Genomic DNA, 70806 nt, shown 5'->3' with positions numbered 1-70806 from the left:
GTGCCTTCTCCTCACTTCGGCTGGACTTCTGGTCAGATACCCTGTTCCCACCCCCTGCACCTTTTTTCGGGCTGTTCCCTCACCCTGGAACATCATTCCTGCTCCTTTCCCTTTCTTTGTAACCCAAGGTGGCCCATCCCTCAAGGCCCAAAGGCAGGCCCAGGACATCTGCAGGGCTTACCTTACCACTCTAACTCCCCTTCCCTGCCCAGCCAGCCCTGTGCCGTCTGCGCCGGCAGGGGAGGGGAGAAGGGTGTTGCGCAGCATGTGCTGTGGTACTGCACAGATGGGCTCCTCTTCAGCCCAGCTTGGAGCAGGACAAGTCTTCCCCACCGAGTGACCGCACAGTCGCCTCCCTCTCTCCTGGCATGCACGGCCCGGGCCCCAGTCAGTGGTTCCAGTCAGCATGAGACCAGCAGTGAGGCCCCCAGAAGGGAGTTCTGATGTCCTCATGTGTGGTCTAATGCTCCCCAGGCCCAGAGTGAGGGCGGCTGGAGACTGATATCAGAACCTCTGGACCTCCTGTGGTCGCTGCATGGATGCGGTCTGGGAAGCTGTCATTCACTTTTAAGTATGGCTCTTCCCTCAACACAGCTGGGCTGGGGACACATGGGTCTGAGTTAAAGAACCTTTTTGGTGTCCCCATAAGGACTAGCTGATTTGAGAGGCCTTCACCCACCCCAGGGGACAGCCTCTAGTGAGCAGATTCTGTCCTAGGGTGGGGGGTGGGTGCCCACTGCTACCTTTTCACCTTCTGGGCAGCTGGGCTACTCAGGAGGATGTCACCACTGATGGCTAAACTGCCCCCACTTCCATTTATCCCAGCCACATGTAGTTACCCATGTGGGAAGCAGCCCAGCTAGGACTACCGCCTGCAGGTCAGAGACTTCTGCACTGAATCTTTTGTTTGGGATTCATATTAGACACTGTATTCCCCAGTGAAGGTAAATGCATATGGGACATCTGTGTCCCATTTGATAGACAGGCCTACAGTCAGACCTCCCCTGGCCCCAGTCTCCACAGGTCTAGTCTAATATGACTGCTTCCTTCTCTGCCGTGTGCCCCTGGGCTTCTCACATTTAATAATTACACGCCATAAAGTTTGCATTTTAAGTTTAGCTATCCTACCCTTCCCTTCCAAATCTGATGAAAATCCCACCCATCATTGTTGTACGATGGTGAGGCATATGAGCAGAAACAATTGTACTTACAGATTTTATTTACTCTTGACTCCTGGATTAATGTTACTATCTGAGCCATGCCCAGGCCTGGGTTCCTGACTTTCCTGCACCTCCCTACCACAGCCTTGTGACACAGGTCTAATTGCTTAATTGTCTTCTCCCCAATGAGGCTTTAGCTCTCAGAGGACACCAACTGTTGCATTCATCTTTTCATCTCTACACCAGGCACATGAAGTCAGTGCGCCAAAAATGTTGAGTGGACACATAAATGAATTTTAAACTTCCTAAGGGTGAAGACTGGGTCTTTCTCTTTCTTACCGATTCCACATTTCAGCCCAGAGCCGAGCCCACAGCAGGGAGGACAGGTTGACCAATGGATGGGAGTCCTGGAGAGTCACCTGGAAAAGTTTACCAGGTCAAACTGGATTTTGATTCTCAAGGAAATAAAGAAACCCAAGGTTTGACTCTCCCAAATATCTAGAGTGCCTGTCAGTGAGGTCAGACCTTACCACATATGGCCACAATCCTGAGCGTTGGGAAGGTGCTGCAGAGAGGCGGGAAGAAGAATACAATAACAACTTGGTAAATAAGCAAGAGAGGGGCTTTGCATGAACCAACAGTGATTAAGTGCCGTGAACTAAAATATATGGATAGTCAGTTCTCTGCCCCAATGTTCAAATCCAAAAGGAAGAGAGGGAAGGAAGGAAGAAGAGAAAGAGCCTAGACTTGGAAGCTAGATCAAACTGGACTTGAATCCCCTTTCTGTCTTGTTTAAGTATAGAACTATAGACATGGCATTAATCTCTCTGAGCAGTCCTACTTTCTGCATCTTGGAATGAGAATTAAATTAATGTATGTGATGGGCCCTACACTGTTCTTGGCACATGGTAGACAGTAAGGAATGGGAATTATTAGTACCATGGCATCATGTTTTGCATACTTATCAGTTAGGCTGTAGCTAACATAAGCCAAAAAAAAAAAAAAAAAAAAAAAGTTATTTGTTAGAAGAGTTCTTGCTCACAGACTTAAAGAAAAGGTAGATTCTGAGATCTTAGGAAGGCTGGGAAAGTTGGGCCTGGGGTTTCAGAAACAGGAAGGCTGCTTTTGGGTAAAAGTAGTACCAGCCTCCTTGTGTGATCTCCAGATGGAGTTTCATTGGCTGGTTTGGATTCTGTGCTGACAGTCCCACTGGGAATTTAGGGAGCCAGAGTTCTTCCTCAGATGGTGTCCCAAGAGACCTATTTTTTTTTTTTTTTTGGTACATGCCCCTAGCGGGAACCAAACCCAGGACTCTGGTCCACTGGCCGACACTTCAACCACCGAGCCAAACCAGCCAGGGCCCAAGCGACCTTTTGATGAACTTGCATTCATTAACATTCTAACAGTCATGCCCAGAGGTGGAGATTTAACATTAAAATGAGACATGCCATGCTCAGCTAGGCATATTCCAAGCATTTCTGAGAACTGCACATGCTTCCTTGGGAGTACGAGAACTCTCCACCCTTTTCTCAAAAATCTCTGCCCCTGAACCCACCAACTCACCCTAAACCCAGACTTTCCTAACTCTCCAGAATTGGGCAGAAGGGATCTTTAGAGTACAAGCTTATCCTTCTTCATTCCTTGGCCAAAGAATAAAGTTTCTGATCTGCTTTACCAAACATAGTTTCATTCTATTGGTGTGAGCAATCCTGAGCAGAATGACCACGATTTCAGGTTCCTGACTCTCGGGGACATTCCCAGTGCCAGTGTCCATTCTGAGAGGGGCCTTTCCTTTCCCTTTGCTCTTATTAAAGCTGATCGCATGTGTCTGGCCTTCCCTTTCAGCCAGCTGTATGGTAGAAGGCTCAATCAATCAATTCCCACACAGGCGGTAAATTTAAATTCCAGGAAACTTGTTTATGATTTAATGGCATGGTGTCTGTTTCAAAGGGTAACTCTAAAGGTTAGCTCTTTTAAAGAAAAATGTTTTTAGTGATTTTTAGAGAGAGAGGAAGGGAGAGAGAGAAAGAAACATTGATGTGAGAAAGAAATATTGATTGGCTGCCTCCTGCACGCCCCCACTGGGGACTGAGCCACAACCCAGGCATGTGCCCTGACCAGGAATCAAACTGGGACCTCTCAGTCCATGGACAATAGACAGTTCACAGTTCACTGAGCCACACTGGCCGGGCTAAAGATTAGCTCTTCATTGTGCGCGCACACACACACACACACACACACACACACACACACCTGCAAGCAGTGTAGCTCTACTATAGGAGGGAGAAAGGAAAGAAGGAATAAATGAACAAATGAACAAACTGGTAAGGAGGAAGGAACTGACTTGGGAGAGAGATCCAGTTACAATCACCTTCTCAGGATTCCATCCACCACGTGAACAGATAGCTAGCTGCCTGCTCTGCCTACAAGGGCCTGGCTTGGGAGCAGCGGGGTTCTACTAGCCTGAGCATCTTTTACAAGTAAGAAAAACAATTTAAAAAAAAATTTTTTTAATTGATTTGAGAGAGAGAGGAAGGGAGAGAGAGATAGAAACATCAATGAGAGAGCATTGATTGGCAACCTCCTGCATGCTCACCACTGGGGATCGGGCCCACAACCTGGGCATGTGTGACTTCTTAGTGCATGGGCGCTCAACCATTGAGCCACACTGGCCAGGCAAAAACATTAAAAAATAAAATAAAATTATGAGTAGCAATGACATGTGGCATTTGGATAGGGGAATGTTTTTCTTTTTCTTTCTTTTGTGTGTGTGTGTGTGTGTGTTTTGAGATGATAATCCACAAACCACAAAATTCACCCTTTAAAGTGTACAAATCTGTGATTTTTTTTTTTAGTACAATCACAAGGTTGTGCAACCATCATCACTATCTAATTCCAGAACATTTTCATCACCCCAAAAAGAAATTCTGGACCCATTTGCAGTTACTCCCTACCCGCCCCCCCCCCCAGAAGCTGGCAACCACTAATCTACTTCCTATTTCTATATATTTGCTTATTCCGAACATTTCATATGACTAGAATCATATAATAAGTGGCCTTTTGTGTCTGGCATCTTTCACTAACAATGTTTTCAGGGTTCAACCATGTTGAAGCATGTATTAGTACTTCATTTCTGTTTATTGATGTATAATATTTCATTGCATGGGTAGACCACATTTTGTGTGTCCTGATGGACATGCGGGTTATTTTCACTTTTTGGCTATTATTGCTATGAACGTTCATGTACAAGGTTTTTTTTGTTTGTTTTGTGTGTTTTTTGTGGACCTATATTTTCGGTTCTCTCGAGTATATACCTAGTAGTGAAATTGCCAGGTCATATGGTAATTCTGTGATTAAAATTTTGAGGAACTGCCATGGATTGGGGATTTTTGATACCATTTTCCCCCCTGATTTTATATAACATGTTTATTGTAGAAAATGTATTATATATCTATAAAGGTATTCCGAAGAAAATAAAATTCACTCTATCTGACCCATTAATAAGTACCTTTAATATATTGGTATATTTCCTTCTTGCTTATGTACATCATTTAAAAATTGTATTGAGCTTAAAATATACATAGTTTTGTATCCTAATTCTTTCCTTTACCATCTATTTTAGGCGTTTTCCATGTTAATAAATATTATTATAATGTAATTCTTTGTGACCACATTCTATCATTACTGGATACATTGTAACTTATTTAGCCAACCTGGTATTCTTAGACATTAGATAATTTGCAGTTTTGTGCTTATCATAAGTGATGTAATATCCTTGTACGTAAATGTCCATCTACATCTCTGATAAGTTTTGAGATAAGTTCTTAGAAGTAAAATTCTGGGTAAAGGAATGTATTTAAAAAATTAAACCTTTTGTTTTGAAATAATTTTAGATTTACAGAGATAGCACATAGACTTCTTATATACCCCTTGCCCAGCTAGTATCTTACCTAACCAGAATATAGTTGTAAAAACTAATTAACATTGATATGCTACTATTAACAAAATCCTAGGCTTTGTTTTACTTTCTTTTTCTTTCTTTCTTTATTGATTTTAGAGAGAGAGGAAGGGAGAGGGAGAGAGAGAGATAGAAACATCGATGAGAGAGAGAGAAACATCAGTGAGAGAGAACATTGATTGGCTGCCTCCTGAATGCCCCTCACTGGGGATTTGGCCCACAACCTGGACATGTGCCCTGACTGGGAATTGAACTGGTGACCTCTTGGTGCATGTGTCGATGCCCAACCACTCAGTCACACCGGCCGGACTTTGTTTGACTTTCAATAGTTTTCTTATTAATGTCCCTTTTCCACTCCAGGATCCACCATGTTGTATTTAGGATGTGAATACTTTTAAGGTTTTTTGATGTATGCATATAAAAGTTGTATTAATTTGTATTTTCACCAATACTATAGAGGAAAAAAGACTTTTCCAGTATACTAGGCATAACAGCAACAACAATAACAAATTTAGTGGGCATTTTTTTTTTTTTATCCTCACCCGAGGATATTTTTCCATTTTTTTTGTACAGATAGAGTGGGAGGGAGAGAGAGGAAGGGAGAGAGAGAGAGAAACATCGACGTGAAGGGACACATCGAGTGGCTGCCACCCGCACAACCAACCAGGGTCGGGGACAAACTACAACCGAGGTATGTGCCCTTAGTGGGAACCGAACCTGGGTCTCTCTGAACCGCAGGCCTACGCTCTAACCGCTGAGCCAACCCAGCCAGGGCCATTTCTTTTTTTTTCATGTTTTTTCTTTATTGATTTTAAGAATTTTTTTTTTTTATCCTCACCCGAGGACATTTTTTGATATTTTGTTCAGATAGAGTGGGAGGGGGAGAGAGAGAGAGAGAGAGAGAAACATTGACGTGAAAGGGACACATCGAGTGGCTGCCACCCACACAACCCAACCAGGGCCGGGGACAAACTGCAACCGAGGTACGTGCCCTTAGCGGGAACTGAACCCGGGTCTCTCCAGACCGCAGGCCAATGCTCTAACCGCTGAGCCAAACCGGCCAGGGCTCTTTATTGATTTTAGAGAGAGGAAAGGAGAGAGAGAGAGATAGAAACATTGATGAGAGAGAACATCAACTGGCTGCCTCCTGCGTGCCCCGCTGGGGATTGGGCCCACTACATGGGCAGGTGTCCTGACCGTGAATTGAACTGGTGACCTCTTGGTGCATGGGTCAGCGCTCAACCACTGAGCCACACTGGCCGGGCTACTAGTGGCCATTTCTTTTTTTTTTTTTTTCATTTATCTTCAGATATAGCAGGACGAGAGAGGGAGGAAGAAAGAGAGAGAAACATCGATGTGAAAGAGACACATTGAGTGGTCGCCACCCACACGACCCCAACCGGGGCTGAGGACAAACTGCAACCGAGGTATGTGCCCTTAGCGGGAACCTCTGGTCCGCGGGCTGATGCTCTAACTGCTGAGCTAAACCGGCCAGGGCAGCATTTCTTAATTCCTATTGGGTTTTTCAATTTTTCCATCTGTTTGTTGACCAGTTGGACTTTTTGTTTTGATTTCCCAATCAGCTATAGGGGTTTTGTCAATATCTAGGTCTTTACTTCCATTCAAGCTGATATACAGTCAGTGTCAGGCAAGCACCTAGAAAGCTGTTACTCTACCAAGGCAGAGTCGCCCAGGGAGGGCAGGCTGCCCAGATGTGCTCTTGGGCCTTGTTACTCCCACGGAGGACTTCAGGCTGTGGAACCTGGATGACAGCGAGGGATGCTCTCCACTGGCACCGTCCACAGCGGGCAGTGATGTGCCGTAAAGAGCACTGTCTAGGAGTCAGGAGACTTGGGGTTTCATCCTAGCTCTTACACCTATGTGAACTTAAGCAAATCGGTCCATTTTCTGAGTTCTAGTTTTTTTCATCTGGTGAACAGCAGAATCTCAGGGACCGAATGGACGATTGTGAAGGCACTTTGTAAAGTACTATACATCACAGGGAATGGTGTCACAAAGGGGACTGAGCAGTGCCTTATATGGACAGTATGAATATCAGTCTCCCATCTCAAGAGGGCAAGAAATGTTCCTAAGATCAACTCAGTTCCAGCCCTGAGCGCCCATCTTGCCTGATGGGGAGGAAATTCCATGGTGGTGATTATAGGCTCCCCCTTGGTCAGGGTCACCCAGAATCCAGGAGGCTTATTGGGCTGCTCAGGAAAGGGGCACTTCTGTGGGCTGTCCACTCTCATGAGCCCGGGTGCCCTGCAAGGCTCAGACTCTGCCCCCAGGCTATGCTTGAGGCCTTCATGCCCAGGATCCTGTCCCCACCTCTGAGGCCTGCCCCTTCCTGGAGGCGCAGAACTTGGGTCTTCATCCTTTTTCTGCCTCCTACCCCCGTTTCCTTGGTCCCTCTCCCTAAAATTTTTTCCTTCCTAAGGCATCTTCAAGACGCTCCCCTCAGAGTCTGCTAGGAGCCCAGGCTCAGGAAAACAGACTAAAGAGAGAAGGGCTTCTGTCTGGTCCTGATCCTCAAACAGGACCAATCCAAGACCTTTTTGGAATGGGAAGGGAAGGAGAAAAACTCAACCTGCCCTGGCCAGTTTAGCTCAGTGGTTAGAGCATCAGCCTTTGGACCGGAGAGTCCGGGTTTGATTCCCGCTAATGACATGTACCTCGGTTGCAGTTTGTCCCCGACCCTGGTTGGGGTCGTGTGGTTGGCAATCACTCGATGTGTCTCTCTCACGTCAATGTTTCTCTCTCTTCCTCCCTATCTCCCTTCCACTCTATCTGAAGATGAATACAAAAATGTCCTCTGGTGAGGATAAAAAACAAAACAAACAAAAAACGCAACCTTCTAAACACAAATAATATCAGAGAAAATAATCTGGTCACACCAAGAAGAAATTGGAAGATATGTCCTTTTGTCCTAGCACTGTCACTAACCTGCAGTGTGGCCTCAGGCATGTCACGCGCTGTCTCTCAGCCTGTTTCCTCAGCTGTGCATTGAGGGGATGGGTGCCATAACCTCTAAAGCAGCTGTGGGGCACTCACAGTCCTGGAATCGGCCACTTCCTGGGAGGACCAAGGCTTTCTTTTATTTTGGAGTTCCTGGCCTCTTCCAGTCATGTGACCTGAGCAGGAAGATAGATTTTACTGAGGCTATTGTTGGTCTAATCTGTGAGAGGTTTTGTAGCTCTGTGGGACATCATGGTAAAGATGAGCTACCTCTGGGCTTGGCTGGACTGCTCTCCATGCATTATCTCATTTAATCCACATAACTGCTTGTTGTGTTGGCCTTATCGTTTTCATTTTATGAAAGAAGAAACAGAAGTCAGTTAGCATTCCCACAGCCACAAGGTAGGAGAGGGGCAGAGCTGGCCTGACTCTAAAGCTGAGCAGCTCAGCCCTTAAGGTTGTGTCCCCTCAAGGGGTCAGAGGGACTCAGAAGGCAAATACCCTAGGACAAGTATGTAAGCATCCTCAGAACCAGTCTGGGAAAACCCTCCCTGAAGAGACTCCCAGGTTCTCATGTCCCCTGAGTCCTGAAGACTGTTGGGAGGAACATGAGAACACCATGGGGACAAGGTTCTCTGGGGGTGAGAGCAGCATCTCTCAGAGTTCTGAGGCCCGGGGCGCTGCCTGCGTGCCTGCCCCGCGAGGCCTGGCCTCTCTCCAAAGGTGGGACGGGCACACCGCCAGCTGTGCTCATGCAGAGGTGGTCCAAGGGGCCTCAGCCTGCGGCTTGTTGGGAAGCGATGTCTGGGTTTGCATCCCGTCTCTGGGCAGACACAGGCGACTGTCATCAGGCACTACCCAAGGGCAGGGACCCATGTCTAGGGCTCACCATCTAGAGACAGATCCGAGACAGCTGGGATGGTTCAGCTCAGAGTGACACCAACAAGCCTCCCCCTCAGTGATTCTGTCACATCAATCCCTCTGCTGCCCCCATAGTTACTCCTGCTTCTAATTTCCACCTTTCTCCCCTTCACCTCAGGAACTAAAAATTGGCTTGGAGAAAGAGAAAATTCAGAGACTTGTGACCTCACAAAGATGCATTTTATCCAACTCTCCTGATGAACTTGTTGGGAAGTGGTAGCTTATCTTAAGCCAGGTTTGGGGTTATACTGACAAAAATCATGTTAGGCCATTTCTTTCCACTTGTACTCATTAAGCCCTTCCCAGGCCGTGCTGGCCAGGCCCTGTGCGTACAGTGGGAATCTCAGAAGTTCTAAAGGCCACCCTTCACTTACAGGTGGAGACAGGACGGCCCAACAGGCTGTTCCAAGGTCACACGGCTACTGGGGCCATTGTGGGTTTGGAACTTGAGGTTCCTGCCTTTCAACCCTGTGCTCTTTCAACAGCATCTTGCACAACCTGTGGTGCGGTCGGAGGAGCAGGAATGACTGAAACAGCTACAGAACTCACGGAGGGAGCCGAGTTCCCCTTGCTGGTGATTCCCCACCCACAGCGGGCTTGCTGCCAGAGTCTTTATGTTATTTACTTATATTTGCTTGTCTGGGTTGTAATTTTATTTTGAGACACTAGAAAATCCCATAATTAAAAATAAATGATTAGGTGACATTGAATTCTGACATTTCTGCCCAGTTTGTACTACTTGAGTGTATGTGTGTGACATTCTGGACCTGGAGGGAGAAGGGGGTCTGCCATGGCTGTCCACAGGTGGGGTGAGATGGGGTCTCTGGGTGAAATGAAAGGCCGTAAAGGGCTTTCTTAACCCCGAAGTGTACAGGGTTTGAAAGCTTCTGACCCAGTGTCAGTGTCATTCATTCATTTGCTCACATAATTCTGGAATGCATTCAACGATAATGATCTAAAATCACCTCTGGGCAAGGGCCGGGGTCAGGTTCCAGGAAGGATGTTTTATGTCCAGAAACATGTCCTGGTTCTATTCTCTCCTGAATAGGAGAGGGTCTCCGGGGGTCCCATGGCCTGCCTGAGAGCTTCCACTCGACCTCGGGGCTCTGGGGTTAACTCCTGGCTGGCTCCAGGCCCCCCGGGGTTGGGTGGGGGTGAAGGCTGCCCTTCCACATTGCTGCCTCACCAAGATCAGATTGGAGTGAGTGAGGTTCTGTGGGGCTGGGCCTGGCCTCCAAGGAAAACCGCCACCCCAGTTCCTTTGTGAAGCCAGCGGCTGAGAGCAGGGGCTGGAGGGCCATGGGTTTCCACCTCTCCCTGACTTATACCGACTTCTTGTCAGAGAAGATGAAAACAACTGGACCCACCAGCCAGAAAAAAAACCCAGATTTGGATCTCATGGGAGATCAGAATACAGTCTCAAAATGGAAGCCTAGAGACCTTGGCCAAGCAGGGCACAAGCCTCCGAGGTTGCCCATCCGGGGTCGGGCCTCCCCAGGCCAACAGTGGGAGAGGGCGCTGGACGGCAGAGCTGCCGTGGGTCACGTTCCTAACTCCTGTTTCTTTGAGCTATGAGTCAGACGGATTTTATCTGCCTGTTTTGACCCTTCATGAAGCAATAGCCAGAGTGTGGGGGGAGAGCAGAGGAGCAGGCATGCTGGTTCTTCTTTTGGCCCATTTAGCAACTTCCCGTAGCTTTTGAGTAAGGACAGGTATTTCCCTTTGTGCTGAGGTATGCAGTCTCCAACATGTGCCTGCGGCCCAAGGCCATCTAGAAGTGGACCTTGGCTCAGCCCAAAGCGAATTCATTGACCACGGGAAAACGATAGGGGACATCAAATAGGCAGTCTCAGCCATTCCTTTACATTCATCTGACCCATCATTCAGTAAATAATCTTTGGGTATTTACGCTGTGCCTGGCACAATGAGGGGCACTCTGGCTGGCTCACGTCTCCGTCACTCTCTACTCCTCTCCCCTTTATCACTCAGCAAGGCCCACGTGTTACAAAGGAAAATGTGAAGTCACAGGGAGAAAGCCATGCACTTGGCCTCTGTCTCTAATCTGGTAGCAGTCCCTCAGCAAACTCAAATGTACCTGCCACAAACAGCCTTTTCCGCAAGTAAGTGTGGGTGCTTTCCACATTTACCAATTTGCTAAAGGGTGGGGAGCTGCCAGGCATGTGACCAGTGCCTTCTCTGTGTCCGAGGACCAGCCCTGTCCCCAGGAGCTCTGGGGGCTCAGACATGGGGGTTGTGACAGGAGTGTGAACATGCCATCAGCCCACGATCCCTTATCCTGGGAACAGCCGGCCTCGCGGCTATGTGCCCTCAGTCGCCTAACGTCGTCATTCCCCAGTACTGTTCTGCCCTGGCTCTAAATCAGTTCCAGAATCCTCACTTTCTGATCCCATCACCCCTGCCCTCGACCTGGAGGTTCCCCGGCATGCTCCCCTCCAGCCTGTCCTCACCTCCCTCTCCTGAAGGCCCAGACCCTTTCTCTCACCTCGGACACTTCTTCCCCAAACCTGCCAACCCTTTCTCCCTTGTCCTGCCACTGCCCCTGACCAGGCTAGGACATCCCGGCTCTGGGTCCGATCAACCTCCTGCCACCCTAATCTCCCTGATGGGGATGATTGGAGCTGATACCAACTCCAGGCCTCCAATCACAGCCAAGCCTCAACCAGCCAGCATCTTCCAAGCTTCCTCTGCTGTCACCTGCCCCGTAGCATCTCCACCACACTTCGGGCAATCAGAGGTCACCAGATGGAGAGCACCCTGCGGTGGCAGCCATGACAGGTGCTGCTCAGTCCTCCCTGCCAGAGGGAACTGGAGAGGTTAGGGGGAAGCACGGTCAGCTGTCAGCCCCAGGCTCTGCCTGCCCGTCCTCCTGCCTGCTCTCTGCCTCCTCCTGCTCCCCAGCCCTTCTGTCACAGGTCCCACCACCCCACTAAATGTTTGGACTTTGAACTTCATTTGGTATCTGTTTCCCAGAGAATCTGAATGGACACCCACCTTCCTGGCTTGTCAGTCTGAATATTTACCTGCCTGGGTTCCACCCTTGCATCCTGACTTATCTCCATAAAGGCACTTTTTCCACCGCCCAGAGGCTAATATTTCAGGGGGCTGTGGGTTGACTCCCTTGCTCGTCTCCCTCGGGACCCCACACCCTGGTAGCCATCATCCCAGTTTCCCAACCGTCTCCTCCCTTTCGCTGCCTTGCACTTTTCCTTGCCAGCCGCTCTTCCTTCGCCTGTCACCAGGGCCACCAGTGAACCCCAAGTTCAAAACCCCCAGGTACTTCTTGACCTTTGCCACACTGATCTGTGCTAAGCACCCTCTCCTCCCTGAACCCTCCCCTCTCTTCTCTTCTGGGACCCCATTCTGCCCTCTGCTTCTTCCCCTCTCACCACTCTGTCTCCTCCTCCATTGCTGCCAGCTCCCTAGACGCCAAGGGCTTGTGTGGGACCCCCAGCTCCTCTCAGTCAACTCCCTCCCTCCATGAGGGAGATGATTCCCAAGTGCTGACTCGCTGACAACTTCCAGATTCCATCTTTCAATCAGGAATTTTTCCTGAAGTCCAGATTCCAGTAGCCAATTGGTGAGGGGACCTGGTCATTGGCTGTACCATGGGTACCTTAAAACCAGCATGTCCCGGGATCAACACATGGCCACTCACAAAGTCACACCTGGGGTTTCCACTCAGAGAGTGCCTCCATCCTTCTCCAAGTCACCCAGGTCAGAAACTGGGGCAGCCTCCTCGGGGCTCCCTTCCAGGTGGCCCCCAGGTACTACTGATCTTACACCTACCCTCCCTCCCGAACGATGTGCTCCTCACTGAAGGCGGCCTTTAGCACTTAACGGCACTGCCCCATTCCACGTCTCTGCCCAGCGATTTGATTCCCATCCTGTGTCTCTCCATTGTATTTCTCAAATTGAGCTTTCTGAAGGGACTGTGACTCTGGAGCAGGAAGACTTCTGTTGCTCCCATTGCCTTTACCACTGCCATTTCACCTTTCCCCCAAGTGCCACTCAAAACCCTGTGGATCTGGTCTTCCTTCCTCTTGACCCTCGAGGGCTAGCCAAACTGAATCACCTGTAGCTCCCAGCATGTCAGGCACTGTCATGCCTCAGAGCCTTTGCATCTGCTTCTCTCTGCCTGGAGCACTCTCCCTCATCCCGCCCCTGGCTAACTCCTACCCATCCTTGAAAGACCAGCTCAAGGGCTATAAGCCCCAGGAGCCTGAGTAAGGGAGGCCCCTTCTGCTCTTCTCCAGCACCTTCCACAGAGCTCTGTCTGCCAGGGGGCAGATTGCCCTATTAGACTGAGGGCTTTCTGAGAGCCAGACTCATTTTGACATCCCCAATGTCTAGCACAGGCCCTGGAACGTAGTTGGCACTAAACAAATATTAATAATGAAGTAATGCATGAATGATCAACTGAATGAATTCTGCTTGGGATTGGGGTACCACTAGGGTGCTGGTATTTGAGGTGAGTCCAAAAGAGGGACTAAGAATTGTGGAGCAGGAATCTGAGTGGAGTAGGGAATTCCACAGACAGGGCCTGGCATGAAGCAGGGGCAGAGGTTGGGAGAGTGGGATGTGCTAAGGAAACTGAAGCTAGTTCTGCAGCTGAAGCAGAGATCGAGTATGCAGGATGTGCCTCAGATGACTGGAGAAATGGGACAAGGGACAATGACTGTTGGGCTCTGGGAAGCCTGACTTTGCCAAGTATACAACAGGGTAGGACGTGATGAGTTGCTTTCGGGAAGGCAAGCACTGCAGGCTTTGGGGGCCCAGAGAGGAGGTGGAGGGGTGTGGTCCTGAGCAGGCCCGGGGTCAGAGAGCAGGCGCAGAGTCCAGAGGGGTTTAGATGGAAGTGACCTGGCGCCAGAGGAGGGGTGAAGGTGGCAGGATGGTGACCCACGTGGTCTGGCTTGGGTTGCTGAGTGGATGGTAAGGTCCTTTATTCACCGAGATGATAGCCTTGGAGAGGAGCAGGTCTGAGAGCAGGAAAATGAGTTCACTTTTGCTTATAAGATAAGACCTGAGAAAGTACATTGGAAGGGGCCATCGGGTTTGGAGAGCTTTTCAAAGCTCCATTCAAAGCAGAGCTGGGGGTAGGGGGTCAGATCCAGGTGTGCTCAGATCATACCTGAGAGATGATTGTTAAATTTGTAGGAATTTTATGAGGCAGTAGTTAAACCTAGCTATTATTAAAAAATTAAAAGGTATAAAATTATAATTAGATAAATTATATTAAAAACAAAGATAAATACTCAAAACTCATCACTTCCTAAGCATTTTACATTTTATTATTTTTGCTTTTAAGGTCATTTGCATCTATTATGTCTGAGGAAATACTATATAATGTGTGGCTGTGCTTTTCTTCCCAACTTTGCATTTGGTGACATCATATTAATAGCTTGGAATTGGTCAAGGTGAAAATATTTACACCATGGAAGTTGGCAAACCCCACAAATCAGGGCTTGATTTATTGTTTGCTGACTGTCTACACTTAAGAAAGTTATAGAGAAAATGTTAATAGTGCACATTAGACCTAAATGTATGTTGTGCTTCAAGCCATTACATGGTGAATGGCACAGAAAAATTTAGCAAAATTCTTCCAGTGTTCAAACACTCGGATCTCATTCAGTGAAGAAGTTACTCACATCATTGACAAATGAGTGAAGTTCCAGCATGTATCTTCACTGTGTCACTTTTTTTCTTACTAGTTGCCACAAACAACCAGCATTTACATAAGAACTACACTCATTTGTCAATTATAGTTATAGATTAACTATGGATTCAGCAGGTCGCTAAAAATCAATGAAAGCATTCATAAGACTCAATCTGTTCTATGCAATTTATAATAGAGAGTACTGTATAGTTCGTTATTATTTGTAAATTGCTAAACATTCTTTATGTCAATAAAATGTATAACACTCATATATGAACTATTTTCTCTGCCACACAGGATGCCACAGTGAGAGGCAGAGGAGACGCAAGGAGCTGAGGTGGGTGAGAGGCAGAGACAGACCTTTGAGGACAAGGCTGACTCAGAAAGACAGGAAGCCAACAACAGCATCATAACCATGAGAGCTAGCAGGTGGGGTGTCAACCTGGTCCTGGCCTGGGCCGAGCTCAAGGTAGAGATTTGCTTTGTTACTCTGCTGGGACGATCCTAGGAGGAAGCCAAGGCTTGGAGAGGTTAAGGCTTTTATCCTCGGCTCACAGCCAGTTAGTGGCTGAGTCAGGATGCGAACCGAGGCTGCCCAGCTCTGTTGACGAGGCAGAGCCTGCACCGTGGCCCCTTTCTTCTTAGCAAAGCCCCTCAGACTGTGGACCCTGGGATTGCTCCAGGACAGAGACCGGAAGGGCAGGTGTGGCCACGTGTCCAGGACTTGAGGGCCTCAAAAGGTCTGGCAAAGCCCCGCGCACATCTGGCCCTACCTGGTGCCCACCGCCCAGCGCCTTCCTGCCCCTACTCCACTGTGTCTACTGAAGCTTGTAACATGAATCAGGGCTTGCATTTAAAACATACCTTTGTTATTTTATTTTCTAATAATTCTTTTTATTGTGTTTTTAAAATACATGACAGATTGGAAATTTATAAAATTGGTGCTTCCTGCCCTGGCCGGTTTGGCTCAGCGGTTAGAGCGTCGGCCTATGGACCAGAGAGTCCTAGGTTCGGTTCCCGCTAAGGGCATGTACCTTGGTTGCAGTTTGTCCCCGGCCCCGGTTGGGGCTGTGTGGGTGGCAACCAGTCGATGTGTCTCTCTCACATCCATGTTTCTCTCTCTCTATTTCCCCCCTCTCCCTTCCTCTCTATCTGAAGATAAATGCCAAAAATGTCCTCAGGTGAGGATAAAAAAAATGATAAAATAAAATAAAATTGGTGCTCCCCCCTAGAACATGTGAGAGATGCCTTGCTAACCCACCACCATCCACTGCCCTCCGCTGGAAGCCCCTAGTGAGCCCCGCAGGCCACAACAGAGGCTTCACATGGTGGGTGGGGACTGGGAGCTTAATTTTTATGTCACTACTAGCATTAAATAAAGAAAAAGAAGTGGAGTGAAATAGAAGATATCAGAATACATTGCATATAGTAAATACATTTTGTTTCAGCTATATATAAATATTTACTTACATATTAGATACATAATATATAATGTATTAATATTAAATATATGACGTATACTCTGGCAGGTTTGGCTCAGCAGTTAGAGCGTCAGCCCGCGGACCAGAGAGTCCTGGGTTCGGTTCCAGCTAAGGGCACGCACCTCGGTTGCAGTCTATCCCCAGCCCGGGTTGGGGTTGTGTGGGTGGCAGCCAGTCGATGTGTCTCTCTCACATCGATGTTTCTCTCTCTCTCTTCCTCCCTCTCTCCTTCCCGCTCTATCTGAAGATAAATGCAAAAATGTCCTCGGGTAAGGATAAAAATAGATAGATAGATAGATAGATAGATAGATATAGATATGATGTCAAATTATTATATAATATACTAATATTAAATATATAATACATAAATATACCATAGATTAAATATACACTTTTATATATTTATAGATAGGTATATATATCTCATATATTATAATGCATATGTATACTGGAATATAATGAGAAATGACTTTCTTATTATGATCACAGTAAAAACAAAATGTAGTTGCCGCGATTCTACCAGACAGCACCGCCGAGCCCGACGGCAAAGCCGCGCTGGACAGCTGTCACTGAGGAGACGGTGCTTCCGGGGAGGGGAGGCGAGCGGGGCTTGGAGGACGTCCAGGTGATGGACGAGCAGAGGGAACAAGAAAGACCACAACTTTCTCGCCTAGATGGTGCTCCAGCTCAGAATGGGTTGGACCTGGCATCTGGGACCTTGCAGGTGTCATGAGGACGGCAGTCCCTGCGATGGCAGCTTAGAGGAGAGAGCCCCTTCGTCTGCTGGAGAAATCAAGGGAGACTTCCCAGAGGTGGCAACGCCTTAGCTTACTTCTGAGGGAAGAGTTGGGGTTCACCATGAGAATAGGGGTGTAGGGAAGGCTTGTTTGACCAAGTGAGTGTTGTGAAAAGGCAAAAGAAAGCCTGTCACGCTTGGGGAGATAGGAGCCATTTGGTGTAGGTGGAGCATGAACTGAGGAGGAGGCCTCAAGTGCCATCTTGAGAGTCAGGATTTTATTTGGGGATGAGGAGCCACGGAAGAATGTCGAGCAGAAGAATGACACGGTAGACTTACATCTCAGGACTCTGGCCGCCCTGCGGAGAGGGGATTAATGGGGAGCAGACAGGAGGCAGGGAGACCTGCAGGACGACTGTTGCAACAGTTGGGCCTGAACTAGGGCAGAGGGGCCAGAAGGAGGGCAGGGGGACACTCAGGAGGAGCCGGCAGAACATGGCACCCACCCATCACTGGACGGGCAGCGAGGGGAGGTCAGGGTAGACGGTGGTGCCTTCGGCCCAGATGAAGAGCACGGGAGGCAGAGTGCGTCTGGGGAGAAGGTAGCGCCTTGGGCGTTGGAAGTGGCACTGGCAGGTGGCCGTGGCAGACAGCTGGGGCAGAGGAGCGAGGGGAGGCCCGGGAGCCAGGCTGGGGAGGGTGCAGAATGAGGAAGGAGCCGTTGAGGAGAGCCCCTGAAAGGCTGGGGGGAGCGGCCTTTCGGTTTTTGTTTTTTGTGTGTGTGTGTTTTTCAGTTACAATGTGCACTCAGTATTATTTTGTGTTAGTCTCAGGTGTACAGCAAAGTGGTCAGTCACATACTTTACAGAGTAATCCTCCCGATATTTCCAGGACCCACCTGACGCCACACATAGTCATTACGATGTTATTGACTATATCCCCTGTGCTGTACTTGACATCCCCGTGACTGCTTTGTAACTATCAATTTATACTTCTTCTTTTTTTTCTTTTTATCCTCACTTGAGGACATTTTTCCATTTTTGTTTAGATAGAGTGGGAGGGAGGGAGGGAGAGAGAGAGAGAAACATCGACATGAAAGGGACACACTGAGTGGCTGCCTCCCGCACGACCCAACTGGGGCCGGGGACAAACTGCAACCGAGGTACATGCCCTTAGCGGGAACCAAACCCGGGTCTCTCTGGACCGCAGGCTGATGCTCTAACCACCGAGCAAAACTGGCCAGGGCAATTTATACTTCTCAATCCTTCACAAGATCCTTGGGTCACAGGAGCCAAGGGGCCAGAAAAGACCCAGGAGGAAAACCAGCGATGCAAATGCTTCTAAAAATCAAATTCCGGAGGGGCCATGGGATGTGGCCTTGGGAGGCCGCCGCAGGTGCCTTTGGCAAGGGTGCCGTGGAGCACATGTGGCAGGAGCCAGGGGCTTCGGGAATAAGTGGAGACGACACACCGAGGCGGAGAGGAGCAGGTGCATCTAGACCACATGGCCTTTGTGCAAGTTAGAAAGGAACGCCCCTTCTTCCAGGCCGATCAGACCCTCTTGCCAGCATGTGGGCTTGACGAGAGGGGTGCGGGCTGGGCCTCAGCCCCCACATGCCCGCAGTGGGGCACCTGTGTGCTGTGGCCCTGTCTGTGTACACCAGCCCTTCGCGAGAACTGCCTGGGAAGAAGGAGAGAAGTAGTCTAATGACTAAGAGGGATGCTGGGCCATGCGAGGGGGTTAGTTTTAAGCTATGAGAGATTGGGGCCTGCTGACTCGGATGAGAGAGGGGAAGAGTACAGGACAGGGAGACCTGCAATGAGAAGCTGGGTCGGAGCCCAGACAGGAGGGCACGTCTCGGGTGCACTGTGAGCAGGGGCAGGGCTGGTGCTGCTGCATGGTTGTTGGGGGTGCTGAGGGGCAGCAGGGTTGTGTGCTGACCTGGAGCCTGGGGCCAGGTGTGCAGGCCGGTGCTGCAGGTGAGTTGGCTGAGAATCTCTGTGATGGGGCACAGGAGAGGATGCCGAGCAGCGACACTGGGACAGGCAGAGACAGCCTATTCCCGTGACCCTCAGTTCTGTGCCCCAGGAGGTGACATGCAGACTGCCGGGCGGCTGGCCTAGAACTGGGCAGGCCAGGCCAGGGGGTCTTGGCACGGAGCTTTGTTTACTTATTATTTTACTTGTTACTGTGGAAAATTTTCAAACACACCCAAAAGTTATGGGAAATGCAAATGAACATTCCCCTACACCTATCATTTAGCTTCAACAATTATTACTCTTGTCAATGTTATTTAATGACACCCCCAAGTGCCTTTTAATTAATTAGTTATTTTTAAGTACCTTTTAAAAAACTTAAAACAATTTTTTTTTAACAGACTTCATTTTTGTAGATCAGTTTTAGGTTCAGAACAAAACTGAGGGGGAAGATACAGAGATTAACCATTTTATCTCCGGTTAAAAACATTTTTATTTGGAAATAATTTTAAGCCTAACAGAAATTTGCAAGAACGAGTTTCTTTATTTTTAAATCCTGTTTTTCTTATTAAAGAATATATTCTCGGAATGTATATAGAAGAAAATTGAGATCATTCATGATTCTACCATCCAAAAATCAGCACTGTCATTGTTTTGGTGTTTCCTTCCAGGTTTCTCCCTGTACTTATACACAGTTTTGTTTTTGTTTTTATTTCTCACCTGAGGATATTTTTCTATTTATTATCAGATAGAGTGGGACGGAGGGAGAGAGAGAAACATCGGTATGATAGAGCCGCATCAACCAGTTGCCTCCTGCATGACCTGACCAGGGCCGGAGACGAACTGCAGCCAAGGTACATGCCCTTGACCAGAACTGAACCCAAGACTCATTGGTCCATGGGCTAACATTCTAAGCACTGAGCCAAGCCCGCCAGGGCTATACACAGATTTTTAATTGGACTATTTTATCCAGAGACTAACCCACCCCCCAGAACCCTCCTGACTGTGTGTCCATTAGTGGCTCATTCCCACGGCCATCACCCCCAAATCCCTCCACAGTCTGCTCTGTGAGCAACAACTGAGCCAAGTGTGGTTTGTGGTGCCCTCTTCCCCGGATTCAGGGCTAATGCAGGTTTCCGCGTTAACATGTGTTTCATTTTGTTTTCCTTGGGTAATATCGGCTGACTTCTGGTGGGACAAGTTGCCCACTGCTCCTTGGGACACTGCTTGCCCACGTCCCACGCTCACCTCTGTGTTGCGTCTGTCTCCCCGCTCACCTGCTCTCTGTGAGGGTGGAGCTTGGGCTGACTCACTCTCAATGTGAGGCAGAGCTGGCCTTAGAAAATACGCGTGGAATTGAACCGACCCACTTGTCTGGCATGGCCCATCCCCGCCTATGCTGCAGACTCACGCAGTGCCGTAGACTGCCTCACAGCCACCAGCATGCTGTCGATAAGTGTTCAGCACTGCTGCTACCGATAACCTGGAGATTTCCATGCATGGTGGCCGTTCTCTCCTTCTGCCCTTTCCTGCCTCCCCAACCGCTCCTGGGTGGCAAAGAAGAGGGAGGGGGAGCACTGTGACATGCCAGAGGGATGTGCCCTGCTTTGTCTTCCATCTTCTGTAAGTTAGGAGCAAAGCTAACTTGGCAGTGGATTCAAAAGAAGCAGTTCTCTGTGCTGAGGCTATTTTATATGTTTGCATTGCTCACAATACCACTTATCATTAGCAGCAATTAAAACTATTTCAGGATCAGTTCAAAGCTGCCTTTGAGGTATTTTAAGTTGGACAAAAGTCCTCCATGTGTCTAGCTCAGAGCCAAGTTTCCTGGTGTCATTAGAAGCCCACTTGTATTTGAAGAATACCCAGTCTGTGTGAGTGTGTGTGTGTAAATTTTTTTAAATCCTCACCAGAGGATCTTTTTTTCCATTGATTTTCAGAGAGTGGAAGGGAGGGAGAGATGGGTGGGGGAAACACATCAATTGGTTTCCTCACCAATCGATTGGATGCAGGGCCGGTGATTGAACCCAGGTGTGTGTCCTTGACTGGAATCCAACCTGAGACCCTTCAGTGTTCGGGCCGCTGAGCCACACCGGCCAGGGCCCCTATCAGTGTATTTCATAAATGCCTGTACAGTGTTTCATAAATGGCAGGAGTGTTTGTCACTGCTGTTTGGACTGTCTTACAGTCCCTCTTCCAACCTTAACGAAGTGGAGGGGCCGGGAGATGGGAGAGGAGGAGGGGCTCTGCGCAGGGTCTTCCCTTAGAACCGGCCCTCCGGCCAGGCAGAACCCCAGCCTCCGTGGCCGGAGGGCGGGTGGCGGAAACCGGAGCAGAAAGGGATGAGGGCTTGGGCTAGGGTGGGGGCATCAGGAATTGGGAAGAAGGCGGGAACCCAACTTGCAGGGCCGGGCTGTGAGGAGGGGACTGGGGAGGCCTTCAGAGCACCTTAAGTAATCTTCAGATTTGATCGGAAGATAAAGACAGGGAAAGAACCGGTTTTGGCGTGTTGGACTGCTAGGGACTTTGTCAGCAGCTTTCTGACCACCTCTCGGCTGGGCCTGGCCCTGACCCTGGGGCCTGGGGTCACTGTTTCCTCCACACCTCCAGGACCCTCCAGGGCCACGACTGACACCCAGCATCCGGCTCCTGCGGACAGAGGGGCTCCGCTGATGGGCGGGGCGGGGCTGCTCCGGGTGGGAGATCTGAACTGGGTGGTACAGGGAGTAGAGGGCAACTCGAACGGGAGGAAGAGCTGCCGGACCCGTGGCCTGTGTCAGTGAGGGCTGTGGCGGGGACCAAGAAAGGAGACCAGTTAAGACAAAGCTGTCTTGCCCAAGTGCCTTTGGCCGTGACTGTGGGTCACTTCTGCTCAGGAATGGCAGCTTGGTTGTCCGTGGGTTTGCGGTTGGGAATAAGGAAGCTGCAGCTGCTTTGGGTTTCCCCACACGCCTTGCTTGGGTCAGAGCCCACCAGACTCCACTGGGCTCTGACCTGCATCCCTGTGAACCGTGTACAGAATCCACCTCTTTGCTCCTCTGGAGGACCTGAGGCCGTAACCCGCTGCCGCAGAATGCTGGGAGCAGCTGTGGCCCTGCTCCTAGGAGAGGTGCCGCCAACCCTAGACACCCACACACTCACACCAACCCTGCACTGGGGCCTCGCGATGGGCTGGGGCAGGAGTTGTGCATGCAAGTGGGGCCTCGCTCATGGTGGCAGGTTCCCAGAGGGGCAGCAATGGAGGGCATCGTGTCCTTGGCCCCACAACGTGGGAGGGCAGAAAGCAGGATGACCCACTCTCAAAGCAGCATGTCTGTGACTGGGGCTGCTTCAAGTGGTCGGCCTGCGCCTCCACGCTGGTCTTGAACTCTTCAAATCTGGGCAGTTAAACATCTGTATTCTGTTTTCATTGGCTTGTAAGCCATGGTGAAGGGGACCTGCCTGGTTTTCTGAGCCAGCAAGTGTGCCCAGAGGCTAATAAACAGCAGGTGACTCCAATAAATGATTTTAACGCTCAATGTAAATGTGTGTGCAAATAAATATGTAACATGAAATGTGGGAGCTGTATTCTGTATGCAAGTCGAATCACTTCTTAGCTGTTTTGAACTGCGAACTGTAGTGACTGTGTGTTTTATAAGTGCACAGTGTGTGTACAGTGGAGGGAGTATGTTTTTGTAGACAGTGTAGATGTGTGTGGTGTGTGGTAATGAGTGTGTGTATGTGTATATATTTGTGTTGTGTGTGTATGTACATTCAAATTGTGTGTGTGTGTTTGTGAAGGGAAGTCCCCATCGAGTTGGTTGGAGACAGAACCAGCTACTTCATTTACAGGGCCTGGTGCAAAATGAAAGTGTAGGGCCCCGTATTCAAAATCATTGGGAATTTCAAGACAGTGACAGCAGAGCATCAGACAAGACGGGGCCTTTCTGAGAGAGAGCCCCGTGCGACTTCACAGGTCAGATGCCCAGGAAGCTGACCCTGGTGGAGAGAGTGCACCTCCTGCGTCCTATCGGCCTTTCTTTCTTTTTTAAAAATATTTTTAATGATTTTTAGAGAGAGAGGAAGGGCGAGGGAGAGAGATAGAAACATCGATGAGAGAGACACATCAGTTGTCTGCCTCTTGCAGGCCCCCGATAGTGATCGAGCCCGCAACCTAGGCATGTGCCCTGACCGGGAATCGAACCAGCGACCTCTCGGTGCCTGGGTCAACACTCAACCACTGACCCACACCAGCTGGACATCCGTTTGGACTTTCTTTGCTGTCGTAAAAGTCCTTGAACCTGCTTTGCTCTCTCCCCATCCAGCACAGGGTGACCTTGACCCTGGAGTGTGTGGAGCTGACCCCGGAGAGGAACTGCCGCAGCTGACCTGTGAATTGTGGGGCTTGTCTGCACCTTTCCCGACCCTCCCTCTGCTTCACCGGGGCCTCACGAGGGCACCCGAATCCATAAGGTCTCTCAGGTTTTGCTCAAAATTATCTCCTGAGAAGGCCCAGCTCCCTCCCCAGCCTACCCTGCATCATTGGGCCCTGCCCTCCTCCCTCAAGACTTCAGGCTCCTCCCCGGTACCCAGTGCCCAGTGCCCTCTGTGCCCCCAGAAATCATCAGGCAGCAGAAACCGTGCAGAGAAGGAGGCCCGTGGTTTCCCATTGTGTCCTCATTGCCCACCAAGTGCTTCAATTCTCAGGGGCCCTGATGGGCCCTGTCCGGGGGGGGGGGGGGAGTAGGAAAGGGGAGCTTGGCAGCTGGGGCCACATTGAGCCAGCAGAGTTCACAGCCTTGAAATCTCAGTGAGGGGGTGTAGAGGGTGGGGACTCCCTCAGTTCTTCCTGTTTACTGTCCTGATTTGTTTGCTGTCGGGCTGAGTGCTTGTGCCTACTTCAGAACGTGCTCAGGAGATGCTAATGGTAGTAATGAGGGTGTTCCCGCCCCAATACCTATGCTTGTCAATAATTAGCCACGATTTCTGAGGTTCTGGGAGGAGACGCCTGGTCTTCCCCAGCTGGTTTAGCTCACAAGTGTACCAATAGCATAACAGTTTAAAGGTCCCTGAGTGGTTTTGGGGTGTTCCATGTGTGGGCATCTCCCAAGGGTTAAGGGAACTTGAGAACTTACTTCACCATGTTCCTGATCCCAGCCTGAGACTAGTCCCTAAACTCAACTCTTTCCAGCTCTCCTAGTAACCACCAGCCCCTGTACTTCTGCCTTAGGGATCCCAGGTGGGACTGTGAACAGGCAGCCTGGGGGCCCTTGCTGAGGAAGGCCACCTGCCTCAAGCCAAGGGACCCCGACGTATAACATTTGCGAGCAGCGTGAGGCAAGCTAGGCTAGACGAGATGTGGACAGGTAGGCAGGAGTGGAAATTGCTGTAAACTTGTTAACCACTGGCCATGGGGCTTGAGAGAGAACAAGTTCCCCATGCAGGGATGTGATGATAAATTGGATTTCCAGAGAGAGGGGGAAAAGTCCAGATTTAGAATTTGCCAGTTTCTATGGTGTTCACACCTCCCACAAGGCCATCAGTTGGCTTAACAATGGCTCACACAATTCTTGACTGTGTGACTCAGCTCTTGCTCCTGCTCCTGAGATCACTGTCCCCACCAGAGGCCATCAACAGCACAAGCCCCCAGGCTCTAGCCGCTCTCCCTGAGCCCAGCATGCGCACATCCGGGTTTTATTTACGAAGTGCCCTTCTCCGTGCATTGGGCAGCTCGGGGCCTGAAGCAAGCTCCCTGTGCGTCAGACCCTGGGGGAGGGTGGCTGGTTTGCCTCAAGGTTGTTACGACACTCACTGAGGTGACAGATATGAGTGGACTTTGCCAAAGCGAACATCAAACCCAATCAAGTGAAGTGCCACGACCCGAATTCCAGTGACTGCCTCTTTCTAGTGGAGCAACGGGGAGATGGGACTTCAGCGTCGCCAAAGTGGTTTGAAGAACCACAGTGTGGGGCATCGAGAAGTCCTCATCCTCCGCCAGCGGACAAGCCACCCTGCCGCTCACCTCCTTTGGTCACATGTCAGCCTCCTCATTCTCACCTCCAGGGGACCAGGTGTGTGGGGGTGACAAATACCAGGAGCCAGGAAATCACTAGGTCAGATCCCTGAGCCACGAAACATGCTCATCGCAGAGGCTGGGCGTCTGGCCACAGAAATACACCTGCAGAAGGGGCTTCCTGGGCCTGCATGTGGCTGGGACATTTCTCTGGGTGCAGGACTTTTCATTATGCAATCTTCCCAGAGACCCACCTGCCTTTGACAATTCCCGAGTGACTTCATTTGCCCCTCATCTTCATTCCTGGAATGGCACGAGGGCCCCACCTTAGCCAGGCAGCTGTGAGCAGAGGTGTTGACCAGCTGCCTTTCTGCTGGCTCACGGTGTCAGGTGGAGGGGGTTGGGACAGTGGCAGGAACTGAGGGTCTTTTGGCATAGTTAGGAACCTTGGAACTGTCCAGAGGCAGGACTGGGGTCAGGGTCCCCTGGGATTCAGCCAGGTACTAGGTGATGAATGGTGCAGGGAGCCAGTGAGGAACAGGCTATGGGCCAGGAAAAACATCCCTGAGCCACAGGTTTGCCACTTATTCTTGCTCTTCTCCTGTCTTAACCTCTCCTGCTTGGTGAGCGTGCTCAGCCAGGCCTGGAGCCAGCATCAAGCACCTGCTGACCCCAGAATGTTTCTGTGGGGGCTGGAGACAGTCACACCTGCCTGATACGTGTGAGCCTCATCACAGGAGACAGGCTGGTGAACAAACCAGCACAGCATCGTGCAAACACACTCAGCTGGGAGCGAGCACTCGTGCGAGGGACAGGGCGGAAGGCTCCATGGAGGCGGTGTTATTTGAATGGGATCTTAAGATTGGGTCCCCACAACAGTGCCAATCTCCCTGCACAGATTCAAGGCAGGCTCCAGCCCTGGGACTCACAGGTCCACCGTTTGGGTATCCATGGGTGGCCCGGGGCAGCCCTGCATCCCCCAGCAGGAGGTCACACAGCCAACCTCCTCCAGCCAGAGCCTTCCAGAATCTCACCTCTGGCTTCATCAACGTGCCAGACTTTCCCTCAAATGGGAGTAGAATTCCCTGGCTGCTCTTTTTACAAATGATCAGGTGTGCCATCCTAGGGAAGGGGATCTTGGGAGGTTCCTGGAAGGTGAGAGGGGCCTCTGGGCGGAGACACCCCATGCGGCACGCCCGGAGCTGGAGCTGGACGGGGCTTCTGGTGTCCACTCCCAGAGTTCAGGTTCCACACCAGCCTACGCCAGAGACCGAATGAGGGCACACGGGCTGAGGCCCAGCCTGGAATAGTGCTGACTCTGAATTAGGTGTGATCAATGAGGGAAAATTACTGTAGCAGTCAGTTCATGAAAAATGGTGTGTGTGTGTGTGTGTGTGTGTGTGTCCCATTATTTAAAACTATTTCTGGACAGCCTCCGTGCCTCCCTTCTCTCCAACATGGCAAAAATGTCCAGCCCTACAGCGTGCAGTGCCCCAGTCCGAGGGCTGTTTCCAGGAGTGTGCTGGACAGGACATAGCAGCTACGCACTTTCCAAGACTCAGTTCCTGGCCTTCAGGAAGACAGGACTGGCTGCCTGTATGAAGAACCAGAAGGATCGCAGTGTCCTTGACCTCACGATGAAGGTACTGGACGGTCACTGTGATGGGCAGCTTGATTTCCTGGAATTTCTTAATCTTATTGGCAGCTTAGTGTTAACTTGCCGAGTCCTTTAGCTGTTCCCAGAAGCATGCCTGAGGAGCCCTTGGAGCTGGCCTCCAGACTCAGCTTCCCCATCACCACCATCTTCTCGCAGACCACCCCACCCCCTAGCCCAGCACACCGACCACCCCACGCAGGCCTCTCCTGCGGGTAGTAATAAAACATATTTTTAAAAACAAAACTCTTTCTGTGCATCTTGATTCTGGGACCCTTCTCCACCTCCCTCTCTGGGGAGTCTTATGGGATGCCACACTTGGTCCAGAGGTATGAGAAACACCTAGCCCATGCCTCACACACGGTAGGAGTGCAGTTAATGTCAGCTCCCTTCCTTTAACCACTCAAAGTGGTCACTGTGGGGAGGCCCTTTGCCCTCAGCCCCGTCTAGAGGTTGATGGGCCTCTGATCCCTGCCTCCCCTCCCTTCTCCAGCTTATCACAAACACCTGGATGTCATAACGTCTTCTGTGTCCTCGTGTGTTATTCTGAGACACAGTCTGGGGAGGGTACTTGAGTAGGGCCCCTCTGACTGAGGCTGGTCTTTCTTGCAACATGGGCTGGCCTGTGCCAGTCTCATGGAGGGATGGAGAAGGGTGAGGCACTGACCCTGCTCGTTGGGCAGGATGCTGGCAGGAGGGCAGGAGGAGCAGGGGCGGAGCTTCCAGAACAAAGGAGAATGGGGAGCCCTGGGGGCCCAGGCTAGCCATCAAAAAGGCTCTGCAGAGCGAGCAAGCCACAGCTGCCGCCCGGGCGCCCAGCAGTTCGCCAGACAACCCTCGGCTGGTCCCTTCTGCCTGCCCCAGCCTGGGCACCTAAGCAACACTTTAGAGACGCCTTGTTCTCCAGCGTGATTGCGCCGGCACAGCTCTGTGGCTTTCTCTGCCTGGTGTGGGTTGCTGCTGCGGTTCCAGAGGACAGCAGAGGGATGGCCGGGAGCGGAGCCAGGAGCCAGGAAGGCCGCCGGGAACATGCCTTCATCCCGGAGCCTTTTAATGGAGCCAATGTAGCCCCCCAGCTCTGGCTGCACCGCTTTGAGGTCATCAACGACCTCAACCATTGGGACCATACCACCCAGCTGAGGTTCCTGAAAGAGTCCCTCAGGGGAGATGCCCTGGGGGTCTACAGTGGACTCAGTCCTGAGGAGCAGGGGGACTATAGGGCTGTGAAAGAGGCCCTGCTGAAGACCTTCGGGGGGCCCGGAGCCGCCCACCCCCACCTGCCCAAGGAGATCGTCTTTGCCAACAGCATGGGTAAGGGCTACTACCTGAAGGGGAAGATCGGCAAAGTGCCCGTGAGGTTCCTGGTGGACTCTGGGGCCCAGGTCTCCGTGGTCCACCCAAACCTGTGGGAGGAGGTCACTGATGGGGACTTGGACACCCTTCGGCCCTTTGAGAATGTGGTAAAAGTGGCCAATGGGGCGGAAATGAAGATCCTGGGCATCTGGGACACGGTGGTGTCGCTGGGCAAACTGAAGCTCAAGGCCGAGTTCCTGGTGGCCAATGCCAGCGCTGAGGAGGCCATCATCGGCACCGACGTGCTCCAGGACCACAACGCCATCCTGGACTTCGAGCACCGCACGTGCACCCTCAAGGGGAAGAAGTTCCGCCTTCTGCCCGTAGGAGGGTCCCTGGAAGATGAGTTCGACCTGGAGCTCATAGAGGAGGAGCCCTCGGAGGAGGGGCGGCAGCAGCTCTCCTATTGAAAACCCCCCTTTTTCCTACCCCCCAAATATTGGTGGAAGACCCACCACAGTAGAGGGGAAGAGCAGGTCCTCGGGGGGTCACCAGGCTTGGCCCGCCCTCTAAAACCAACTCTTTCCCTCCTCTACTCACCCCCTCCCTCCTCTGCCCCTGGCGGGGAGGCTGCATCTGGACTGGCACAGGTGAGGGAGAGCAGGTGGGCTGTCTTAGAGGGGGAGGGTCCTCATGGCTGCCAAGCTGCTACTGGTGGCAAAGACGCAAAGGCTGGAAGAAGGTTCTGTGAAGGTTAGAAATGATTGTCTTTGAGAGAGGACTGGAGGACTTTGTAGATCCCCTGAGACATGGCCGAACCACCTAGGTCTGTGCAGTCTGAACCAGCGGGGTGGGGGCTGGCAGCAGGGTCCCCGCAGCTCTTGCGGGTGAGGGTCACAGCTGCTCAGGAGTCTTCCCCGCTGGGTCTTCCCACCTGCGTGATGTATGTTTCCTTCTGCTGTTTGCTTTGAAACCCATGGAGCCTTGTGCCAATAATTCATTACTTCCAAAACCAATAAAGATTGACTCATGGCAAAACCATGTAATGTGTTGATTAGGGATGAATGGGATGGATGTGCGAGGGTGAGGAAACCAGGGTGTAAATGTCAAGGAGAAGGAAGGCTCCAGTGTGTGCTGAGAGCCTGCCCTGGATGTAGGAGACTAGATAGACCGTGACTGTGTATCTTGGATTTCATGATGGCCTCCATTTAAAACATTTTTACTTATTTCCTCCATCATTCCTGCCATCATTTCTAATTGAGTCATTATTCCTCTAATAGTTTCAAACTATAATATTTTAGCATCTAAATTATACCCAAAAAGGGACCCTAACGTTATTTGTGAGATGTCTTGATTGGGGATTGGGAAATTACGGTTTTGTAAACAGATGGAAAAGGATCTGCCTGGCAAGCAGGTTCTTACAGCCACCTGGGGGCCAGGTTTGGAGGCAGATGCCAGGCCAGGGGACAGGTGTTGACCGGCTTGAGCTACCCAGAGGAAGTGGCGACAGCAGGGGGGCTCTGGAGCGGCTCTTCCTGGAGGGAGGTGGACTGAGCTTGCAACTGGAGAGGCAGGAGTGGCGGGGGGCATTCCCAGACTTGGGAATGGGGTGTCATCTCTCTCAGGGTCTACCTCATAATCTGCTTCCAAATGCCTCCCTCTGGGACTGAGCAGGGCCAGGAATCTGAAAAGCCCTAGCCAAGAGAGACATTGAGGGACAACGCTTTGAGAGGTTTCATTGGGAGGCAGGAAGGGCCCTCTTCCTCTCATGAAGGTTCAAGGGCCCTGTCCCAGAGGTCTCCACCTGGACATCCCCAAGGCAAACAGCTGGCCTGAGGAGGTGAGTATGACTTGCCCCTGGACCTCTGGAAGCTGACTGAGCTGCTCCCCATTGAATTCCAGCTGATTCTATGGAAACTGAGGCACCTGCTCAGCCCCTTAGCCTCCTGATCACTAGCCTCCTGATCACTGAAGCCTGGCCCTGGGCAGCCAAACAACTTCACAGGAATGAGCTCCCCAGCCCCAGGGAACTTGGAGTAAGTGGAGGGGCTGGATCTGGGAGAAGTCTTTTCCCAGGAAAGTGAGGCCTGGAGGAACGGTGGTCCCAGCGAGAAGCCTCGAAGTGGAGCTGGAGCCGGAGGAGGAGGTAGGAGAAGTAGAGAAGGAGGTGCTCTTCTGTCCCCCACCTCTGCAGAAGCTGCTTCTCTCCTAGGCCAAACCCTCCCCCGAGGGGCCAAGCCCAGGTGGCACCTCCCTGTGACCTATTTCCTCTGGGTCCTTCAGCACCTAGCCATGTGCTGGGCTGAGGGAGGGGGAGGATGTGGAGTGGGTGGACAGGGAAGCAGGCAGGGGCATGGGGAGTTTGGTGCCAGGCCAGAATCCCATGGCAGCACCCAGTTGTCCTCTCCTGCCCTTCCCTTCCCCATGCATGGCGGCTGGTGAACAAGAGCAGGTGACCTGTGTCCCAGCTGCAGAGACCTTTCCTCCCCTGTTGGAGGGAGGAGAGCCTGAGCCACCAGGCTCTCAACCTCTCTCTCCTGAGGAAAGGGAGTGCCCAGGCTGGGCCTGATGTGAGGAGGAGGCCCCCGTGGAGGAAGGAACCGGTGGTGGTTCTTACCCCGAGTGAGACCAGACAGGTGCAGTGTGTGAGGGGGCGGTTACCAGTGCAAATGTGCGAGGTGGAACTGGGGCTGCGGGGTGGTGAGCACCACTCTCCTAGGAGCAGAGTATCAAGGGGGAGCGCTGGAGGGCAGCTAGGGAGTGGGGCGGCCACACTGCCAGGGCTGATGCCTGGGTGAGGCGTTTGAGCTTGACTTGCACGCGAGTGTTTGAATGGTGGGGGACCAGAACGGTTGATCTGGCGTCGTGGTGCAGGTTGGAGTAAAGCAGCGGCAAAGAACTGAGCTTGAACACCACGGCAGTGTTCACACGTAGGGTCTGCGTTCGAGATGACAGAAAGGAGACAGAGGCAGGCATCATGTGAGGGTCTGATCCTGGCTGCACATTAGCATCTCCCGAGAAGAGCAATTACAGCTGGTTTGCAGGTGGCCCTAAAGATTCAGGTTACACCTTTTTGGCAGGAACACCCAGAAGCCCGCCTCAGTGCCTGTCTGGAGCCGGGGAATTGAAGAACGGAGTAAATGCCTATTTATTCCCTTATTGCTGATTTAACTTTAATTAGTTGGTCAAAGCTGTGTCTGCCAGGTTTCTCCACTGTAAACTATTTTTTCCTGTGTAATGAATGAGTCTCCTGGGATGATACTATGAGGAATATATATTATATATAAAATATATAAGTAGCCAGTTTCTCATTGGACTGTCGCCCACTAGACCCGGTGATGACCCTTGCCTGCAGTGGTGACCTTTTAGTTCTGTCCTCCATGTTTATTCGCTTCCACTCAGCTCTAAAGAAAAGCTTTCCACTCCTGTTTATTTCTTGATTACTTATTTATATCATTGTAGGCTCACAGACTTATTTAATCAGTTCTACTGTTACTATCATTGTTTATGTTGATGCTCACACTGTTTAGATTGGTCTTAGGGGACTTTTCAAACTGGCTCCTGTCTGCTCTGCTTGGACCATCATGATCTGAACCCTTCCTAATTTTCTTTGTAAAATGTTGCAGGTTCATCTTGTATCTTCCTTGCACCAGCCCTGCAATCAGCCATTTCTCCAAAGAGCCCTGGTTCTGTTTGGTAGAGCTTGGTATGCAGAAACCAGGATCTGGATGTTAGGTGTGCTCATTGCTACTGGGTGCCATGATTTCTAAGTCCACTCAGTGGTCAAAGCTGAGACAGAAACATATAGTATGTTTCTATATCTATTACTCTGTATATTAAAATTCTGAGTTCATGCCCAGCTGGTGTGGCTCAGTGGTTGAGCGTCAACCCATGCACCAAGAGGTCGCCAGTTCGATTCCTGGTCAGGACACATGCCCAGGTTGTGGGCTGATCCCCAGTGGGGGGCATGCAGGAGGCGGCCAAACGATGTTCTCTCTCATGGGTGTTTCTTTTTCTCTCTCTCTCTCTCCTTCCCCTCTCTCTAAAATCAATAAAGAAAAATATTTTTTTAAAAAACACACTCATACAGATGCCTCCAGTTCCAACCCAGCACCATAGAGTTTATTCTAACCTTCCCCCTTTCCATGTGTGTAACTTCTTTCCCAACAATGAGAAAACTGGCTCCAGGTTACTTATTTGCTCAGTTCTAGAAGACCCAGAAAGTAGTTTCAGAATGCTAACCCATATGACTATGAAAAACACACCTAGGAGCAACCAGTTACTAATCACCTCGTGAGTGCCAGGTGTGGGTGGTCCTTGGCCGAAAATAAGAAAGATAAATGATGAAATCAGACTGCAGTCATCTTAAGCACGAAGGCTTGCAGCTATGCAAGGCTTTAGGGGCCAGCCTGAAGGTATTACTTTATCTTGAGGACACAATGTGCCCATCAGGAGGACAGCTGGAGTCAGAGACCAAAGGCCACAAGTTGTCTTGTGGCGATGCCGAGGGAGTGGCCAGTCCCCATGCCCCAGAGAGGTGACCTGGCCTGCCTACCTGGTCCTCAGCCACTGAAGACATACCGAGGCAGCTGTCTGCTGACGCCACCACACATTCCAGTCCTATCAGTCACCAGCCTATCCAGAGTCCCCTGTTGCCAAGCAACCCAGGGTAATAAATGTGGCTTCCCTGGCTAGGCTGCAAGGAGGGCAAACTCTGGTCAGGCCACTCTGACCATTGGCTCCACCCAGTTGTTCTGTTCCTCATTGTGGGTTCATAAACTGGTTCTCCAGTTCTGACTCAGATATTGTGGGCCAGCCTTCCCTAGGCCTGGACTGGAGCAAATTCTCCAAGGCACATGTTGCCCGTTGGACGTGCTTGGGGCAGCCTTGTCCTGCTCTGCCTCTCCGAGCACCTTCCTGCCCCGAAGTGTGTGAGGTGGGCCCTGACCTCTAGGACATCACAGTCTGAAGAGGGAGACAGTCAGGCCCGTGCTGTGTCCCCTCCCATGTATGCAGGGGCGCAGAGAGGGTCACGTGGTAGGGTCAGGACGGGCCCCACAGAGGAGATCTTTGTGGCCATTTCCGGAGGGGAGGGAGAAAGGGAGGAAGTTGGGAAGGGGAGCAGGGAGGTGTGGGGCTGGTGCAGGCCACCAGGTGACTGGGCATGGGCCAAGTGTGGAGGGTCCTGAATGACCCCTGAGGACACTGTGGAAGGCCAGGGAAGCCAATGCTGCATCTCGTCAGCTCTAAGATGCACTCCATTAAAAAGTACATTCTGAATTTAGTAATAGTTTTTGGAGAAGGAAAAAATAAACCCTGTAACAAAGTATGCACCAGTGGTACATCTTCGTGTAAGAAGCAGTCAGATGTGTGTGGGGGTGGGTCCCACGTACAGAAAAGACTCGACTCCCGCTCAGGTGCCAAGTCAGCTCTGTGCAGCCGCCTGGTGGGTGGGGCCGTCAAGGATTCTGGGACTGTGTTCAGCCGCAGCCTAAAAGATGCCACGATTGATTAATGATGTCTGCCGTGGGAGCAGCGTGGGGCGTGAGCCCAGCTTTCCCGTGTGTGTGCAGTCGGGCCTTGTCCTTAGGCAGTGGGAGCCTCGGAAGGGTTGAAGGCAGGAGGTGACCTGCCGACACCCGCATTTGTAACGCCTCTGAGCCTCAGTGTACAAACTCAGTGAGGTATGAGAAGTATCCTTTAAAAATGATTTTCCGGGGGCGGGGTCGCCGGGCGCTGGGCATGCTGGGGGCCAGCGCGCGGGTTGCCGGGAACGGGGCGGAGCAGGTCCGCAGTGCGTCGAGTGGGAGAGGCAGCTGCCGCGGTAGTCGGTAGTCGGACGTCGGACGTGTTCCTTGGGATCCGGCGCCACAAGACCACCATCTTCACGGAGGCCAAGGAGTCGAGCACCGTGTTCGAGCTGAAGCGCATCGTTGAGGGCATCCTCAAGCGGCCGCCCGACGAGCAGCGACTCTACAAGGACGACCAACTTCTGGATGACGGCAAGACACTAGGCGAGTGGGGCTTCACCAGGCAGACAGCTGGGCCACAGGCCCCAGCCACTGTGGGGCTGGCCTTCCGGGCAGAGGATGCATTTGAGGCCCTGCGCCTTGAGCCCTTCTCTAGCCCCCAGAGCTGCCTGACGTGACTCAGGAAGCAGTGCCAGTGAACAAGCTGTGCACTGAGGGCCTGCCCCCCCCCCCCATGCCTGCATTCCCCCCCCCCAAATGATTTTCCAACATTAAAGCTAATTATGTCCAACTTTGAGTCCCCACTCAGCCAGCCTGTCTGTGGGACATTCCCTGCTCTGGACTGGGAAGAGGCCCCTGAATGCTATGCAGCACAGTGGGGTGGGGGCCGGGGGGAGGGGCTGGAAGTCATAGGTGCCCAGGTGCACTCTGACCACGAAGAGGCCCATGTCCCTGTGATCCCTTCAGGCCGTGTGGCTGGGCAGCTCTGGGTGGGGGAGTATTAGAAGCCCTGATCTCGGGTCGTGTCTTCCTCGGGACACAGGCAGTCCCTGCAGGTGATGCCTGCCATTTCCTCAGGCTGAGGCTGCTGTGAGGTGTGGGCCTGTTCTTTCCAGGACTGACGGCCATCCATCTCATCCAGCCGGATAGCTGTCTTCCCCATCTCCTCTAATGCACACCCAAGGCCACCCTCATCTCCCTGTCCAGGGCCCTCCAACAGATTCTCATCCATGGGTTTGGGTAGGGGCCAAAGTCTGGCAACACTGGCTTTTGGCTCAGTGACATGAGAGCCCTAAAAGGCCAGGCCACTTACTGAGATGGAAGATATGGGAGAAAAGCACACATTCGTATTGTCCTGCTGCCAGCCCAGGCAAGGGACTAGGAGTAAGGCTGGATGCAGGGAGTGGTTTGTGCTGGCCCAGGGCTGGGCTAAGAAGGCTCCATGGGGAAGGGGGACTGATTCTGGAGGTGAGGGGAGGAGGAACCAACAGGATCTGGTGACATCAATCATGGGATGTGAGGGACAAGTCTAAGGCAGCAGTTCTCACTGGGGGCAGTTTTTCCCCAGGACACTTTAGAAATGTCTGGAGCCGTGTGTGGTCACCACAACTTGACTAGGCCATGCTCTTGGCATCCAGTGGGTAGAGGTCAGAGATGCAGTCGACCATTCCCATAATGTGCAGGGCGCCACCCCCTTCCCACCAACACAGACTTCTCCAGCCCCGAATGAAACTGGCCTGAGGTGGCTTGCAAGTTGCTGATTTGGTAGTTTCTTTCTAAGTCTCACAAAGCTCCTGTAATGTTGATGTTATCTCCATTTAGCAGACAGGGAAACTGAAACCAGAGGAGGTTTGCCCAACGGCCAATTGCTCAGAAGGTCAATGCTGAATGGAGGCTGGAGTTGAAGCCGACCTGACTTAAAATGTTCACTGTAGTCTGCTGGAGCAGCCTGGATGAAGAGTTGGTCAAAATGAATGTAGATTGTTTTCATCTATTAAAAATAGAGCAAAGCAAGACAAAGTGGTGGGAATGAATGAGAAAGGCTGAAATATCTAATAAATAGGTCTTAACTAAACAGCCTATAAGATATTTATAAAACTCATGAACATGGAGACATTCATTGGTATTTGATCAATTTATGAAAATAAAAAGTTCAAAAAAATCATCAACCAAGTAGAGGAAACATAGTTGGCTGAAAATAAACTGGGAGGAAAAACCCCTAAAACCTCCACAAATTCCAGATCCTTTTCTTTGATGTTACTTAATGTTGCTTGGTTAATTTTTTTCATCATTTAAATTCCATTTAATGTTTTTTGTTTTGTTTTATTCTTTTTTTCTACAGAAGCAATGAGGGCTCATTATAGGAAAACCAGAGAATGAGGTCAACCCAGTCATATATATAAATAAACTTCATGGAGAGCGGCGCACCCACTCACCCTCCAGGTCAAACGTGGCATATTTTCCAGACCTTTCTCTCTGGATATTCACATGGCTGTATTTTCCTTCCTTTTTTCTCTTTTCACTTGCTCACTCATTTTCCCCCTTTTTAGCAAAAATAGGATTGTATAGTACTCTCTGTTTTGTAAACACTCATCCTTGATGGAACCTATCATCCATTTTCAGACATCTGGCTGTTGGAAAGCTCACCACCCAGGAGCCGAGAGGAGAGGACTGCAGTGAACGACATCTACCAGCCACGGCAGGGGGAGAGGTCACACAGGTGCGCAGCAGGGTTCCACTTACCTACCATCCTAAAACAGGCCCAACTGAACCACAGTGCGCAGAAGTGGAGGGTCAGGAGGCAAAATTGTAAAGGCAAGAAAGGGTGTGATTACAGCAGAAGTGGGGCAGCGGCGATGCTGTGTCAGGAAGGGGACTCGGTGACACCGGGGGCCAGCAGTGTCCCCTTGATTGTGTTGTGTTCACTCAGTGTTGATAATACTTCACAAAGCAGCACATTTGTGTCCTATGCACTTTTATCATGTACATGACATTTCACAATGCATTTTAAGAAATCAACAAAGTTAAGATAGTTGGCTGAAGCATTAACTAGAAACATAAAGCAGAGGGTAAAACTAATTGAAGCAAACTCTTCAAAAGGCACAAAACCATGTGCTCCACCTCTGTGCTGCATCAAAACCCCAATTTAAAAAAAGTGTCCCTAGCTGGTTTGGCTCAGCGGTTAGAGCGTCGGCCTGCGGTCCAGAGACACCCAGGTTCAGTTCCCGCTAAGGGCATGTACTTTGGTTACGGTTTGTCCCCGGCCCTGGTTGGTTGTGCGGGTGGCAGCCACTCGATGTGTCCCTTTCACATCGATGTTTCTCTCTCTCTCTCTCTCTCTCTCCCCCTCTTGCTCTATTAAACAAAAAAATGAAAAAATGTCCTCGAGTGAGGATAAAAATAATTTAAAAAAAAATAAAGTGAAATTTAATTTTTTTTTAAAAAACATTTTAAAAAATTTCTTTATTGATTTTAGAGAGAGAAGAAAAGAGGGGGGGGGGAGAGAGAAACGTTGATGAGCGAGAACATCAGTTGGCCTTCCTACATGCCCCCCACTGGGATCAGGCCTACAACCTGGGCATGTGCCCTGACCGGGAATCAAACCGGCAACCTCTTGGTGTGTGGGCCAATGCTCAACCACTGAACCACACTGGCCAGGCAAAAAATAACATGGAATATAATTTTAGACCAAATCGTCTTTTGGGCTGAATTGCTCCCCTTCACTTATTCTCTTTTTTTTTTTTTTTTTTATCCTCACCCGAGGATATTTTTCCATTTTTTGTACAGATAGAGTGGGAGGGAGAGAGAGGAAGGAGAGAGAGAGAGAAACATCGACGTGAAGGGACACATCGAGTGGCTGCCACCCACACGACCAACCAGGGCCGGGGACAAACTGCAACCGAAGTACGTGCCCCTAGCGGGAACCGAACCCGGGTCTCTCCGGACCACAGGCCGACACTCTAACCGCTGAGCCAAACTGGCCAGGGCCCCTTCACTTATTCTCAACCAGATTGTTTCAGTTTGTTTTTGACCAAGTCATCTGGATTGTGCTAAAGCCTAAGCGTTCTCCGGGCTCTCCTGTGGCGTTTTCCCACAGCCCTGATGCTGAAAAAGACCTTAATTTGCAGTAAAAACCTCACACCTTTGTTTTACCATCTTCCCTTGGGGCATGTGGCGTTGGCAACTGTTCTGCCTCAGCAAGGAACCTAAAGTTTGTATCTGCCTCTCACCCACCCACCCACAAACATGTATCACTGAGCACCCACGTGTACCAGGCACTGTTCCAGGTGCTGGGCACCACAATGGCGAGTTCAGTCTCTGCTCTGACAGAACCCCATTTTTCTTTTTTTTTTTAATCCTCACCCGAGGACATTTTTCCATTTTTTGTACAGATAGAGTGGGAGGGAGAAAGAGGGAGAGAGAGAGAGAGAAACATCGACTTGAAAGGGACACATCGAGTGGCTGCCACCCGCACGACCAACCAGGGCCGGGGACAAACTGCAACTGAGGTACATGCCCTTAGCGGGAACCGAACCCGGGTCTCTCCAGACCGCAGGCCGATGCTCTAACCGCTGAGCCAGACCAGCCAGGGCAGAACCCCATTTTTCATCAAACAAACTACAATGTGCCATGTGGTAAAAAGAAGAACTGAGTCAGGACCGGGCATGGTGGATGGAAAGTGATGAGGGGTGTACAATGTTATACAAAGGGACTTGGGGGGCCTCGGGGATAAGGTAACATCTGCGCAGAGACTTGAGTGAAAAGAGGAAACAAGCTATAAAGGAGTTATGGGGAAGGCATTCCAGGTGGAAGGAGTAACAGGTGCAAAGGCCTTGGGTGTTTTGGGAACAGCCCACAGGCCACGGTGTGGCGGAGTGTGTGAGGGGTAGGGAGATAGGACACTGCATCAGGGCAGGTGCCAGGGCCAGATCAAGTGGACCTGCCACTAGAGACTCGGCTATTCTGCTGAGCGATGGAGCTCCTCAGGAGGAAGGCTGGGGACCTAATTGCTGTTTTCAAAGGATCTTGGGTTGGGAGAGCCTGAGCCAGGGTGGGGGAGCAGAACCAGGGTGGAAGCCCAGGGCTCCAAGCTCCGTCTGATGGCTCCTTCCTTTGTCACTCTGATTTGCTCTCCGGTCTCAGCATGCAGCACAGAGGGGCTTCCCTGCAGTGGTCCCTTCGCCCTAGAGACTCAACACTGAGCCCTTTTTCTCTCTTACCTGCTGGCTTCCCTCCATCCATTTGCGGCCAAGTACAGGAGCCTGTACTTGTCTCTGTCCAAGATGCACCCTCCCTTTAGCCCGTCAATCACATTTTGGGTCCTGATTCTGTCAGGTGACTTAGGTGCCACCCTGCTACTTCGGGGTCACCCCAGATGTGAGGAATGTGCCATCGATGCCTGAGTCCAAATTACTGTATTTATGTTACATAGGACAGGGCCTGGGGATGGTTCCCAGTCACACTACTGGACAACTTCTTGCAGATTGACCAGTGTCCATTAATTTAATTTTGATGGGGTCACGAGTAATTTGTTAATACAATGCTGTAATTTGCAAGTCACTTTCTTTTTAAAAATATGCAGCAGAGCAGAGTCTAGGCTAGTCCTATAAAAACGTTATTCTTGTTTATTTGCAATTGAGTGCACTTTCTTGAGTTGGAGAGAAAGGTGGTAGTCCTTCCGCTCTTGACAGGTGACTCAGACCCAGGTCAACTCTATCGCTGACTCGAGCCTTTTCGGAAACCCCCAGAGAGCCTGGTTCCTCCACAGTCAGACTGGGATTACCTTCAGCCCTGAGGCAGCTCCCTTCTAGTCTTTGGCAAGTTTGTCTCCAGTTCTTAAAAAGAAACCACCCACACTTACCTTTCCTCTCCACACTCTCAACTCCAATAAACTCACCCATGCTGAGTCAAACTCACTTCCCTCTCCTTGCAAAAGAAAAGACCAGAGCATGTTTTATTATACACAGGCAACACATTTATATAACCATGTTCTCTACAAAGGTGGATTTGAAAAGACTTCCAAAATTAAATATATTAAAATAGGGGAAAAATTTAAATAAAAATCAAGGTCAGAGAAAAGGCTAGGGTGAATTTAGGACACAAATATACAAATCACAGGGTCTCATATAATTACTAAAGGTGAGATGTGAATTTGGCACTGAGCTTCCTGGCAGCCAAAGCAAGAAGAGAAAAATGATCCATTTAATGATTCACTTTTTCCCTGAAGAAACACACACCCGTTCTTCAGGGAAAGCAATGGGATTCCTGGACTGAGTTCTGAAAGGCTGTTTTGCCCAACTTGAAAGGATCTCAGTGTGAGGAAGAGAAAGCAGTGCCTCCCCCAGATCCTATCCTGATCAGCTGTTTTCATGGGTACCTCTTCGGGACCCCATGTTGTTCCAGGCCCTGTGCTGGTCTACACTTGACTGGCAGCTGCTTTGACCAAAACTTTTAACTGCAAAGTTGCAGAAACTTGTCACAACCTCTGCAGTTACCCAGAGTTCACACTTGAAGTGTGGTATTTTCATTGATTGTCTGGTTAGAGAGTTAGCTGCTAGTGTTCTGAGTTTCCTTTCTGTTGCAAAGATAATATGCAAACACTGGGACTCAGGCATATTCCACACTTGGGATGAAATGCTTATTTGAGTCTCTCTCTCTTTCTCTCTTCCTCCCCTCCCCCTCCCTCTCTCCCTCCTCTCTCTCCTCTCTCTTCTCTTTCTTCTCTCCTCTCTCTCAGCCACCCCTGTGCTGCCTGGTTCCTCTCTGAGAGGCTGAGCTGCCCTGCAGGGCTGGAGGGTTTAGGGTTGGTTTTGAATCTCTGAACAGCACCTAGATGAGATACCACCTGAAAAATGCCCCCTTCCCCACTGTTGGCCACATTCTGTCCCTGAGTCACCCTCTTCTCCGCTCCTGCTTTTAGTTTAACCACTTCCTGCCTACTATTTGTTGTCTAAATAGCACAGTCAGAATGACATACTTGGACACTCCCCCTACCATCTACTGTCATCTTCCTTCCAGGCTGATTACTCTTCTGAGAGTCAGTGTTCTGTCTTTGGAAATCTATGTTACATTCCTGAGACTGTGCTCTAGCTTTCCTCCTTGTTCATGAAATCATCACAATTGCTGAAATGCAGTGAAGACTTCCTGACCATCGGGCACTTGCTGGGCTCTTTTTAATCCCTTATCTAACTTAATGCCCCCCAAAGCCCTGGAAGAAAGTACTGTTAGCCCTCTGATGCACAGGTTTTACAACCATGAATTTACCAACCAGTATAAAAAATATTCTTAAAAAAGCCTAGAAAGTTTTAAAAAGCAAAGCTTGAATTTGCCACGTGCTGAGCACTGCACTGAGTCCACGTGGGTGAGTGACGTGTAGGTCGTCCTGCTGCCACCTACATGCAAAGGTGACGTGCAAACACTGCGCCATTCATATAAGGGACTGGAGCAGGCTTGTATTTTTGTATCTTAGGGGGAGGGTGTCCCAGAACCGATTCCCCTTCGATACTGAGGGTTGACTGTACCATCCTCACTCGACAGACCCGGGAAATAAGAGCCAAGGACACGTGCCCAGGTCACCCAGAGTGTAAAGGGTGGAGTTGGCCCTAGGCCTTGGATCTGTCTGACTGGAGTCTGTGTTCTTGACCATCACCCAGGACTTCCTTCCCAGGTAACTAAAGGGCGTGGCAACCAGGGTACCCCTCCTCCCTAGTCTCTCCTTCTGCTTGGCCAGCTCACTCCTGTTTGTTGATCAGAATTCGCTCTGGAGCTTTCTGACAACAGCATCTTCTACCTTGTGGAGGATGAGAGTACCATCAAGGCAAGAGTTTGTCAGACATTCTGTTTTGAACCAAATGACTGTTCTTGCAGATGGGTGTTGGATCTCCCATCCCCACTGGGATGCAGGGCTGGGCATAGACCTCAGGTGTTACCCAGCCTGGCCATCGGGTAGCCAACAGGGCTGGTGGGCTGGTGCATCTCCCTTTCCTCTGTCTCATAGGCTCTCCCAGGTGTCTTCTCTCCCTGGCCGATGGATTCCTTAAAGGCAGACGTTCTGACCCAGAGCTTTCTACCTTGACTTTCATTACGCACTTCTACCCCCAGGAGCAGCCAACAGCATCCTGTGAAAGGCTCCTCCCTCTTCTTCTAGGGCCTCAGCGAACCTCTGCAGCCCTCAGCCGCCCAGCTCTGTCTGGTCCTTGGGACCATATCCTTTGCTTCTGTTTTGGCTCTTGCCTCAGTTGTCTCACTAAATCCTGAACCTGGCTTCATGTACATCGAGGGAAGATCCCAGAAGCTCCAGCCTGGCAGAACCTGCCCTCCTGTCTGCTGAAAGGAGGTCAGTCACTCTCTCCCTCACCGTGCAGCTTTTCCCCCTCTGGGCAGTATGTTCACCTCTAGTCAGCAGCCTCACCCACCCACCTTGACTGGTCTCCACAGGGACACTCCACATAGGACAGAGTGGGCAGATATCTTGCCGCCCAATTCATTCTGAGCCCTGAACAATGCTTCCTGTGAGGCCCCGGCCTTGGGAGCCATAGGTCCCGAACTGATGGGAAGGCCCAAGAAAGCAATGGAAACTAAGGAGCTGATACTCCAGAGACTCTTGGCAGAGAGCCTTGATGTGTCCCTCCTCCTCTGGGTCACAGTGACAGCTAAGAGGTAGACCAAAGTGGCATTTGATAACAGGGCCTCCAAGGCCGGGGTGGAAGTTGTGTTTCGTAAATACTGGTTGAATAAGTAAAGGGATGTCACAAGGTCCACAACCAAAGAGATGTGGTGTAGAAAGGATGTCTTCAATCCCTGGAAAGGATGTCTTCCCCAGAAGCATGCTGGGTGGTTGCCACAAGGTCCCCCAGAAGGTGCAGGGGTCCAGGTTATTCCTCACATAGACAGGAAGGGAAGTTAGGGTACAGGGAAGCATGATGACTTGGCAGTGACAATCCACAATGGTGGTGTATGTTCGCAATTTCTGCCCCATTAACTGAAACCTAAGGTCCCTCTGTGGAAAATGAGTAATGGCATTCAAAGGCTTAAGAGAGAAAAGTTGCTCTACGTGGAAAATCTGTTACAGTGGACACAGCTCTTGCAGAAATGGAGGCAGAGGAGTTGGGCTCTGGGGTCAGTTCACTGGCTCTGTGGACTTGGAGCAGAAAGCCTCGCCTGTCTATTCCTACTTCCCAGCCTATGAAATGGGGATCATAATGGCACCCCTCCCCCCAGGGCTGATGGGCGAGGTCATGGAGGTGCTCAATACATGTGAGTTGACCATTATTGTGACATGGACCCATGTCGCGTAAAGAAGGACACTCTTCATCAGGCTGCTGTGGACAGGAAAACGTGGAATAAGATTTGTCATCTTGTGGGGAGGCTGTCGTTAACGTGAGAGCCGTCTTCGCTATCTGTGGTTTCGGGCGTCCTCGCCTTGGCCGCAGTAAACAGGGATCCTGACACTGGATAGAACATAGCTTCCTTCCCTGTTTCTGCCCATTCCCTCTGGTGGATCCTGGAATCACATCCCAGACAGGCCCGCACACCCTCTGGTTTCTGAAGAAAGCAGAAGAGCCAGGGCCCTTCCCCAAGGAGAAGTACCAGAAAGATCCCTTTCATAAGCCCCGTGGGCCGCATCAAAACCTTTAAACATTTTAGGCAGCTTTTAGAGTAAGAAGTCACCTGTCAAGAAGGAGATAGACACCGTTTTCCTTCCTCCTGGTTCTAAGCAGGTGTCCTCTTAGGGTGCAAGGAGTCAGGCGAGGAAGGAGAGCTCTGCTCTGCAGACCGGCCAGGCCGGGAACAGGGCCCGGAGCCCATAGCGCTAGAAAGACGGCTCAGGGCAGGGTTCTGTGTTTTGTTCACTGATGTGTCTTCAGCTGTATGACGGACCCTAGCACAGAACAGGTGTTGAATCCCTACTTGTTAAACGGATTAATAAATTTAAATTAACTGAAGGGGTTAACATGCAAAAGAACTAACCTCCTAAACTGGGTGCCTTTCCTTCTCTCAATGAGTTGTGCAATACACGAGGTCTCTCACAGTGTGGGGCCCTCCCTGCACACGTCCATTGCCCACCACGTGCTCCAGCCTCCAGGCCACACCCGAGCCCCCAGGAGCGAGTCCCTTCCTGGAAACCTGCCTCGTCGCCCTGGAAGTCCTTTCTCTGGAAGTCTCCTTTCCTAGCAAATCCGCACTCTTCCTCCAGGGCCCAACTCGAATGCCACCGCCTCTGATTTCCCATAGCACATCCCTGTACAGCTTGATTCCATACTAACTATATTGGTGTTCTCTATCCTGTCAGACCGAGGGCCACTGGGAAGACAGGAATTCTTGTCTGTGTCACAGCCGGAGTGCCGCCTACGCCGGAGGTGTTGACGTGACGAGCCGAGCGCGCCTGCGAGAGCAGGGCACGTGGGTGAGTGGGGCAGACAGTGCTGTCACTAACTTTAATCCACAAACCAGCTCAACCAGAGCCACATAACTGAATCTCTTACCACAGGATCCAAGGGCTGAAAACATTTGGCCATTGAACTTTCCATGAAATTAAAAGAAATATGATTAACTCAGTTTTGTCAGTAAAAAGCAAGAGAGGTTAAACGGGGGTACAAAACATCAGGAAGACCAAGATTTCTTTAATAATGAAATAATTTATTCTTTGTTAACAGTTGAACAATACAGACGTTTACATATACACAACAAAGTCTCTAAAACATGTAGTCGTTCTAAAAACGCATGTGCTAACTAGAGTAAAAAGCACCATTCTCTATGTCTTGACACAGGATTTACATTGGCGTCGTATTTACACAAACATCTGGAAACAATTGCATACTGTCATCTGCTCCCTGTGTAGGGTGTTCACCACTAGGAAGATGGCCCCAACACTCAAGGTTAACAGCAACATCCCCAGAGCACCAAATCTAGGGACACAGGGGAAAGGCAAGTTTGGTTCTCAGGTAAAATCAAGACTGTCCCCCTCACCCCCCTCAACCCCTTACCACCTAGAGAGAATAAGAAATCAAAATGAAAAATCTGGATAAATGTTAGAATTGAGTGTCTTACTAATTCTCATTTAATGATTTTTGAGAGAAGACAAAGATACTCGATTTCTTCAGCCATTCAGTAGCTGATTAGCAGTGCCAGGCAATTATTTCTTCTTTCAGAAGAATGTACGAAAATCACCCATGTAATATTAATAAAAAAAATCATGATAAATCTTATGTCGCAGCCCTCCCCTCAACCCCCAGGTATCTTCAAAAACAAAGAGATCTAATCATGTAGAAGGAGAAATACCACCTCATCTAAAAGGACCTTTGGGTCTTCTCCCAGAAAGGATTAAAATCACAAGTAGCCAGCTACCTAAACATACTGCATCCAAGAGTTAGACATAGAAAAGAGAATAGATTGCCTTGCAGGAAAATGTCTTGCAACCATTAATTTCCTGGTGCTCAACACACAGGGCAGGTAAAGGGGAAGACAAAGAAACTTGGAGAAACAAGTAAAGACCAAGATTGGGGGAATAAATAGATTATAAAGCACAGTGAAAGTGATATTCTTGCCAATACAACATGGTAAAAAAAAAACAAAAAAACCTAAATAATTGTATGTATATACTTTGCAGAAATAACTTTTCTCTCTAAAGGGTGGGGAGAGGCAAGAAGAAAAAAGCCCCCCCCCCCAAAAATCCATTAGCAAGCCCCAAGATATTGCTAGACAGTTATTTTGAATATTACAATCCTACCTAGTTTATACTTTCTCCCCCCCTCCCCCAGGATCTGCTCTTGGCCACTTGAGGGATGAAGAAGAGAGGCCCACTGGGAACCCAGGTAAGGTTCCTTTGTTTGTTTTGAAAAAGTAGAGGTTAAAGGAAAATGCCCACTTTACAAAAGCCAAAACTACTCACACAACCAAGTGCAGGGTCAGGGCCTACTTAGTGCTCGATTCTGAATGGAAACTGAAATTATTTCAGTCTCGGGTTGACAGGGACAGGACTCTGGGTTCTGCTCAGAAATGTGATGCTCTTTGAACCACTAACTAGAGAAAGGTACCAGCAGTCGCTATGAGCACCTTGAAGACTTCAAGATCCCTGCTTAGCAAAAGAACACAAACAAAAGTGCCCTGGGTGCTCAGCTTGCCATTCAAAGCCAACAGGTTTGTGCAGTTACATTTTCTGGGATGTTAACAGAAGCACACTCATATATTTTCTCACTGCATAAAATTAAATTGGACTAGGTACTCTTCCCATTTGCATTGCAATGGTTTCAATAAGAATGTAGTTTAGATTGCTTTTTAGTTTTTAAAAATCAATTTTCACATAAAAATATGCATGTGTCTATATTTATACACATCTCTATTTACGTACAGTTGTCAAAATCTTAAAGGCTGGGGTATATCTCTTTGTCCATCCCCTCCCCTGAAACTCTAATAGAAAGGTTTTTCATTTCGCTTAAAAAAAAACACAAAAAAACAAAAACCCAAAAAGACTGTGTAGCTCTTAACAGTCAAGCTGGTGGATCAGTGAACGAGAGGACAGATTGGCGAATCATGCTGCCCATCAGCCATGTAGGGAAGGGGATTAGCTGCCTTGGGCTGAGTTTGCTGGTCCTGAAGGTTACAGTTTTGGTCAGAGAGGCCCGTCTAGCATGCTAATTTGGTCTACCTCGAGTTTTGAAAGTAATGTTTAACCCTGGTGTCAGTTTATCACAAGTGCATTAAAAATATAGCGATCTATCAAGTTCCACATTTCTGTGCAGTCAAATTGAAAAGGACCAGACAAACAGTGCGAAGGTCAAATAATTACGGTTTTATATTGGGACAGTACATTTCAAATTTCAACCAAAAGACAAAAATGCAGTTTAACTCAAAGGCACAACAGTTAAAACACAGAAAATAATGGCATTTCTCAGATGCCTTATTTCTAAATTAAACAAATTACACAAATGTTGTTCCCTTCCCTCCCCCAGTGCAAGCCCACAAGCTTTTCCCTAAGTCTTGAGCTTTTGCTGCCATTCAGCATCGTGGACTTGTGAGGCGCTTGAACGTAGCAATTAAACAAAAACGCTTGTGAGGTCTAGCGAATGGCATTCGAAAGGGACCTCAAAGTGCAGACGTATCTTTTTCAAACATGTTACAGGCTGAGCTGGCTCTTTAAACACTATCACTGCTTAAATTCAGGAAGCAGGCTTTAAAAATGCAGAAGGCATACAAGTTGTAGTTCAGTGCAAATCTTCAGCTGGTAATTGGAAAAGATTCCAATGATAAAAAACTGTGTGTCACCTGCCCCTCCCCCCAACCAAAGCTGAAATGAAGGAAAAACTAGAACAAAACAAACACAGAAGAGTTACACATGACTTTGGGATCATTTAACAATCCACTACTTCCAATTAAAAAATTTTTTTAATACATTAAAGAATCATTAAAAAGAAAAAACACAAAAGTAATCTTGCTTTGTTGACATTGCTCTTCACGTCCAGAAGGAGCTTCTGTGTCGAGTGTTTGAACATTTGGTTGTGTGAAGGTGGAGGCGCTGGAGTTGAGGCTGTGGCGTGCTGGAGACCGCAGCCAGCGGGCGCGCAGGGCGGGCCCAGGACTGGCTCAGCCATTGAGCCCTTAGGTTGCAGTGCGTCTGTGGATTTTAGGAATGTTCTCATCACTTTGTGACATACACTCTGTTTCAGTGTCACAGATTTACAAATGGTTTAAATTCAATGGAAAAGATTCATCAGAGGCTGAAAACATCAAGACCTCAAAAATATGAATGCAAAAATAAGGGGAATGAACCAAATTGGTAGATACCTACATACAAAGTTTCTAGAACATCTATAAAAGCACAAAGTCATAAGAATTTATTTTCCATTACATTAGTTTATATAAAATGAATAAATAGTATTTATAGATTTAATGTGTCTTATGTACATATACATGTGCTCTGTTTTAGCTTAAATAAAAATGCTACAAAGTGGGAGACCACTTAAGGGAGAAATAACCAAAAAGAAAAACCAGCCTTTAAACTATCAACCCAAAAGCCTCCATGAAGGAGTTTCCGGGTGTGTCTGAAAACAAGGAGAGGAATTCTAGTAACTTTGTACCCTCCCCTCCTGTTCACCTGCAACAGAGTAGAAATGTGGACTTTTCCTTTCACTGATGATGGACACTAGCTCAGCTAGTGCCAAAGTTCAGTTATTGCTGAAAGTTAAATAGGAAAATACATTAGAATTGGACCAAATGTCACTTATTCGGGGGGAAAAAAAGAGGCATAATCACTTTGTGTTAAGTGGGAAATGGAGATCTCATTTATCTCTGAGGTAGGAAAAAAAAATGTTCCAGAGACAAGTCGCATAACAAACTTCGAGAAGAAATGTGTGCTGGGGATAGTGCACAGCGCGGTCCCAGACATTGCACAAAATTAGGCTGTACCCTTGTGTTCGTGAGAACAGTATCGCAACTGTCATAAGCTGTGCAACCCCAAAGCCATGCTCTCCAGGAGTCCATCTGAGAGAGAGACACTGCTCCCATCCACACGTGGTTCTGGGGAACGGGCACAGGGTGTGTGAGGGGTGTTTTCTGGAGGTATTCCTGACTCCTCATGGGGTGAGGTCCATGGTTAAGCACTCTTACATGCCACTTTCAAAGCTTACTTTGGAGTTCTGAGATCAGGATCTCAACTTTAGAAGCTTGTTTCCTTCAGTTTCCCAAGCACAAGACACATTCATACATTTCTGCTAGGCAAGGAACATAGTAAGCCAGAAAACATTAAGGTCTGGTAGGCTACATGGGGACAGTAAATAAGAGAGGGGAAATTGCTGAGATGTGAAAGTTGCTTATTCGGTCTAAGAATTCTTGGGTGCTTCAAAATGATTGGAATGTACAGTCTCTCAGAGACAAATTTTTATGGAGAGAAAGAGAAGCTAGTGGATGAAATCAGAAACCCACGATCCTAAGCACTTCCTTGCAAACGATTACAAAGCTGATTTGGTAAAGGTGGTACACTGAAGTTGACGTGCAAGGGAATTGTGGGCAGGTCCAATACACTACCTAATCAGATCCAACAGGGAGAACCATCCGGGGAGCAGCCGAAGCGACCACTGTCCCTCATAGACCAAGACACGTCTTGTGATTGTCCTGGAGCTTTATTCTCTTGATGCTGGAGCTGGAGTAGCCCTCGTCACTGCCAAGGCTCTGCATGCTTCCCCTCTCATCGGAATCACTCACGCTGCTGCTGCTCCAGTCCAACTCACCCGTGAGATAGTCTGTGCTTTCAACATCCACATCGATTTCTTCTGTGGGAGGACAGAGAGAGAGTGGTGAAGGCACTCTTCAGAAAACTCAGGCTGAAAATCAAAGCGACTCTAGGTAAGCCCTGCTTTGGACACTGGGACTGAACTGATGAAAGGAAAGGGCTAGTTACTAAAGGGCACACTACTCAACTCCCCTAAATGGCAAGCAGGTTCTTAGTCCCTCTCTGCCCTGCCTCTGGCAGCTGGGTGCGGGGTGAGGGCGCAGGGAGCGGGGCTCACCCCTGTCGGAGTCCGAGCGCTCGGAGGAGACCGTGGAGCCAATGCTGTCCATCCGTATCCTCTCGATGCCCAGCTTCTCCAGCTGCCTCTTCAGGTGCCGCTGCTCTCGCTGAAGCTGGTCTATTTGGTGAATGGCTTTTCTGTCGCAATCTTCAAGTTTCTGCAAGTCAAAGGGGTAGTTGTTGGAGCTCACAGGCAGACTTCAAAATTGGCATTGACCCTGCATCTTCCTCTCTAGCAGTGAAATCTGCCGATTTTCTCAGAAGCCATCTGGTGTGTCACTTGTCTAGCTTCTCTCAGAGACAGGAAGTTGACTGGCTAGTGACTCCTGTCTTCGTCTAACATCTTCAGCATTGACAGTGCTGTTCCTGTGCTGTGACAGGGATTCTAGGGGTGAGCTCTGACACTCTAGCGTAGCATCCTGGTACCCCTCACTTTTGACCGAAAAGACTGCAGGCAGGGACCCCCAGCCTGGTTTCCCTTGCCTGCAGTGACACCCCTAAACACCTCATCTCCGAACCAGGGCGCTGCACGTGATGGAGGCTTGAGAAACAGACTCCCATTGAGACGTGTGTTTAGTCAAGTGTGTGGCCCAGTTACATAAGCACGTTTTTGTGTCATGCCAAGTCTCAATTAACTTCTGTTTGTTAGCAGGAAATAGTCCCTTTTGAAAGCCTGATTCCAAATTGTCCAACATAAGAGCTTAGAAAACACATTTCCATAGACCACTTGTTTTTTAATCTGTCCTATAGCTTCTCATATTCTTCAGATAATTAAGAAGATTGTTTAATTATGACTGTTTTACTCTAAACAGAGATTCTTTCTCCCCCAGAACTGTCATGCATGATGGCTGCTAACCATAATTAAAGTGACATTTGTCCAATCGTGACTATAAAAACATGCTGCACAGGGATTTGGGCTGTGGGTCTCAAGAGCCTGAACAGAACTCACTCACCCTTTGCAATCCCAGTTATGCACCAAGGCCAGCTCTGTGCCAGACCCTCTGGAGAGTGCTGGGGATACAAGGTGAACAAAGACCTGGTCCCTTCCCTATGGAGTCTATAGTCTAAGGCTGAAGACACCCAAATAGTCACATAAACCACTGCTGGATGCCAACTGTGACAAGTGAGAAATAGTAATAGGACCACCTGTCACAGGAAGAAGGTTCTGGTTTCCCTGAGCTAGAGATATCTCTGCTGTAATATGAATGATGACAAGAAGTTAAGTAGGGAAAGCATACCAAACAGGGGGAACAGCATGTACAAAGACCCTGTGGTCAGAGAACATGCTGCACACAGGTGAGGGCCAGGTCAGGCAGAGCATGGGGCAGGCCTAGTGACAGTATGTCCTGAACCACAGAAGAATTCTAAACAGGATTAACTTGAGCTAAAGATAAACAGGCATCTCAAGGGTACACTTACCTTTATGTGCAATTTGGCTTTTGTTAATAAACTCAAAGTAGTGTGTCGATTTGATTCAGGCCCGAGTGGCACTAGCCCCTTTAACTTCTCCAGGCACAAACGAAGATGGGCCCGTCTATAAAAACAAGATCACAGTAACATTTGAGAATTTCATGGTGGGCCAGAAGGTACCCCTAAAGAACAAACTCTGGAAGAATGTGAAGTTAATGCCTGGCTGGTGTGGCTCACTGGTTGAGCATCAACCCATGCACCAAGAGGTCACTAGTTCAATTCCTGGTCAGGACATAGGCCCAGATTGTGGGCCCGATACTTGGGGGGGGGGGGCATGCAGGAGGCGGCCAGTCGATATTCTCTCTCATCAATGTTTCTGTCTTTCTCTCTCTTTCCCTCTCTCTTTCTAAAAATCAATCAAGAAAAAGGAGTATGAAGTTGCCCAGGCCCAGTGACGGCAAATACGCATTTTTTTTTTCCTTACCCGAAGACATTTTTCCATTTTTTGTTCAGATAGAGTAGGAGGGAGAGGGAAACATCAAAGTGAAAGGGACACATCGAATGGTTGCCACCCACACGACCCAACCAGGGCTGGGGACAAACTGCAACCAAGGTACTTGCCCTTAGCGGGAACTGAATCCGGGTCTCTCTGGACCACAGGCTGACGCTCTAACCGCTGAGCAAAACTGGCCAGGGCTAACTATGTATCTTTTGAAACCAGACAACTTTGGTGAAAACCAAGGAGAAGCAAAATCCAGGATTTTCTACAGTTAAATCTATTTATAATAAATGTGCTGGGATGAGGACTAATATCTACTATTATTGGGCATATTTATCAGGTTACCTCCAGGTTTCTGGGTAATGATGTAACCTATACAGAATATCCAAATTCAGAAAATAACATGCCAGGTGAGAATCCTTTTAAACCATACTTCTCTTTCCCCATTCAGAACCACTAAATCACTATATCATTGCGGTAGACAGTATTTATACATGTGAATGATGTGTGTATGGTTATTCATTACAACTTTATCTGAAATAGCAAAGATAGAAACAACCCAAATGACCATCAGTAGGGAACTGAGTAAATACATTATGGTATATCCATACAGCGGAGTATTATGCAACTATGAAAAGAGAATAAGAATATGCTTTATGTGCTATTAGGAAAGAACTCAGATATATTAAGTGAAGAAAAGCAAACTGTGCATATAACATGCTATCTTTGGGTAAAAATGGAGGAAAAATTATATTTATGTGGTATGGACATCAAGTCTAGAATGATACATAAAAAACTAAGGAGCTGGGCGGAGAGAAGTCATAATAGACTGGGACGAGGAAAGGGGGATAATTTTTACTGAATAATGGGTTATACTTTTTGGTTTTTCAACCACGTAAACTATTGCTATTCAAAAGTTAAATATATATATATATATATATTTAAATAACGAAAAAGTACATCCTTGGCGTTGCTAAACTAACAAGCATGTGAAAAGCTGGAGATAACATCTGTCTTGGAGGGTGACAGAGAATGGAGCAATGGTACAGAGTGGGAGAGGGAGAAATGCTGGATGAGGTAGAAGCCACAGCAACACACTGGACACACAGCTTTTCATCACAGACTGACCAAAAGCACAAAAGTTCCTAATTTTTTTGGAAATTAACACTTCATTGAAATCTTGGTTTGGGTTATTCTAGAACCTGGCAGATCTTATGAATGTGAAAAATGGCCAAGAGTCAGAGTTTTTGCTTTAGCCCATCATCTCCTTAAAGCCTTCACAGGCCATTCCAGCCCATGGAGATTCCATTTTCTGAGTACTTATTGGTTTATACTATTCATTGGGAAGTCCACTGTTCTGCCTGAATTGTTTGGCATTGTTACTTAACCAAGCATTGCAAACTCCTTAGAAAGTTGGGCCTGCAGCTTTATCATTGCTGTGTGGCCACAGTGTCTCCCCCTCCCACATGCTTAATAAATGTTTGCTGAATGCCATCTAGTCAACTAGACTTGAAGCTTCTCAAGGACAGAGTCCGTCTCTGCTACATCTCTGCACCTTCAGCAGTGCTCAGGATCCTGGGGTTTTAGATACATGGCTACTGTCTACACACGAGGACCTGAGCAGAGCTCCTGGGAGCCTGTGAGGCTACCCTCAGTTGAACTTGAAGAAAACTTTAAAGCTTAATTTGCCCTTTTTCTCCAAGAATTCTTAAAATTTTTAGTGTATTAATGAAAGTTGGGAATGCAGACCAAAAGAAGAAAACTGCTTCAGAGAGCTCTTTGGCAGGTCAATGCGCATGATATTTACTGAGGAAGTCAATGCACACCCTTTATATCAAGGCTTCAGATGTCCCCCAAGGCAGACCTAACAAGCAGTCATTAGACAGCCTTTGAGCCCCTGCCTCATCTGCTATGAGCCTCCTTCCTCGTCTGGATCTTAAAGGAGCTGTCTATGGAGGCAGAACAGGGCATAGAGGTGATGGAAAAAAATAATAATAAGATAAAATAAAATAGAAAAGAAGCTGTCCTAGATTCCCTAAGGGCTCTCTAAGCCTTAACAAGCTCGAGAACAGCATTCATTCCTGAGCTAGGAAGATTTAATGAACAAATGCCTCACTATTTTATAAGACTTCCACTTGCTCTGAAAACCTGGCCATGTGTTGTGGTCACAAGCAAAGATTCACATTAGAGGTCTGTTCCTTCCACTCCTGCATAGGGGCAAGGGGTTGGAGGGCAGAACCTATGTGTAAATTGTACTTGTTCACCGTGGATATTCTTTTTCAAAAAGAGCAGTGAAAATAGACCATGTTACTAGAAAACACCACAAGAAAGTATAATCAGTCACTTACACAGTTATCCAACTTATTTCTTACTACAAAGTTTTCAGACAATCGTCAAGTTAGGGAAAAAAATCTCAAAAATTAAAATTAGATTTGGACATTTTTCAGGCAGCTTATTTGCAAAGCCTGCATGATTCAGAACAGTGTCATATTAGTCTTTTTATGATGTGGGTTTATCTACAGATATGAGTATGTAAATTTTTAGGAAGTTTGTCTACTGATAAAAATATAATAATAAAGTCATCTTTCCATGAATCATCATTTCTACTTACACAGGGACTCTAGCCTAGAAAGTATGGTTTTCACTACCCAAATGTGGGTTTCCAAAGAACACTCCCAGTTGTGAAACTAGAAATAAGCAATTTCAGTAATTTGAGCTGAGGATACTACATGTTCACTCAGTGTTTTCTGGCCTCGCTCTATGAAAACAGGACTGCAGTGCTTTCTGGATTTCTGTAGCGATGCAGAGCCAGCTTCTGTCCCTGGCAGTGCCTTTCCCAGCGCCTTCCTGCTCCAGCCTGACGCTGCCCTGCCCACCTGCCACCTGCCTGCAGACACATCCCGAGTTGGTGCCTGGGCCAACCACAGAGGAGGGATGAGGGATGTGGAGCAGGCTCAGTTCCATCACATAGTAGTGAAAGTCAATTGCTGAACCAGATGAAAAAGCAAATAGACATCTCTGTAAGAGCTCCCACTGAGGATCCTCAAACCTGAGACAGACACACATGCACACACTGTCTCTCTCCACCCTGGGAACTGGACTCCTTCAGCCAGCCCTACGCACCCACGGTGCCCCCAGATCCAAAGCAGGTAGAACAAGAACTAGTCTCAGCCTCCCCCCTCAGTCTTGACTAGTCTCTGCCCAGGGCTCTGGTCTTGTAGGAGGGGCCTAGTGTCCCATTTTGAAACATGCAGGGGTTTTGCCACATATCCTCAGCAGGAAGCCACCAGATACCTCAATCTGACTCTTCCATGGGTCTCCTCCCATCATATCTTCTTCAGACAGTCCCTCCTTCTGTTGCCAAGAGCTGCCTCCCAGTTCCCCACCACCAGCAGAAAAGGGTTTTGCCAAGTCCTGGCTCCCTCCTGTCCCAACAGCCTCTTCTTTTTGTGATCATCCAAATGTTTTGTACCTAAGTCACGAACTTTGACAAACTTCACCTGCTGACTCTTCAGAAATATCGCTTCAATTATTCCGAACGGGCCGTTAATACTTTTGGTCTATAGTAGCAAAAAGAAACTAATCTTTGATCTGAGCTATAATCAGTAACACTCAAAATAAAGTGTGGCCTATAACTGAATTAGAGGCAAACTGCAGCTTGTCAGATTTTAATATCTCAAATCTTATTTATTTTTGTTTTTAATTATTTTTAATTCTGACTCTGTCAATCTCAATACAACCAAGTGTCAGTATAGTGATTAAGAGTGAAGATTTGGAATCCTGACTTTGCCACTTACTCCCTGTGTGACCTTGAGCAAGTTGCCTTACTCGGTGGAGCATGTTTCCTCAGCGGAGGGAGGATGGCAGTGCCCACCTGAGAGGGCATGAGTGTTAACTGAGACAAGGTAGGAAGGGCCCTGGGCCCGGGGCTGACATGGAGTGCTCCCTACACAGGAGCAGTTATTCTGCCCCTCCTTGCTTCCTCTGTAGAAGGATAATTACTGGAAGCAAACACAGACCATTAGAGCACTATAATATTCCCTTTACAATCAGTAGGGAACTCCAAGTGTCTCACTAGGTAGAGATAGAGGCTATCTGGTAAAATCCAATCACTTAACTCTACCGTAAAGAAAACAGACCTCTTTTGTCATTAAAAGATTTCATGGAAAATCTAATCCATTTTCTATGGAAATAGAGATCTTGCTTATGCTAAAGGCACTATTTTTTTTATTTTTTTACATTAAAAAAATTAGCAAGGAGTTTACAAAGCTATTGGATGCAGAAGGAAGAGACTCCCACACCATGTAGAAGCAGGGGAAGAAGGGACTCCAAGGTTAGAAGGGAAATGTCTGAAATGCCCCTGGGCCTCCCTCTTTTCACTGTGATGGCCAAAGGAAAATAAAAGTAGGGGCAAAAGTATTTATCTTGGAAATTCAAGCACATCTCTAAATGTGTATCCAAATCCAGAGACCCTAAAATAACATGTACAATAGCAAGAAGAAAGGATAGCATATTTAAGAACAAACTTAAAACAGTCTGAGAAGGATCCCTGGGTAGAAAACGACAAAACTTTGCTGAGAGACAAAAGAAAATTTGAATAAATGGAAAAAAAAACCCCAACACATTCCTAAATATGAATCCTCAAGGTAAAAATGTCAATCTTAACATTTGTCTATAAATTTAACATAATTCCCAGAAAAAAATCCCAACAGTATTCTTTTTAGTACTGGGAAATTAGTCTAAACTTCATTTAGAAGAATACGTATGTGAGAGAGAGACTGCCAAAATTTCTGAAAAAGGAGGAGGAATGTACTATATTAGATATTAATTTGCATTATAAAGCTTCATTAAAAACCATATATACTAATACGAGAACAGACCCAGGAACAGACCCAAGAATAGATACAAATTTAGCATATAATGGGGATAACACTGCAAATCCTTGGAAGTGGGGGATGGATTAATCAGAAAATGGCACTAAAGTGGAGAGATTAACGTCAAAATAAATTCCAAATACATTAAAGATTTAAATATAAAATGTATGTGGCTGCCACGCAGTTCTGTTAATTCTCCTTAATTCTTGTCAGCCACGAACCATAAGAAAACTAAACAAGCAAGTGCAGCAAGTCATTAATGGAGAGGCTCGGGGCTGTTCGAGGCAGTCCTAGCAGAGCTCTGGCAGGACAGAAGGCACCTGGGCGAACCAGCGTGCGCTCAGACAATCCTCAGTGCTGCTCTTTTTATTTCTGCCTCCAGACTCAGCTTCCTTGATTCTGTCCGTGCCTCTGTCAGGCCAGCAGATTTGGTAAACTGGGGAAAAGATGCAGAAAAAGACCAAGACTCTAAGAAGACTGTGCTATCTGCAGAGCATGCTCCTGAATTCACTGTGTTCGCCCTAAAGTTTTCCTCACGTGGATATAGTCAAGACTGGGAATGGTACCAAATCAGGTGTGTGTGCATGTGTGTTTCTGTGTTGTGAGGGAGGCAGTGTTATCAGAGATTAGTCTTCTTTATTGAAGGTGTAACTGAGCTCTTCCCCTCAGATTTTTACAGTAAAGTGAAAAAAGAAAGCTACAAAAAAGAATGATAAGGTCAAGGCAGAGCAAACAAGATGGAAGCCAGTGAGTGAAAAGCGTAGATAATAATTAGGTTCACAGGCAGAAACCTTGAAACATATACTGAGTTCTTTCACGCCTTTATTCCACTAGCATTTCTCAAAGGGTTACTACGCACTGCTACCTTCCTAGGTGCAGGGGGTATAATGTTAAGGCTGAGTCCCTGCCTTGGAGGTACTTAAAATCTAGTTGGAATGATCAAACATGTACACAAATTATTGCAGACTTATTTGAGCAACCTTCAGACCATGACCAATATCAGCACCTACTGAAAGTTCTAGAGTGGACTCCCCTTTGCCTTCTACCAAACATATTTCATTTCCCTCAACCACATCTTGTTTGACTTAACTTCTCTCTCCATAAAGGTTTTCAAAGGTTTGTTTTTTTGGGGGGGTTAATCCTCACCCAAGGATATTTTTCCATTGATTTTTAGATAGATTGGAAGGGAGGAAGGGGGGGGGAGAGAGAAACATTGATGTGAGAAACACACATTGACTGCACCCTGTACAACCCCAACAACCCAGGTACGTGCCCTTGACTAGGAATTGAACCCACGACCCTTCAGTCCACAGGCTGATACTCTAACCACTGAACAAACCAGCCAGGGCAGTTTTCAAGCTTTTATAGCCTATTGTAACCTTATTTTTCCTTTCTAAATAGATTACATTCATTTATTCACATTCTGCAGTCCTCCTATATCTAACTGTTCTGTTTCTTTTGCTACCAAATAATGGAAGAACCAAGTCTTCCATTTTGTGTTAAATAATAGAAATAAAATGTGTCTGCAGATGCTGACTGACCTACGCGTGAAATCCGACTTCTTTGGTAATTCATATCCCTTCTCTTTCAGGAAAGCCTTACTTAAAGAACATGATACACCAGACCTCACTGAGTACTAGTTTTCATTAAAATCGGGCCTAAGATTATCAGCCAAGGAAGAAAACAGTTACATAAACAAAGCCTATTTAACTCTAAGGTTTCACCATTTTATCTCCTACCTTAGTGTGGACACAGACTTAGCCAATTAAATAAGATTTATAAATCTTATAGGATAATTGAAGGTGAATAAAAATGATTTCAGATATGAGTATGTATGAGCTATATAGTGAGAAAAAGAAGTTACTATAAAGTAAGAAGAAACAAATCTTAAGGGGTCAAAATTTACTCACTAAAAGTGTTTATGGGTCCTAACCTTCTCCAGATGTTGGGTTTGGAACAAAGCCTTACTAGGTTAAACAAAAAATCCTGAAGGCTACAAGTCATGCTTTGAGAAAAAAGTACTCTCTTCCTTTATCTAAGATGATCCCTTCATTAAAAAAATTGCCAAATGCATCATTATTACCAACTTAATTAAAACTTTGGAAGGTTTTGAAGATTTTTCAGATTTGTGACAGTAATCTTTGTAAAAAAAAAAAAATACAAAGGTAGTACTATATGCTAGCTGTATGGGAACATGGCACTCAGTGAAAAATGAATACATAATTCATGGTGGCTACATTTGTTATAGCATCACTTCTCTAATAAAAGTAAAAAATACATAAGTATGCCTCAATATTTCCTTTCCATAGCCCAATTTAAAAACAAAATATATATGATAATTAGTACTTGCTTGCTCTGTCTCAACCTTTGACAATTAATTTCAATGACAAGAAGTAAGGGAATGCCCTCCAGTCCAGTTTCAGGGGACTGGAAATTGACTGAATAACCAGCATTTATCTCTTCTCCAAGCCCTTCCAAGGGCAGATGCCATCTACCCAAGAGGAAAGATGGGTTCTAGTGGTACAAATTGGAGTGCTCCTCCACACCATCAACATGGACCATATTTGCACAGATACCTATATACTTCCTGTGTAATAACCAGGCCATGCCCTTAGTTAGCCTCATGTGGCAACAAAGCAATGTGGATTTGTTACAACATCCTAGAGTGAGATCTGAATGTGCTTCAGGGAGTTCAGAGTGGTGCAATGCATACCACAACTCAGACCCAATGCAAAAGTCAGGCCCCTATCCCTTTGATTGAAGGAGTTTAGCTATCTGAATAACCCCAAACGTAACAACTACAGGGACCTGCAATGAATTAGAATATCCTACCAGAAAGGACCTGACTGAAATGGTTTCACATGCCAGATCAGATGCCACTGAAATACTGTTTGACAAAACGAAAATAACAGCTTACATCAGGCTGCTGAGTCCTCCCCACAGAGCACACACAAAAGTCTTCATCATGAGGTTCAGAAGACTCTGGCAGAGGTACTCTCTCTAGACCAGCTGCCTAATTCCAGCAAGGCCTGCACATATACCATTCCAGAAAAATGAGTGTCTACTATTAAAGGAGATGCTAGAACCTTCTTCTGGGGGAAAAAAAGAGTCCATTCCAGCACCCAGCTGCTGGCCCACTGACTGCAGCTTATATGCATTCACTCAGTCTCCATTTGCAAAAGGGCTTATTGAAAGGCATTCTAACCAGAGAAATTCCCACTGAAGAGAAGGAAACAGAATTATCATCAATAAAGGGCATATAACAACAAAAGATTAAAATATTTCCCTTTTCCAATAATCAGTTAATAATTACAATAGGAAATCAATAGCAATTTAAAAATATGTAGACGCAGGAATTCCTTTTAAAAAAAAATGTGCAAGATCTACATGGAAACTCTTCAAAACTTAAGAGACAAAAAAGAGATCTGAATAAAAGAAGACACATACCAAACCCTGCATGGAAAGATCTAACATATAAATAAGAACTTTTTTTTTATTAATTAATTTTTGTTACAGATGTTTCTCCTTTTAAATAAGAACTGTTTAAGGTTAGTTTATATTGGAATTATTTAATTTTAATTTTGAAAATCCCAAAAGAATTTGGAAGATGAGGAATTGATGGACTGATTATAAAAACTATCAGAAAAAATAAACTGATAAAAATAGCTAAGATCATGGTAAAATTGATAAAGGAAGGGGAGAAGAAAAGAGATTTGCTTGACCAGATTCTGAAGTGCATGGTAAAACCTCAATGATTAAAACAAAGTACACTGGCACAGGGAGAGCAGATCAGTGGAACAGAAGTCTAGAAACAGACTTAGCCATACACATAAATTTAGTATACAACAGAGACAGCGATTTCAAATAGTAAGAGAAGACTGATTCTGCAAAGGTAAATAATAAACTGGGTAAGTTTTGAGATTCACAAAGGGGCAATGTCTTTCAGATATATCCTTTATATCACAGAATCTTTTCAAAATAAAGGAAAAGATAAACTTTTCAATAGAAAACCAGGCAAAGGACACACACACTCACACATTCACACAGTTAAAGATGTCAAAATTGTTCAACTGTGCTAGTACTATAAGAAATGCAAATTTAAACAAATTGTATGCTTTTGTTTCTTACTTATCAAATTCATAAAAGTCTTAAATTATAAACTTGTGAAGATATAAGGAAAATATAGCCTATAACCTGCTTGGTGGGCTATTCAGCAGTAAACATCAAAACCCACAACAACGTGTATACCATTAATTCCAAAACCATAAATTTACCCTAAGAAAATAATTATGATGTTGGACAGAGATTTATCTACAAGGTAGATTAAAGAAACACTGCTTACATTAGAAAAATATTGGGAAGAACCTAAAACAGGAAATTGGTTATATGAGTTATGGTACATTCATATGATGCAATACTGGGCATTCACTGAAAGTAATGTTAGAAAAGGAGATTTAACAACATTGGAAAACATTCATAATGTAACTTAAAAAGAGGATACAAATTATTTACTATATGATCTGATAATGATTTTTTAAAGTATGCACAAAAGTCTAGATAAATTATAGAACTTATCAAGAATGTTAGCAGCTGTTACTTCTGCAAGGTCTATTGCAAAGTGATTTTTTAATATTCTTTGTGCTTGTCTGTACTTTCCACTTTTCTACACTAAGCTATATTTTTAAAGTTATTCTCCAAAACTAATTGGAAAGATACATTCCAAAGGTCCCTTGGTTTCCTCTGGCTGCGAGAACTATGGCTGCTTTAATTTTTAGTATGATTTTCTATATTTCTTAGAAATTTCTGTAAAATTAGCTATTTTATTTTTATGGTACGTGCCCCTAGTGGGAACCAAACCCGGGACTCTCTGGTCCGCAGGCCGACTCTCCAACTGCTGAGCCAAACCAGCCAGGGCAAGATTAGCTGTTTTAAAACAACAACAACACACTATACACTCACCAAGCATGTTTCCTCAGGAGGCTAGACACACAAAATTAATTAAAATGCAGAGAAGCCTAGGCGAAATATCTAGAGTGAACCTAAACGGAGTCCTCCACCCCAGGGACCAAGTCTTTCTTGGGGTCTGTATTCGTAGCACCTAATACACGGCATCTTTGGTGGTCCCGACACCTCGTCTACTGAAGGGAAAATACCATTGCCAATCCACCACCAGCTCCCACCTCCACCATTCTAGGTCTTTTCTCTTCCCACCAATGCCAGAATTACTTAAGTAGTGCTGAGTATAGTATCCTTGGAGTAGACTCCTGATAAACACCAATTATTCAGAATCTCTAAAGTACGACAGAAAAGGTTTCTGTGTAAAAAAACTAACTCAAGTATAGTCAATTCCGCAATATTAAAGAGGAAAAAATCCCACTTAGAATTTTTTCCCTGAGTTGCTACTTTTTTTTTTTTTTTTGAGAGGCTTGCTAGTCTTTTTATGTGATGTTAAGGTAAAAAAAATGGCTCACATGTAGTAGCATTTAGCAAAGCAGTATTCTTTTATGGCATTCGGCTACTGAAACCAGGGAGGCTAAGAGCAGCTGTTTAAATTGACCTCAAAACCCTAAAATCTTAAGCAAACACACTAATAAGGGAGAAGTACCTGACAACTTTAATCTCCCCACTGGACTGCAGCAACCAATGCTTGGTTAAATTAGGTAAATTTTAGTCCTTACTTCCTTCTCTTCTGTTAACAGGCTCTAGGCTAGAGGAAGAATTATCAAGACCTTAAAAGACCAAATTCCAAAAAAGAAAGGACAATAAGGAAACTAGATAAGTAACCCTTCAACGAGCAAAAGTTGACTAGTCATACAGAAACAGTCTGAATTATAAGCAGCCTGCCCAGTGGTGACTTCAAATCCAGTTTTCTAGAACCTTTGCCTCCACAGCCACCTGAGCATACCTTAATTTTAGCACTCAGCATATTAACTCACTTTGTCTTTCTTATTGACAAACTACATTTCTCTAAGATGGGGATCATGCTGATTTAATATCCCAGTATGAACTAATTTAATACCCAGTGCTGAGCACAAGTTCTTGGGCCACTGTAGGTACAAAATAAACATCTTTGAACTGTTATAATAAATGATGAAATTGACATTCTGTGGCATTCCTACAGAGGTGAAAGGCACAAAGCTGTTGTAAGCCTAAGAGCCCTTATGTGGAGGGATGAAATTTTTTTTTATCCTCACCTGAGGACATTTTTCCATTTTTTGTTCAGATAGAGTGGGAGGGAGAGAGAGAGAGAGAGAGAAACATCGACGTGAAAGGGACTTGTCGAGTGGCTGCCACCCACACAACCAACAAGGGTGGGGGACAAACTGCAACCGAGGTACGCGCCCTTAGCGGGAACTGAACCCGGGTCTCTCTGGACCGCAGGCCGACGCTCTAACTGCTGAGCCAAACTGGCCAGGGCAGGATGAAATTTTAATAATGAAAATAAATGCCCAAGGAAAAGGTTAGAGGGCAGAAGGAGAACTAGAATAATTTTCAGCAGAAAATCTCTGTTTATCCAGTTCACCCCAAAGGCAGGAAGATGGGAAAGAATCTAAAGTTGAAAAACAGAAGCTACATCTGACTTCCATTCTACCTTAAGAAGAGATACTTTTGAGTTTCTGGTTCATGATATATAAACCCCTAAAGCATAAAGGAAGCTCTGACTTAAAACATGGCCAGTCACAATCACAGAGAAATGAAAAGGGAAGAAGAGATGGGAGAAACACGTGTACAGTGAGACACATTTGCTATCCATCTCTCTCTCTCACACACACATTATTACACAGTGGAACAATACTAAATGTCTGCCCTGTTCCAAGATTTGCCTTCCTAATAAGGGTCTGGTCTGCCCTTTCATTGACAAAACATGTCATTCAGATCCTGACTTTCACAGTCAGGCCCCCTCGTCAAAGAGGGAATGCATGACATAATCACATGTATTTACAGAGCCATTATTACACATCATCATCCTGTTCATGCAGGGTACCAAGAAAGCCAGTCGATCTGGATAGGTAGCCTGTATTTCAAACTGAAGGGAGCTCTGAGACCAGAAGGAGGCTTGTTCAGTGATTCTCAATCCTAGATGGACATGAGAATCACCTGGGGAGCTTAAAACAAAACAAAACTAAAGTCTCAGCCCAAACGAATTAAATCAGAACTGCTAGGGGTGAGATCTGGGTGGTGGTGGTTTGTTTGTTTGTTTGTTTTTTAAAGCTCCACAAAGAATTATCATGAATTTTTTTTCTGCATAGCAAAAGCAAGTGGTTATGTTTTTTGTAAAAAGTCTACTAGAGATAGAAATTTTGCTTTAAAATATCCCATAAAAAGGGGTGGTTTTAATTATAGAAGACTGACAAAATGTTGACAATTGTTGAAGTTGGTGATGGATACATAGGAGTTGATTATATTATTCATTCTATTTTTGTATATTTGAAAAATTCTATAGTAAAAAGTTACTTTATAAAATCAGCAGAAATAAACATTTGTCTTCTTCCTCCCAAATGTATGTGTATATGTATAATGTATTTAACATTAAAAATAATTATTAAAACATTACCATAAAAGCTTTGCAAGTGATTTTAATGTGCAATCAGAGTTGAGAACCACCAGGCTACATCGCTGAAGGAGAGGCAAACTTGATTTGAAAAATAAAGATTTAAATAAGCAGCAAGAGGCAATCCAGGTGAAAGAGATTAACTACAGCTGTGGCAAGATGGAGCCCAGTGAGGATGGCAGGCCTCCTCTACTGAGTCACTATCGCCAATTTCTGCTATGCATATATTTATTTGCCTGAATTTTGAGAATCTTTATTCACAAGTAAATTGTAACTACATACATACATGTGTATGTATGTGTGTGTGTGTGTGTGTGTGTATATAATTTAAGACAGCACTGCCAATTATAGTCAGTAGGATATAATTTTCAAAAAACACCGTTTGTGGAAATAATGCCTAGGACCTAAAATACTCTGGCTTGTGGAATAGTCACATAGAAAGGCATTCCTCAGGAAGCTGCAGGGGTGACTGGTGGGGGTGTGGTTTTAAAACTAGCAAGCCCTTCATCTACCTAAGTGATTTCTAGGCAGGTAAATCAGGTACTACTTGGGGGAGGAGTCAAGAAGAGCAAACAGTTCTCAACTTAATGAATAGAAAATGCATCACAACTCCCCCCATCCCACCCCCAAAATCCTCACTTACCGATTCTTCTCCATTTCATTGTGGGTTGATCTGAAGGAGAGAACAATAAAAACAGAGTAAGATTATTTTTGTCTTAAAGGACTACTTTAACACCAACAAAATTATTTTAACTTCTTTTTCTCCAAAGTTGGTAGACGAGAACACAGAGAAAGAGAGAAAAACTCAGTGGGCTCTACTAAAGAAATCAGTCCCTCTGGGGGTCAGAGAAATGTAAATATCTAAAATAGAGTTCAAGGAGAAGTGACAAAATGAGAGGCATGCATTCCCTAGTGGAAAAGTAATCCATTTTAAGAAAGGAATAAAAGGAGTCTATTTATACAAAGACAAAAACAGCTGCACAATGTGATGTGAATTTGGGTTATATAATTCCACAAAGCTTTCTTTAGGCTCAGGGTACAACAGTAGAGGTGGCACCCCCACCCCAGCCCTGCAGTTTTTTCTAGGTGTAGTGTACACCAAAATTTTATGCTAAGTTGTTTGACTACAGGATTCAATTTTAAATGGGTAAACGTAACTCCTCTTCTTTCTATCTTGCATTTCCTGAAGTAATTATTTTATCATGTACAATCTCCTGAAAGGCGGTACTACTGAATAGCTACAAAATGATTTAGAAGGGGCTTCCAAAATTCATTTCAATATAAAGATGATAGACTGGTTAAAGCAGCAGTTAGGGTGAAATTTGAAGTTCAGCTTTGCCACTGACTGAGATTGTGGAAGAAATATTTTTTTACCATCCTGTCCTTGGTTAACCCCTCTGTAAAATGGGAATAAAAATGATTGCCAATTATCTACTAAACAAGCATGGATCAATGAGGTAGCAACTGTAAAAGTGATTAGAGAGCCTTGGATGAAAGCTGTGTGGATGTGAAATCATATTATTAGTGTATTTATAGCTGACCTTGAATATAAGGTCTGGTCTAAGAATTTATGGACAGGTTTCTTTCCACAAAAGTCACAAGAAGTTAGTCAATGTGGTCACTTCAGTGTCCTGCTCACACAATTCCTCCCTGACTAAAATAAACTGAGGAACTCCCCAGTGTTATAGAGGCACTGAATCCTGATCTTTCTTACGGAAATTCTCTGGAATCTAACCCGTTCAGGAGATCATGCCTTGGCTCAAGTCATGAAATTCTGTGGGGCCATAAATCAGAACCTTATGGGGCCTAGGAGACAAATTTTCAGAGTAATCATGGAGGATCACTACTTCCATGAATGCTTAGCCACTCATTTACCTCGGGGGTGGGAGGCACGGCCAAGTTTGTTCACATCAGGGACTAAGGGTGAGGGGGATAGGTGGGTGGGTATGTGTGGGTGGGTGTGGGTGTGTGTGCAGTATCTTGAAATGGGCAGTTTCCAATCTGGCCCTGGCACTGAAACCTCTCTTCCACGAGGCTCTTGGATACCAAGTTTTATTCACAAGAAAAAAACAAGAACATAATGACGGTATTTTCAGTTTTAGAAATTTTTTTTCTAGATAAAGGATATGTGAACTTTAAAACTGATTAACTTAAAAGCTTTAAATTGATTCACTTGGTTATCCCTCAGTGTTCATCAGTTACATTTTTCTGAAGGTTTACTTTCTGCAATGGCCAACCGGATATCACAGTTAACAAGAATCTGGCCTGCAATGCAAGCCTTTGGCTTAAAAGCACATGGCATTTTAGTTTTAACAGGTAATAAGTTCAAAGTCTGACAGATTTTTTAAACGGATGAAAGTATATGACAACTGGTCAAGATTTCCCTGTTTAACCATAGTCAAGGATCATCCTCGGAAGGTGGTGGAGGAGAGGAGGATGGATATTCTAAAAGAACATGGTCTCTGATTAGAGAAAATAACAACACACAGGGCACTCTTACCAAAACTTTCTGGATTCTTTGAAGATACGTATGAAAAAATTCAGAACCCTCAATATAAATGTTTAAATAGATCTCATAGGAAGCACAACTCCTTCCAAACTTTAAATGACGTTTTGGAAACAACAGATCTTATTTGATTACATAAGGGTGTTGAACACATTGTTATTTTTACAAGGGGACGTACACCTAATGGCTAGGGCATTACTGAAGTGCATTTGGTTTACTGCAACTGAGTTGTTTTTTATAAAAAAGCAAATCTTTTAAGAAATAATCAGTTCAGAGATTGCCTGCCAATTCTGTTGATGGGTCAACATTTATATTTTTAATGACAGCATTGAAAGAGACAGAAGTTCTTTGTATCAAAATTATCTCCCATGCAATTACTGAAAAGATTTGATAACTCTGGAATCATTGATGGAGGTCAAATGTCACCATTTAAAAATATATTCTAACAAAGATAACTACAGAGTATTTGAGAATGAGAAAAGTTCTTGGTTCAAAGACGCCCCATAACAGGTCAGCTATATAGCTACTATCTCATAAAAGAACTAGGTGGCACATCCTGAACTTCCTCTTTCAAATGAGTGCCAAAGCCCACATAACCAATTTAACATGCTTTCAAAAACTCTGGGTTTCAATTCTACATATTTAGTAACTGATTTCAAAAATTAGTAGTAAAGGAAAAAGGAAATTCTATCTTCCTGTATTCCCATAGTTCTCTGGATGATTCCAAAACAATCAATATTCACAATTTCATTTGCTTTTGTTTTTTTAAACAAGCAACTGGAAAAACTTAAGATCTGCATTTTCAGTTCCCAACAAGTTTGATATATGACTAAGTCTTATTTTTTATTGTCCAAGGAAAAGTACCCCTCAGATTCTAAAAGCAAGGAGCTTAATTTCAACTTAAATTAACAAGAATAAACTGTTATCTAATGGTTATGTAAACCAGCAACAATCTCTTCATAGTCCTTACCTCAGTTCAAAATCCCGATGATACAGAGCTTTGGATATGTCTAATTCAAATCAAGGGAGCAAACTGTATTCTCTGGGCAGATGTCTCTCTGCTCAGGTAAGGGTCATTCCAAACAGGTCAAGAAGGATTGAAATGATCACATTTAAACAAAGCAACCTGCTCCTGCTTCATATGATTGCTTGGTGTCTTCTCTAGATTTAAGCATGGTCTCTCAGAGATCCTCACATTGCTGAAGATATTACACTAATTATTAGTCAAGAATATGGACAACTGCCCTGGCCGGTTTGGCTCAGCGGTTAGAGCGTCGGCCTGCGGTACAGAGAGACCCGGGTTTGGTTCCCGCTAAGGGCACGTACCTCGGTTGCAGTTTGTCCCCGGCCCTGGTTGGTCGTGCGGGTGGCAACCACTCGATGTGTCCCTTCACATCGATGTTTCTCTCTCTTTCTCTTCCTCTCTCTCCCTCCCGCTCTGTCTGAACAAAAAATGCAAAAATGTCCTCAGGTGAGGATAAAAAAAAAAAAAAAGAATATGGACAACTGCGACAGCCTCCTATCTCTAACCATGGAAAGCAAACCAAACCCAGTAAGAGAACATAGCTTTTCAAAATATCAGAAGTTGCAGCCATTTTTCAGGAATAATGCTTCATATTAAAGAGAAAGACTTGAATGTTTCTTGGCTTGAAATTCTCAACTATCATTATTTTTCTTTCCTAGTCACCTCTGGGACCAAGACACTTCTCTTCATCAATATCCTCCTCTTTTCCTTTCTCTATCACTGAACATTCTCTGACAACTTTCCTGTGAAACTTAGAAATAAAATTGCTAAGGATTAAGCCTTGACTATTTATTTACTTTTTTTATCCTCACCCGAGGACATTTTTCCATTTCTTATTCAGATAGAGCGGGAAGGAGAGAAAGGAAGAGAGAGAGAGAAACATCGATGTGAAAGGGACACATCGAGTGGCCGCCGCCCACACGACCCAACCAGGGCCGGGGACAAACTGCAGCCAAGGTACATGCCCTTAGCGGGAACCAAACCCGGGTCTCTCGGGACCGCAGGCTGACGCTCTAACCGCTGAGCCAAACCGGCCAGGGCATAAGCCTTGACTATTAATGGGGACAATTCCTCACATCATGAGTAGACAAGAATAAAAGCAATAAATGAACTACACTTTTCCAGAAAAAAATAAGCCAAAAGGTTTCAAAGTTCTTCCAAACAAAACTTTAAAAATTAATACTGGAATAATGCAATAATATGCAATATGCAACACAGCTAAATTGTTTTTTTTTATCATTGCATAATCCAAGCCAGTATTAGCATCCTTCATAAAGGCCTGTATATCCATGTACATAACTGTTGGCTATCACTTTCAGGTAATGCTAAAGATGGAAGGGAAAAGAAAAAGGATGAACCAGGTAATAATAACCAGGTTCATCCTTCACATGCCTTCCTACTCAAGAGCTCAGCACGTGTGTACTGCTCATATCCTGTGGTTCTACCAACACTAAGGACAATGGGGTGAATCAAGGACAGAAGGAACAGCTAGAACAAGTGAGTTAGGTTTAGGTAGGAACCTTCTGGTTTTTAGTGGTATTATACCATACAGGCTAACCAAATACAGTTACTTGCAGGGAATTATTCATGAAGATAGGAAAGGGATAAGGATTCTAAATCCGTGATGAAAATGTCAATGATTTTAATTTACTGGAATAAAAAGTATAGTTGAATGGCTCTAATAAAATAGATTTCCTACCTAACTTCTAGTTTAAGAGCAAAGAGGGGACAAAAGGGCAATAGTATTAATGGAGTACTCATATGTACCAGGAACTATGTTCAGAGCTTTAATACGTGACTTCATTGACCATTAACCAAATACTTCCTAGTGAGAGTCAAAGGCATATTTCAACCTCACTCATTCCTCCTTGCCATTATAAATAGTTATGACAAATTAGATTATCAGACAAACCACTATATTTAATTTACATGTCAAATATGAAATCCTACCATCTATGCCAAATCAGATACTTGAACATGTTTATAAATTATTCATTATGAAAAGTGAAAGAAATGGATAATGTCCATTTTTCTTTTCAATCCCCTCAACCCAAACAGAAGGGCTGCTTCCTCCAACAGCTTAAGACCATGTGTACATTACTGAATCAAGATTGCCATTTAATTTACTAGGTTATAATCACAACAGGTAACTTCCAGTCTGCAGTTTGTATCATCTGCAGTATAATCTAAAAGGGAAGGAGAATTATTTACCAAATTACCTGCTACTGCTGTTGTTCTTCTTAGATTTGTTCCTTCGTTTTAAGGCATCTCTGTCCTTGTTATTGTATGGTAACATGGAGGCATAACCATGTTCAGCTTCTAGAAAACCGGAGGACCCAGTTAATGAAGGAGCCTAAAACATTCAATACTCTCTCCCCTCCACTGTATTTCCTTTTTCAAATTTACTTATTTTTCAATGAAAAAAATATTTTGGAAATAATTAAACGCAGCAAGGTGGGATTCTTAGAACAATGCTTGTTTTTAAAATTTCTGAGTAGCTTCAGTTCTGGGCAGGTGTAAGGAGCATTCCAGCTGCTCATTGTTGAGAAAGACACAGCAAGTCGCTAAGCGCATGGAGCCTGGGTTTCTCACTGGCAACGTCCAGCAGGTTTGTTAAGTGGGACCACCCTCAGGCTAAGGTGCGGGGCAAATACCGGCAGCGGGGATGGGGGGACAGGGGAAGCACTGCTTCTCCCGCTGAGAGACGAGGCCAGCTGGGAAGAGCACCAGTGAGGTAAACCAAAGGCCTGGCTGAGGGGGTCCCCGGCACCCCATATGCGACAGGGTGAGGAGGGTGCGACACTCAGGACCCCGGGGTGCAGCGGCCCCCTTTCCACCCCCACTCATTGCCTTTGGGGCAGCGGGCGTCCTCCCTTGCGACCGCGCGTAGAGCTGGAGGGGTTGGAAGCGCTCGCGGTCGCGCTCTCCGCGCCTCCAACTACCCCCGGGGCAGCTAGGCGCCCCGACCCGCAGCGTGGCTTCTCAGAGCCCCCGGCCCCTATTTGGGTTGGACCCCTCCCGTCCCCGTGCACCTCTCTCCCGCCGCTCCAGGTAGTCAGCTGCCTCCAGCAGCATCTGGATGTTCATCCGAACCGCCGTCGCCATTCTGCACCGGGGGCCAGAGCCACGGGACCAACCCCCACTGCCCACGGGCTCGCCGCCTCCGCCGCCGGACACTGCGACCCTCTATGGACTCGGCAGAGCAGGGTTCAGAGAGCCTCTCTGGCGACCACGCTTGCCGGAAGGGGGAGGGGGCCGGTGAGCTGGGCACCACCAACACCGTGACAGAACCCGAAGAAGAGCAGCAGCCGCCCCCGCCGCCGAGTGTTTATCCCCGACTCACCATCCCCCCGCCCCCAGTCCCTGCTCTTGACAGGCCCGCTTCGGCTGTGTTCCTCATTGGGCACCTCAAAGACTGCCCCGCCTCTGGCTTTGCCCGATTGGGGGAGGACATTACGACCCCGCCCCCTGCAGTCCGCTCCTTTCGCTAGTTGGTCATGCTTGACAAGGCCCAGGCTCCACCCCCTCTTTCCAATTGGTGACAAGATTCGCAACTCCGCCTCGTGCTCCTTCCCTGTTTTCCATTGGTTCTACACAGACAACCGGGCCCACTCTTGCTTTGTTAGTATTGGCCAAGTGCTACAGAAAGCAAGCCACTTCGCCTGTCTCCCATTGGTGAAGACTTCCGAAACCTACCAGCCACGATGACGTCACCCTTCTCCACGCCGGGCGATCCCTGAGTGGCTGGTAGTCAGCGGCCCCCGCTTCTCCTCCCGAGATCTGGCTGGGAGGGTCACCCCGGCGCCGGGAGCCGCTGCTGATTCACCGGCCGTCGCGGAGCTCGTCTCCACCCTGCCCCTCCCAGCTTCCTCTAGGACCTGTTGCCGGGACCTGTCCCAGGGGAAAAGTTCCGGGGACCTGCCGGCCGTCCCTCGAGTTTGAGGATGGAATCGCCTCTCACCTTGGCCATCTGTCCCCCTTGGGGTCGGAGTCGGAGCCCTGGGTCTGGCGGCCGTGGCTCCGGAGGTTCCAAAGCTTCCCAAGATCCGGGCGGCTGAGGGCCCCGCAGCGAATCCCTCTAAAGGGAGAGTGGTGCTGGCAGCCCGGCGAGTGGCCAGTGGGCTCCGGCTCCGGCATACGCCACGTAGCTGTGGTGTTT

General features: G+C 47.1%; 3 protein-coding genes and 1 long non-coding RNA gene across 4 annotated transcripts; 3 read left to right on the top strand and 1 right to left on the bottom strand.

The window, feature by feature from the left end:
- The first annotated feature begins 27157 nt into the window (after positions 1 to 27157).
- ASPRV1 (aspartic peptidase retroviral like 1) lies at positions 27158 to 28276 on the top strand. The gene is made up of 2 exons (XM_036262415.1): positions 27158 to 27167; positions 27378 to 28276. Exons 1-2 carry the CDS (start codon positions 27158 to 27160, stop codon positions 28274 to 28276), a joined length of 909 nt encoding a protein of 302 aa, XP_036118308.1.
- A 3969-nt stretch (positions 28277 to 32245) lies between these two features.
- On the top strand, positions 32246 to 33986 carry LOC118630545 (elongin-B-like). Its single transcript, XM_036262414.1, has 2 exons — positions 32246 to 32343; positions 33594 to 33986. The coding sequence occupies exons 1-2, from the start codon at positions 32246 to 32248 to the stop codon at positions 33952 to 33954; spliced, it is 459 nt and encodes a 152-aa protein (XP_036118307.1). The 3' UTR covers positions 33955 to 33986.
- Positions 33987 to 35615: 1629 nt separating this feature from the next.
- On the top strand, positions 35616 to 43651 carry LOC118630977. The gene is made up of 5 exons (XR_004959714.1): positions 35616 to 35719; positions 35900 to 35996; positions 40814 to 40943; positions 41378 to 41612; positions 43569 to 43651. It is a non-coding gene; the product is annotated as an uncharacterized LOC118630977 (long non-coding RNA).
- A 264-nt stretch (positions 43652 to 43915) lies between these two features.
- Positions 43916 to 69965, bottom strand: MXD1 (MAX dimerization protein 1). The gene is made up of 6 exons (XM_036262168.1): positions 69680 to 69965; positions 68867 to 68966; positions 63761 to 63790; positions 50202 to 50316; positions 48781 to 48940; positions 43916 to 48543 (listed from the first exon to the last, which is right to left on the bottom strand). The coding sequence occupies exons 1-6, from the start codon at positions 69750 to 69752 to the stop codon at positions 48356 to 48358; spliced, it is 666 nt and encodes a 221-aa protein (XP_036118061.1). The 5' UTR covers positions 69753 to 69965; the 3' UTR covers positions 43916 to 48355.
- Between the last annotated feature and the right edge of the window lie 841 nt (positions 69966 to 70806).

Source organism: Molossus molossus, unplaced genomic scaffold, assembly GCF_014108415.1.
Source record: "Molossus molossus isolate mMolMol1 unplaced genomic scaffold, mMolMol1.p scaffold_m16_p_15, whole genome shotgun sequence".
Lineage (NCBI taxonomy): Eukaryota > Metazoa > Chordata > Mammalia > Chiroptera > Molossidae > Molossus > Molossus molossus.
The sequence above is the reverse complement of the archived record's forward strand: the minus strand, read 5'-3'. Positions and strand labels throughout refer to the sequence as shown.

Excerpts from the sequence above, each read along its gene's own strand:
- LOC118630545 (XM_036262414.1), top strand. The coding sequence starts at position 32,246 with ATGTGCCCATCAGGAGGACAGCTGGAGTCAGAGACCAAAGGCCACAAG. Across the intron at positions 32,344-33,593 it reads AGTCCCCATGCCCCAGAGAG|GTCCGCAGTGCGTCGAGTGG; the intron begins GTGACCTGGCCT and ends GGGGCGGAGCAG.
- MXD1 (XM_036262168.1), bottom strand. The coding sequence starts at position 69,752 with ATGGCGACGGCGGTTCGGATGAACATCCAGATGCTGCTGGAGGCAGCT. Across the intron at positions 68,967-69,679 it reads CCTGGAGCGGCGGGAGAGAG|AAGCTGAACATGGTTATGCC; the intron begins GTGCACGGGGAC and ends CCGGTTTTCTAG. Across the intron at positions 50,317-63,760 it reads AATGAAATGGAGAAGAATCG|ACGGGCCCATCTTCGTTTGT; the intron begins GTAAGTGAGGAT and ends TTGTTTTTATAG.